This window comes from Microcaecilia unicolor, chromosome 1 (genome assembly GCF_901765095.1).
Source record: "Microcaecilia unicolor chromosome 1, aMicUni1.1, whole genome shotgun sequence".
NCBI classification, from domain to species: domain Eukaryota; kingdom Metazoa; phylum Chordata; class Amphibia; order Gymnophiona; family Siphonopidae; genus Microcaecilia; species Microcaecilia unicolor.
The window spans coordinates 651325019-651376660 of NC_044031.1; the positions used below are offsets into that span (position 1 = coordinate 651325019).

A 51642-nucleotide genomic window follows, 5' to 3' on the forward strand; every position below is an offset into this window, starting at 1 on the left:
AGGGGGTTGGAGGGAAGGGAGTGAGTTACTGGACTTGCGAAGGGGGGGGGTTGGAGGGAAACTACAGAGGTGCTGGATATGCAAAGGGGGTTGGAGGGAAGGGGGAGAGATGTTGGATATGCAGGGCAAGGCTGGAGGAAAGGGATAAAGATGTGGACCTGCAAGGGGAACTGGAGGGAAGGGAGAGAGATGCTGGATATGCAGGGGGTTGGAGGGAAGGTGCTGGATATGTAAGAGTTTTGAAGGGGAGAGGTGATGGACATGTGGGGGGAGGGGACTGGAGGAAAGGGAGAGAGGTGCTAGATAGGCAGGGGATAGCTGAAGGGAAGGGAGAGAGATGTGAACCTGCAAGGAGGGCTAGAGCAAAGGGATAGAGGTGCTTGACCTATGGGAGTGGGAGGGGTTAGAGGGAAGGGAGACAGATGCTGGACAAGGGGATAAAGAAAGAGGGGGGTCAAATGCTGAACCCACAATGGGAGAAGGAGCCAGATGCATAAAGGGAAGTGAAGAGAGAGGAAGAGAAGCTGGTTGGGGTGGGGTCAGAGAGGAAAGGGACACATTGGTGAGGAGGGAGAAAGGGGACATAGGGAGGTGTGCAAATACAGAAGGGAGATGATGGGCATTAGGTGGGAGCATGGGGACAGGGACACAAATGTGAGATGCTGTAGGGGGATGGCATAGAGGGGTAATACCTGACATGGGGTGGGGGGAGGGGAATATGGAATAGAGATACAGTGGTGGACACTAGAGAAGGGGTATATAGACACAGAAGGGAGAGACCAGACAAAGGGGAGAATAGGAACACAGAAGGGAGATGCTGGGCATGGGATGCATAGGTGTACAGAGGAATGATGATAGATGCGGGGATATGAAAGGGGAGATAATACTGGAGAAGAAAATATAGAGAAATAGATGGGAGATGGATGAAGGACATGGAGAAAGAAGAAATGTCACATAGACAGGAGACCCTGGCGAGTAAGTTAAGAGAAGACAGAGGGAAGCAGAAACCAGAGACCGGGACCAATATGATTTGAAAAATAAAATGACCAGACAACAAAAAGATACAAAACAATTATTTTATTTTCTGTGTTGTGAATATAATATGTCAGATTTGGAATGTACATCTCGCCAGACCTGGTGTTAAACATGTCTGGGTCCAGGGCAGAAATCTAGGAGAGGACCCCAAAGTCCATTACCAGGCTACACCTTCTTCAGCTTCAAGCACGCTTTGGGCTCTGTGGCCAGGGAACCAAGCAGGGGTGTAGCCAGACCTCATGGTGGGCGGGCGCCAGAGCCTGAGGTGGAGGGGTACAGTTTGGTCTGCTGCCCTGCTGCTTCCCACTCACTGCCACAGCAAATACCTTGGCTGGCGGGGGTCCCCAATCCCTGCCAACTGAAGAATTGTCTAGCATCAGTCCCCTGCGCCACTGCGTTGCCTGCGCGGCTCTGTCTTCCCCTCATGTCGTGCATGCTCTGTTTAGTGAAATTGAGCATGCTCAGTTTCACTAACAGGAGCGTTCCAGACATGAGGGGAAGACAGAGCAGGGCAGGCAACTTGGCAGTGCCGGAGACCAGCACTGGACAATGCTTCAGCTGCCGAAGGTTGGGGACCCCCGCCAGCAAAACCAGGGGCACACAGGAAATTTGAGGGGGCCCAGGGCCGTGCCAACACGGTAAGTGGGGTAAGCATGGCAGGGGGGCGCCAATCCTTTGGGGGGGCGCCGCCGCACCATGCTTACCTCGCCCTCCTGCTCCCATTGACCAACTGCCCGCCTTCTTCTCTCCCGCAGCAAGATCCCTTTCCTTTTTTCTCCTTTTAATTTTACCTCTGTCTGGCAGCTCAGCGTCAGTGAAGGAGGCGGCGCTCCCGACGTGTCTAGCCTTCCCCTTCGCTCATGTTCCGCCTTCTTCTGACGTCATTTCCTTGACGTCAGAAGAAGGCGGAACATGAGCGAAGGGGAAGGCTAGACACGTCGGGAGCACCGCCTCCTTCACTGACGCTGTGCCTACGCTGCCGGACGGAGGTAAATTTAAAAGAAAAAAAAAATGAAAGAGATGTTGGAAGGGGGGGAGAAGAGGGCGGGCAGTTGGGACATGGGAGCGGGAGGGCAGGGGAGAGAGGAGCATGCGAGGACAGGGTTCATGGAAGGGAGAGGGGAATTGCTGGATAGGGTCAGGGATGAATAGAGGGGGCAAGGGACAGATGGGCATGGATGGATGGGAGGGTAGGGCTTGGGGAGAGAGGGGAATTGCTGGATAGGGATGAATGGAGGGGGCAGGGGACAGATGGGCATGGATTGATTGGATATGGATTGCAGGGCAGGGCTCAGGGAGAGAGGGGAATTGCTGGATAGGGATGAATGGAGGGGGCAGGGGACAGATGGGCATGGATGGATATGGATTGCAGGGCAGGGCTCAGGGAGAGAGGAGAAATTGCTGGACATAAAGGGGAGGGAAGAGAGATGAAGGAGATGAAATGAGGGGAAAGGAAGAGAGGAGAAAAACTGCACATGGATGAAGAAAATAGGCAGAAGCTGAGGACCAGAAATGAAGAGGAAAGGAAAGAAATAAATGGAAAGGAAGCCCTGAAAATGGAGTTAAGAGGACAGATAGCAGCAGAATCAGATACTGGGCCAGCATGATCAGAAAAAGAAAGTCACCAGACAACAAAGGTAGAAAAAAATCATTTTATTTTCATTTTAGTGTTTGGAATATGTCCACTTTGAGAATTTACATCTGCTATCTTATTTTGCAATGTATAGCAATTTGTTTCTAAGAATATTGCTGACAATTCCTATCAGTGTGGCAAGTGGTGAGCGATCATTTTCACCGGGGGAGGGGCGCCAACTGATAGTCTGCAGGGGGCGCCAGAGACCCTAGGCACGGCCCTGCCATGGCTGCACACAGCTACGCCACTAGAACCAAGCATAATTGCCCTAGTTGCGCCCCCCCTAACACCACCCTAGACATGTGCCATTTTTATATTTTACACAGGAGTAAATGCCTTTCTTTCTTGTTTCTCTGGTGTTATACTACATGCAAGGTCTGGTTTCTTGGGGTTTCTGTATTTGGCATTTGTGATCTGTGTGTGTGACTGAGATATTTTGTTACCATGAAGTTTCTATGTAGCATTCTGTAGTAATTGGTATGATAGGGCCCCACTATAATATTTAAGGCACTGCCTTTTCATATGTAGGATCCTTGTTTTGGAAGTTAGTGCTGGCATGGTAGATTTGCTCTAGGTTCTGAGTGACTTTTTGTTTTATAGATTTTTAGAAATTATTTTATAATATGTCTGTTATTGAGAGTTTACACTAGACACCAAAATTTCTTTGTATGGTGAGTTTTATGGGGAAATATTTATTAGGATCCATTTACCACCTTTTTGAAGGATTTCACTCAAGGTGTTGTACAGCAAGAATAAGTCAAACATAAGCAATAGACAATTACAGCAGTAAAAATATTCAAACAGCAATAGAAAGTATGGAATAGTATGCTATTACAATGTCAACACGATACGCAATAAAACATTATAATAGATAGCATAGGGTGTAAGCAAAGATGAAACATACAGGCAGTGCGTTTTTTCTACTGAAAAAGGTGCCAGTACTCAAATGCCAGGGCCACCCTTTGGGGTGGGGTGATCACTGAGGGGACCCACCCTATAATAGCCAGACCCTCTGCAACCAGTCACAGAATCTATGACAAGGCTGAATTGGTGTGTAGAGCTTGAACTCTTTCATTAAAACTTGGGGTCCATGGGTCAATTATAGCAGACAATGGAAAAGGTGCCAATACTCAGTACCCCCAAGTACCCCCACAAAAAAAGCCCTGCATACAGGTAACCACCAGGCATAAACTAGAGTTAGCAAATATGGATACTTGTTATAAGGTATCAGCTTGATCTCACCTCAAAATCAAGGAGATGGATTTCTAACACATTATTAATTTTTTAGGAGGATTCTCAGAGTATTAACTTACCAGAATGAGACACAGTAAATAAAATTTACAATCTCTACGGGTAGTTGATCATCTCAATCACTGAATCTCTCCATGTTTTTTTATTATAAATGCTAGATTTGGTTTGTTTTTTTTAAAAATTTAGAAAAATCTAGCATTTATAATAAAAAACCACGGAGAGATTCAGTGATTGAGATGCTCAACCACCCGTAGAGATTGTAAATTTTATTTACTGTGTCTCGTTCTGGGTGAGTTAATACTCTGAGAATCCTCCTAAAAAATTAATAATGTGTTAGAAATCCATCTCCTTGATTTTGAGGTGAGATCAAGCTGATATCTTATAACAAGTATCCATATTTGCTAACTCTAGTTTATGCCTGGTGGTTATATATAGTCATTTTTTGTATAACTTGGTCTGCATACAGGTAAGACAGAGTAACAGCATTAATTTAACAAAGTTGCACATAGGTCTGAAAGGTGCTTGAATATTATCTTAGCTAGGGTAGGAGTGGATAAACATTTGGAATGTGCAGCAGGTATGGCTAGTAATATCCTTGCTCTTCTCTGTATCCATTGTTGGTGGAGGGCCAGGAGGTTCTCTGGATGCAGAATGTGTTTGGCTTCAATACCGTAAGTGTGTTGGAGGACCATGGCTTAATGGGGCTGAAGAGTGCAGTCTCTTGTACTTCTTTATCTCTCAATTGGCCTGCATCCACTGAAGCCTCCACTGCTACCCTCATTGAAGTTATTGAGAGTGAGGTAGGGACAGAGATGGGTGCATCAGGTTGCTGTTTTTTCTCTTTCAAAAAGTTGGCAACTCTAATGCCCACCCATCCAATCTGTTGCCCTCCCCAAAATTGCCTTTTGGCTACGCCACTGGTGAACGGAATCTGAATGTTAGAAATACAGCATTTACAACTGCTTCAAAATGCTGCAGTTAAGCTCCTCTTTAGTGCAAAAAAGTGGGATCATTTAACAACTCCCAATTCAATATATGGCACATCAGATATATGCAGCTAGGCGTATTTTTTAAGATGTGTCTAAATTCAAATGCGGTGTATAGAATATGCATAAGTTGGGTGGACACGTGTAGGTTTAAGCATGGCCATTTAGGGCAGTGAAAAGCTGGTGTAATTGCGTGCACCTAAATCTACACACAATGGCCCAAATTCTATAACTGGTTAAAGGATAGAAAACAGTGAGTAGGGTTAAATGGTCAGTATTCTCAATGGAGAAGGGTAGATAGTGGGGTTCCCCAGGGGTCTGTGCTGGGACCACTGCTTTTTAATATATTTATAAATGATCTAGAGATGGGAGTAACTAGTGAGGTAGTTAAATTTGCTGACAACACAAAGTTATACAAAGTTGTTAAATCGCGAGAGGATTGTGAAAAATTACAAGAGGACCTTACGAGACTGGGAGATGGGAATCTAAATGGCAGATGACGTTTAATATGAGCAAGTGCAAAATGATGCATGTGAGAAAGAGGAACCCGAATTATAGCTACGTAATGCAAGGTTCCATGTTAGGAGTCACCAACCAAGAATGGAATCTAGGCGTTGTCGTCGATAATACGTTGAAACCCTGTGCTTAGTGTGCTGCTGCGACTAAGAAAGCAAATAGAATGTTAGGTATTATTAGGAAAGGAATGAAAAACAAAAGTGAGGACATTATAATGCTTTTGTATCACTCCATGGTATGACCGCACCTTGAATATTGTGTTCAATTCTGATCACCGCATCTCAAAAAAGATATACTGGAATTAGAAAAGGTAAAGAGAAGGGTGACGAAAATGATAAAGGGGATGGGACGACTTACCCATGAGGAAAGGCTGATGTGGCTAGGGCTCTTCAGCTTGGAGAAAAGACGGCTGAGGGGAGATATGAGGTCTATAAAATAATGAGTGAAGTGGAATGGGTAGACATGAATCGTTTGTTTACTCTTTCCAAAAATACTAGGACTAGGTGGCATGCGATGAAGCTACAAAGTAGTAAATTTAAAACGAATCGGAGAAAATGTTTCTTCACTCAGTCTGTAATTGAACTCTGGAATTCATTGCCAGAGAATTCTGGTAAAGGTGGTTAGCTTACGGAGTTTAAGAAATGTCTGGCCAGCTTCCTAAAGGAAAAGTCCATAAACCATTATTAAATTGACTTGGGAAAATCCCCTGCTTATTTCTGGGATAAGCAGTATAAAATGTGTTGAACTTTTTCCGGATCTTACCAGGTATTTGTGACCTGGATTGGCTACTATTGGAAATAGGATGCTGGGCTTGATGGACCTTTGGTCTGTCCCAGTGTGGCAATACTTATGTACTTATATGTACTTATGTAGATATGATTGAGAGGCCTGACACGGTCACATTCCTCCCATCACCGTGGCCCCTTTTTGGCTGCGCACATAGGAATTTACATTCGCTGCTTTATAGAATACGCTTAGAAAGAAGCACACATAAATTTCAATTATGTTCAATTAATGTTTATAAGTGGTTGTTAAAGTGGCTCTTTAAGCAATTTACTAGCATGTTCAGGGGCGTAGGCAGACCTGCCATTTTGAGTGGGCCCAAAGTTAACCTGGGTGGGCCCCTCCCACCCTCACCCCTGTACATACATACAATATAGTGTTTTTTTAATGACCCAACATCTGCCCGTTTCTCTCTTAACCCCCTCCCCTGGTCCTACCTCAGAGCTGTTGCCTGTCACAAATCCTGTAGGTAACCTGTGCTGGCCCTGCAGGCTTCTCTCTATTACATTCCCGCCAAAGAAACAAGAAGTGACATCACTGAGGGCAGGACATGTTAGAGAGTATCCTGCAGGGTCGGCATAGGATGCCTATAGGAATTATTATTATTATTATTATTAATTACATTTGTACCCCGCGCTTTCCCACACTGCCGCTGGCAGTAGCTCTGAGGTAGACTGGGAGGGGGGATTCCACAGAGAGACGGGCAGATGCCAGGCTACAAGTGCAGAAGAGGGAGAGAGAGTAGTGAGGCACCGCCACTTAAGAGTTTTGGGGGCCCACCCTTAGCTATGCCACTGGCATATATAAATTAGCCACACGCACAAATTTATGCACACTATTAGGCACACCATATATAGAATACGAGGGATTACACATAGGATAATTTACAAGTTATTAACCCTAGTGCATAAGATTGCTAACTCTGAATCACAATTTCTTTCTCATATATTGATAACCCACTTCTCCTTTAAATCATTACTGTCCACTAACCAGAATCAATTAGTAATCCCTCCTTTTGATTTTTTTTTTCTGGACATTTTCTGTAATTACGTTTTTAGTGTGGTGGACCCTTCCCTTTGGAGTGTCACTGCCTTTTCATTTAAGATTAGAAAAATCCTTCTAATCATTTAAAAAGGTCTAAAATCCTTTTTGTTCATGGATGCCTTTGAAGAACGATGGCACTTCTCAAGCTTCAAAATGAGTACGGTGGGTGACTCAACGCTGAGCAAGGCAAAAAAAACAGGAATATAACCCTTGTGGAATCAGCAAACAACACCAAGAGCAGCAAATGTGATGCAAGGGAGGAGGGACAACCAAGGAGTAAAAGTTTCAGTGATACCCAAGGGTCATCAGATTCTTCAATAGGGACTAAAGTAAGCACACAATTGAAAGCAATCTCCTGCAGATGCAATGATGACGTTGGAGGCTAGAGCAGCCTACCTGCTTCCCCATTTCTCAGACAGCACGTACAGGGCAACAGCGGCAGCAGGGGGAGGGGGGACCGAGAGGAAATGCTTGGCACCCCCAGTCCACCCTTGCCCCCCCCCCCCCCCCAATCAACCTGTGGCTATGCCTCTGATGCTAATATCTAGATTTTTTTTAATACTGATGAATTCCCCTTGTAAAATAGGAAATACATGTCAGTATTTTCAGCCCACCCACATCACTCTCTCTCCATGTCCTAACCACACTCGCTTGCTGCCAAAACATGGTATGGAATGGATCACTAGTGTACACACATTTAAAAGCCACTATTTACGCATGGAGATATTCTAAAATGTAAGCCTATGGCTATAAGGAGTGGAAGATTGTATAAAATCCCACTTACAAGGGTTTATATAACTTTTCTCAGATATATAAGAATTTGCAAAGCGTTTTTTTAAAACACAGATATGATTATTTTCAATTACAAAGTCAAAAATAAATTTTGGCCATAAATTTTTCTATATCTTGAATTTGGATGACTCGCCCTTTGTGTTCAGCCTCCAGAGTCTGAGTAGGAGGCATTTTCCTGCTTAATTGCTGTTGGCTACAGAAAGAATCAGCTGTTGTCCTTTGGAGCAGTTCACCAAAAGCATCTTGCCACAAAATATACCCTACACGTATCTCTGGTAAACATCCTGAAAATCAGATCTGAATGTATGCATCTTCAGGGCTGAAGTTGGCCATCCCTACCCTAGACCCAGGTCTGCATAAATATTAGAGTAAGCACATGAATAAGGAGTCACACTAGTCAAAAAAAAATAAAAAGAATCAGAGGAGAGATAAGACAAGAAGGTGATAAACATTAGAGGGGAAGAGCAGAAAATGAAAAAAAAAAAAGAATTTAGGTTAGAAACCAAGGCATGACTTTTTTCCACTGCAGTGAAAGATTTCTATTAAAACTGAACAGCACAATACAAATTGATACTCGGGTCAAGAAAGAGACTTACTTTCTCTGGAGCTGTCACTGACTGTTGTTCCTCATTGGGTTATCCCTCCACAGTCCCTGGCAGTTCTTGTCTCCTGCTCTCTCTCCAAGAGATGCGACAGAGATACTGTGAGAACATCTCTGCATAAATGAGAATTATCTCTTCATTGTCACATGCTTTCTAATGATAACATATCCATCAGTGCCAGATACTAACTGTCCTTCTATTACACCCTCTCTATCTGCCCGATCAAACTTTCTTAATAACAACATCTAGATAACAAACATGATCTGCTGATATGCCATTATCTCACCCTAACTGGCTGCTTCTGCACACAGCTTTTAACTTCATGCTAACAATGGAAACAAAGAATATGATAGGAGATGAGGGTCAGAAGTCCCATCTACTGTTCAGGTTTCCATCTGGTATGGTACCATAGATTTAAGGTGATTACGACTACCCTCAACTTCTTTACACTTTGGGCTCCTCTATGTTTTCCTCAGACTTTCTGTAATTCTTCTCCATCACCTCCAGGGGCAGTAAGACACTAAATGACCTTTCAATGCAAATGACAGGAAGAACATTCTGGGCGCCTATTCAAGAAAAAATGGTGCCAGACAAGGTTCAATGGTAGGTCTATTCTGAGCAATAATCCAATACAATTTGAACATGAGCTTTTGGAGGGATGTGTAAAGTCCTTTATACAGGGCAGGAGTCAGGTTCTTCTTCTCTTGAGGGGGTTCAGCAAAGAGGCTTTTCCCCACTTAGATGGGGTCCATCTGAAAAGGATGTAGAGGAGCAATGGGTGATGAACCCCATCCAGTGGTCCACCAGAGCCTTAATTCCCTACCCAAGGAACTGAAGGAGAAGGAGGGAGAAAAAAGTCAGCACAGAGCGTGCCAGTCTGCTAATCAGCTGTCCCCTGGATCATAAGGACCAATGATAAAGGTTTCCCACCTTCAATGAACTGTTCAGAGAGCAGACAAAGTGCTCTAATGAAGAAACTCAAAATATATTGCTTGCCACCCCTTTGCAACCCCAAACTCAGGGCTTTTTTTTTTATTTTTGCCAGTTCTTGCCTGGTTTTGCCTCTACTACATGCAAATCTCTCTCATAAATATTCATTGTGGATATCCCAAAACCCTGACTGACTGGGATGCCTCCAGAATCAGGTTTGAGAACCACTGCCTTACTCTGTATTAGATGAGGGTATTTCCATGTTCTCATGTGTGACCAAGGTGAAAGATTCAGCTAGTGTGTAGTTCTTGGGATCTCTAGCGGTTGGATTTGTTGATTTGATTTGTTGTGTTCCCCCAATATGAGGTGCAATATTTGCATTGCTGTGCAGATGGTATGGTGCGATATTTGCAGTGCTGCATTTTCACAGAGAGGGTTGATGCATTTTGAATCGTGGAAGTTAATGCTATTTTAGTTTGGTTTTAACTATATAGATTTCAAGTGTCTTTTTTGTAGGGTTTTGTGTTACTTCACAAAATGTGTCAAGTGGAAGTTAAATGTGTTCTCAAAATGATGATACAGTTTTAATATTTATATATTTTTGTATGCTGAATTATGAAGGTAAATGTCCTAGCGCCATTGACCTACAGATATATATTTTAAGTGCTGGTATAACAACACAGGATGTCTGACTGAAAAGTAACAGCAAGTGAAACCATTAGCGTGGGGGTAGGGTCATAGGAGCCAACTTTTCAAAATTATTGGGGGTGCTAAGCCCAATGAAAATAACCCCTCCTTGGACACATAAGGAATTTTCTCAATATTGGGGGTGCTCAAGCACCCACAGCACCCACAGAGTCGGCTCCAATGGGTAGGGTGGTAGGATATTGTGACCATAACAGACATTGACAGTGAAATGAACCTCCTGATGAGGCAGGAACTAAAGAGATTTGTATCAAGTGTAGGAAAGCAGAGAGGGAAATCAAAAAATGATAGATCTATACCTCAAACCATTGCAAATTCAGTGGGGAATTGGATGAGAATGCTGAAGAACTGTGGATAGAAAGACTTCACGTTCCTGCAACTGTACTGGCTTCCTTTATTCTACCAGCCCTGGTTTAAAATATTGGTCCTTCCTCTGCAAACAGGTTGCCCCCTTTACCTTTCCTCACACCCCTGCCTGCTCTGTCCGCTCCCTTGACACTCATCACTTAGTTCTTCCATCTCCTAAGCAAGCGTACTAGGAATCCACTAGATTCTCTGCATTTTTCTTTCAGGCACCCAACCTTTGGAATAGCCTTCCTCCTTAAATAAGATCTGATCTTTCCCTGTCCAGGTTTGAGTGACTACTAAAATGTCATTTTTCAAACTTGCATTTAATCTGCCAATGGATTGATTGCCACTGAACTCTATGAACTGTGCAGAACTACAGGTAGCACTTTGACTCCCTTTCTGGATTTTATAGTTTTTATCTATAGTATTTAATTTTCTTGTTATGACTGACTGACTGAGCTCTTTCCTTTCTGTCTTTTACATTGATTTTACATAAGAACATAACATCCTATATAATAAAACGCACCTCCAACATTCTGAAGCTGACTGCATGGCTGAGGCATTCCTGCTCTCTGTATCCATCTCCTGAATTGACATCACTTACTTCCAGGTTCGTCACAAGCAGAAGTGACCAACCACACGAGGTTTCTCGGCTTCAGAATGTTGGAGGTGCATTCTATTAAATAGGATTGGTCAGTTCCTTGAAGCACAGCCAGAGCTTAGCGTCCTGCACAGTAACGCTCAGACACCAGAGAGAGAGAGGGGGGGGCCTGACACCAGAGAAGGGGGGGGTATCTCTGTCACACACACTCTCTCTCACACATTCTCTCTAAAGGTGGCCATGGATGGGGCAAGACGTAGGGGCTCAGGAAGTTTATTCCAGGCATAGGGTGCAGCGAGACAGTCAATGTCTTTCTCTCACACACTGTCTCTCACACACTCTATGTCTCACACTGTATCACATTCACTATGTGTCACACAGTCACTCACACACTCTCTTGGTCTCATACACTCAGTCTCACAGAGACTCTGTCTCACACACACTCTCTCTCTCGCACACACTGTATCTGTGTGAAACACACTCTCTCTCTCACACTGTGTCTCACATACGCACTTGCACACACTCATTCTCACACACACACTCTCTCTCTCACAGACACACTCGCACCCAGACTCACTCTCTCTCTCTCACACACACACACACTCGCACATTCACTCTCTCACACACAGTCACTCTCACATACACTCTCTCAAACATACACACTCCGAGGAAAACCTTGCTAGCGCCATTTCATTTGTGTCAGAAATGGGCCTTTTTTTACTAGTAAGAACATAAGAGTAGCTATACTGGTCAGACCAATGGTCCATCTAGCCCAATATCCTGTTTTCCAAACAGTGGCCAAGCCAGGTCACAAGTACCTGGCAGAAACCCAAATCATGGCAACACTCCATACTACAAATCCCAGGACAAGCAATTGCTTCCCATGTCTGTTTCAATAGCAGACTATGGACTTTTCCTCCAGGAATTTGTTCAAACCTTTTTTAAACCCAGATACTGCTAACCGTTGTTACCACCTCCTCCAGCAAAGAGTTCCAGAGCTTACATTCAGCCACGGCTAGAATCTCTATGAACTGATATATTCAACCTGGTGTTCTCTGAAGAACCGGACCATTGGGCGGTGGTCTAGAACCCCAGTTTTTTCAGATGGGTCTTCAGCTATATTGATAGTCCGCTGGCTACTGTCCTGATTGAGTTCGGTTCACAAGTCCACTCCTGGTTCCAATTTCAGCAGCTCCAGTTCCCAGTACAACTTCAGTTTTAAGCCTAGCTTCAGCCTGTAATTCATCCCTTGTTTTCAGTCCTGGTGTCAGTTCCAGTATCAAGGAATTGTGAAGTCCTGTACCATGCCTGAAGAACCAGACCATTGGGATGTGGTCTAGGACCCCTTTTTGAGTCCAATTGGGCCTACAGTTACAGGAACAGCCCATGGAAGTTTGCTGCCTACTGTTTTGATTCATTCCAGTCTATCAGCTCCTGTTCTGGTTGGAGCTTAGCACCAATTTCCAGATTAAGCTTCAGTTTTTATCCTAGCTTTAGCCTCCAGCACAGCTCATGCTTTCAGTCCTAGTTCCAGTGCAGTTGTTTTTCCTCCAGCTTCAATCTTGCCTTCACACTCCAGTCCTGCAGTGAGTGCTCCAGTCCTTGGTTTTACCACCATAGTTACCTATGGAAGCCCAGATCTCCTGTGGTGACCACAGGAGCTTGGAGGGGGAGATACTGTCACGATTGTGGCCATGCTCTGGCATCCAGACTCATCTTTTTCCAGTGATCTGGCTCTGTGACTTCTCTGGACTACCTTGTTCCTGCATTGATGCATCTGCTGCCTAGTGTGCCTGCAATCCAAGCCTTGCTTTGGTGTGCTTGCAATCCAAACCTCACTCTAATGTGCCAGCAATTCAAGCCTCATTCCAAGTTGTGACATCATCAACAAGTCCTTTATTAAGCACCTGGGAACACTCATGTTTTGCCTTTGCAAGAGGTCTCTTAATTTGCCTCTGTGTTACCTGTTTAGATCATATCCATGCTTGGCTTTGTTCCTGAGAGTCTTGCTCCTGAAGGTCTGTTCTGTGTTTCTCTGAGTCTTGTGTTTCAATGCTTTCCTTTGTTTTTCTGAGTTTACTTTTGAACCTTGTTCCTGAAAGCCTGGCTGTAGAGCCACACCCTGCCCTTGGTGTCTGTATCTGTTTGACTCAACCCTTGGCTCATGCTTTTAGTCTAGCCTGCTTCTGCCTCTTGCAATAGTTAAGCTCTGTGTTTAAGCTACTCTCTGTGTTTAGCTAAGCTCTGTTCCTGTTTTCAGTATTCCCTGTTCTGTTTCCTGTGTGTGTGGTTCTTGTCTGTTTATTCTGAGAGTCTGTAGAAGCCAGCATCATCCCTGATTATTTCACTGCTATGCAGTTCTCAGTCTGCCTGACTTTCCCTTTCTAGCTGTGGGTGCTGGTAAGCACATTGCTTCTTTGTTTGTTTGTCTTCCCTTAGTCTGCTTAATCCTTTGCCTACTATGTTTGCTTTCTGGCTCTTGAGCTATGCTTCTGCGAAGTTCTGTTCCTGTTGTGTGTTTGAGCCAGGTTCTGCCCCTGCTCTGTGTTTGACCTAGTTCTGTTCCTGTTCCATGTTAAACCAAGTCCCTTTCAGAATCCTGTTTCAGTCAAGCCAAGTCTGTTCCAGAATCCTGTTCCAGCCAAGCCAAGTCTGTTCCAGAATCCTATTGCAGTCAAGCAGAGCCAAGCCCATTCCAGAATCCTGTTCCAGTCAAGCCAAGCCCGTTTCAAAATCCTGTTTAAGCCAAGCCCATTCCAGAATCACATTCCAGCCAAGCCAGGCCTGTTACAGAATCCTGTTTCAGACAAGCCAAGCCAAGCCCATTCCAGAATCCTGTTCCAGTCAAGCCAAGCCAAGCCCGTTCCAGAATCCTGTTGCAGCCAAGCCAAGCCCATTCCAGAATCCTGTTCCAGCCAAGCCAAGCCCGTTCCAGAATCCTGTTGCAGTCAAGCTAAGCCAAGCCCATTCCAGAATCCTGTTGCAGTCAAGCAAACCAAGCCCGTTCCAGAATCCTGTTGCAGTCAAGCCAAGCCAAGCCCGTTCCAGAATCCTGTTCCAGTCAAGCCAAGCCAAGCCCGTTCCAGAATCCTGTTCCAGCCAAGCCAAGCCCGTTCCAGAATTCTGTTGCAGTCAAGCTAAGCCAAGCCCATTCCAGAATCCTGTTGCAGTCAAGCAAACCAAGCCCGTTCCAGAATCCTGTTGCAGTCAAGCCAAGCCAAGCCCATTCCAGAATCCTGTTCCAGTCAAGCCAAGCCAAGCCCGTTCCAGAATTTTGTTCCAGTCAAGCAAGCCAAGCCCATTCTAGAATTGTTGCAGCCAAACCAAGCCCATTCCAGAATCCTGTTGCAGTCAAGCCAAGCCCGTTCCAGAATCCCTTTCCAGCCAAGCCAAGCCCGTTCCAGAATCCTGTTCCAGTCAAGCCAAGCTAAGCCCATTCCAGAATCCTGTTGCAGTCAAGCCAAGCCTGTTCTAGAATCCTGTTCCAGTCAAGCCAAGCCAAGCTCATTCCAGAATCCTGTTGCAGTCAAGCCAAGTCCGTTCTAGAATCCTGTTCCAGTCAAGCCAAGCCAAGCCCGTTCCAGAAACCTGAATCCTGTTTGAGAATCCTGAATCCTATTCCAGCCAAGCCTGTTTGAGAATAGTCTGGAGTCCTTTTATTCTGTTTCATGCTCTGTTGACTGGGTAGTATGGTGTGTTTGATTTCTTGGGTTTTAGGTTCCCTAGATTGGTTAGTGGCACTGCTTCTCGGGTGATTGTCTCTCTACTCCAGAGAACTCCACTGATTTCCTTTCCCATTGGGGTATCTCTTAACATTAGGGTGGGTCCAGTAGAAAACCAAACAATCTGGGCACTGCTTTGCTGCATACCAGTGCTCTGAACTGGTCTGGTATGGATGTGAAGGAAGGAGAAAATGTCTTACTTGATTGTTTTCTTTCCTTTAGTCCTACCAGACCAGTCCAGAATTCCATTCTGAGTCTGCTTTCCATCTCTGGCCGTCTTCAAATCTAAGCTAAAAGCCCACCTTTTTGATGCTGCTTTTAACTCCTAACTCTTGTTCACTTGTTCATAACCCTTATTTTATCATCCTCACTTTAATATTCCCTTATCTCTTGTTTGTCCTGTTTGTCTGTCCTAATTAGATTGTAAGCTCTGTCGAGCAGGGACCCTCTCTTCATGTTCAAGTGTACAGCACTGCGTACGTCTAGTAGCGCTATAGAAATGATAAGTAGTAGTAGTAGAATCCTGAATCCTGTTTGAGGTTCCTGAATCCTGTCCCAGCCAAGCCTGTTTGAGAATCCTGAATCCTGTTCCTGCCTTGTTTATTGTCTTGATTCTGTTATTCTTGTTGCCTAGCTCTTACCCTGTCTTGCTTGTCTAGTTGTGCTTTGTCTTGTCTCTTTCAGTCTAGTCCTGGCTGGATCCAGTCCTTGTCTTGCCCTTTTCAGGATCCAGTTTTAATGTTTTTGTCTTGCATTTCTGGGTCCCACTCCCAGTTTTAATCCAGTTCCGAGTCTTGCCTTGTCCTGTCTGGGTTCCAGTTCTGGCCCCTTTGGCTTCTTTTCCTTGCCTCGTCTGGAACCGGTCCTTGTTTTGTCCATTGTGTTTAGTTACCTCTGTCCTGCCTTGTTGAGTGTGTACCGCCAAGGACACTAAGGTCCTCCCAAGGACTTTCACTAACTACACCCTCTCCAAAAGACATTACACGGTGTGATACTTGCAAGCGAGCCTTCTCCAGAGTAGCCCCCACAATCTGGAATGTATTGCCTGAAAGGCTCCGCTTAACACAAGACTACCTCTACTTAAGGAAGCAGGTGAAAGCTTGGCTCTTCAACCAAGCCTTTAATGGAAGAAGTAACTAACTTGTTAGTCTCACTCACACACACAAGGATTGACTCAGGCTGCACATACTGCAGCGGGACATGTTTATCCACTCCTACCCTAGCTGAGATGATATTTAATCATCTCTCTGGCCTCATGTGCAACTTTCTTCAAATCAGTCACCTTACTTTCTAATTCTTCCTACTTTCTTACTCATCTATATGTTACAACTTTGCCTTACCCTTCACTACCAATTATAATGTTGTAGTACATATTGTGTTGTCGTTGCAAGTAGTATACCATGCCATGCTTTATATTGTTACGTGAATATTTTTAGTGCTGTAATTGCCTCCTGCTCATGTTTGATCTATTCTTACTGTTCACCATCTTGAGTGAATTCCTTCAAAAAGGCGGTAAATAAATCCTAATAAATAAATAAATAGTTCATCTTAGCCCAGTCTGTTCTGATTCCTGCCTGTGCCAGCCCAAATGATTTGTCTGTCAAAGCTCCGGCTTTGGTCCAAGGGCTCACCATTCCTGACAGTTGTGACATCCTTATGTACACTCTTACAGAACAGCACCGAGTCACATTGCTGCCACATATGTGTGTGCGTGTGCACTCACCAGTAAAGTGTCAGAATTCTGTACATTCACGCATATGAGTCAGTGGCATAGCTAGGTGGGGTGCCAGGGGAGCGGCCACTCCCCCAAACGGAGTTCTGCCAGCGCTGGCGCCTATTTTTTCTCATCGTGTTTCATTGAAAATGTGCGCTGGCGCCAGCTGGAGTCCGCTCTTGCACCGCTTTCACTCCCCCCGCTCCGTCAACCTGGCTCTGCTTCTGGTACAAGTGACACATTGATGTAGGTCTCCAGTTATAGAATTGCCTTTCTAGTGCTGAAAATCAGTGATAAGCTCCTAAATGTTACCCCTGCCTTAAAACTGCCCCTCTTGCCACCCACGTTTTATGCTCCTAAATTTGGAAGTATAGGACCCAATATTCAGAAAATGCTAAGCTGCTAAATTTATGCTTCTTAATATGTGCCCTATTTTCAGCCAAATTTAGGAGCACAAATTTTCTACTGAAAATTCTTCTTAATTTAGGAGCTTAAAAGTTATGCTCATAAATTTAGCTCAGCCATTTGTTTGCCTACATTTATGAGTCTAATTCATGAGTCTTTTTTCAATCTACACCTCCTCCCTGGGCTCCCTAATCTCCTCTCATGGTTTCCAATATCATCTTTATGCTGATGACACCCAGCTTTATCTCTCCACCAGTGGCGTAGCCAAGGGTGGGCTTGGGTGGGCCTGAGGCCCACCCAGTAGCAGCACACCTATGATGTAGCTGGCAGAGATCCCCAAGCCCCACCAGCCGAAAATTCCCAACAACTGTCTCTCCTGCATACCTTGTAAATACCAGATCTTTGTCTGCAGCAAGCAGCGACTGATACATACTGCTCGCACCAGCCCCAGAGTCTTCCCTCTGATGCATTCCCATCTATGCGGAAACAGGAAGTTGCATCAGAGGGAAAGCTGTGGGGCCAACATGAGCAGTATGTATTAGTTGCTGCTCGCTGCCGGTGAAAATCTGCTATTTAAGTGGGTATGCGAGGGAGGGGGGATGTTTGAGAGACTATATGGCATGCAGGCGAGAAACCAAATCACTTGTGGGACAAGGCGGAGTTCGTCTGCCCACCCATCTTGGGCCCAGGCCCACCCAAAATTGGGTGTCTAGCTACGCCTCTGCTCTCCACACCAGACATCACTGCAGAAACCCAGACCAAAGTATCGGCCTGCTTAACTGACATTGCTGCCTGGATGTCCAACCGCCACTTAAAACTGAACATGGCCAAGACCAAACTTATTGTCTTCCCTCCCAAACCCACTTCTCCTCTCCCTCCACTCTCTATCTCAGTTGACAACACCCTCATCATTCCTGTCTCATCTGCCTGCAACCTCGGAGTCATCTTCGACTCCTCCCTCTCCTTCTCTGCGCATATCCAGCAGATTGCCAAGACCTGTCGCTTCTTTCTCTATAACATTAGCAAAATTCGCCCTTTCCTCGCTGAGCACACCACCCGAACTCTCATCCATTCTCTCATTACCTCTCGCCTTGACTACTGCAACCTACTCCTCACTGGCCTTCCATTTTGCCATCTATCCCCCCTTCAGTCCATTCAGAACTCTGCTGCACGTCTTATCTTCCGCCAGGACCGTTATACTCATATCACCCCTCTCCTCAAGTCACTTCACTGGCTTCCGATCAGGTACCGCATACAGTTCAAGCTTCTCCTATTAACCTACAAATGCACTCGTTCTGCAGCCCCTCCTTACCTCTCTATCCTCATCTCCCCCTACGTTCCTACCCGTAACCTCCGCTCTCAAGACAAATCCCTCCTTTCAGTACCCTTCTCTACCACCGCCAACTCCAGACTCCGCCCTTTCTGCCTCGCCTCACCCCATGCCTGGAATAAACTCCCTGAGCCCATACGTCAGGCCCCCTCCCTGCCCATCTTCAAAGCCCTGCTCAAAGCCCACCTCTTCAATGTCGCCTTCAGCACCTAACCACCATACTCTATTCAGAAATCGAGACTGCCCCCACTTGACACTTCGCATTTTAGATTGTAAGCTCTTTTGAGCAGGGACTGTCCTTTGTTAAACTGTACAGCGCTGCGTAACCCTAGTAGCGCTCTAGAAATGTTAATTAGTAGTAGTAGTAGTAATCTAATGCTGAAAATCAGTGCTAAGCTCCAGCAACATATCCAGGAATTGTTCACAGGGGGTGCATCTCCTGCCCCCCCCCCCCCCCATAATCCACCCTATTACCACTCTATGCTCCTAAATTTAAGAATTTATCCCCGATTCTATAAATGGTGTGGATTTTTCCACATGCAAGATTGCACGCTGTCCTGAGATGAAGTGGCATAACTTAGGGCTCAGGCCCACCCAACAATAGCACACGTTTAGTGGTAGCTGGTGTGGATCCCAAGCTCCACCAGCAGAAGACTTCCCCCTGATGGTAACTCTACTCTCCACACTATCGGCACCTACGCATGCTCAGTTTTCAATGCATGCCTGCTGCAGACTGCCAAGGTGGAAAGAAGCATTTTTCTTCCAGCTGAGATATTCTTTTGGTGGGGTTGGGAGGGTCACTTGGTGCCCACCTACTTCTTGCCTAGGCTAGGGTTACCATATGTCCAGATTTCCCCGGACATGTCCTCTTTTTGAGGACATGTCGGGGGCATCCAGCGTATTTTGCCCACCCGCCTGTTTGTCCAGATTTCTGGACAAACGGGCGGGCAAGCGGCGCCATGGGTCTCCCCTCCCCTCCCCTTACTTACTATCTGCCCTGGTGGTCTAGTGACCTCTTCGGGGCAGGAAAGAACCCCCTCTTTCTTGTCCGGAGCGCTGCCTGTCCTTGCCCTGCATCGTTCTCAGTCTCGGCTCGGGATTCAAAATGACCACCGAGAGTTGAAGCAGCCTCGTGAGACTTGAACTCTGGCCATTTTGAATCCTGAGCCAAGACCAAGAAGGATGCAGGGCAAGGCAGCGCTCCGGGCAGGAAAGAGGGGGCTCTTTCTTGCCCCGAAGAGGTCACTAGACCACCAGGGCAGTAGCTAGTAAGTAAGGAGAGGGGAGGGGAGGGGAGAATATGTGACAAGGGGGAGGGGAGGTGATAGGGGGACAGGAGAGGGGAATATGTGACCCAGGGGGATGGGAATATGTGACAGGGGGCAGGGTGTGGGCAGAGCAGGTTGCGGGGCGAGGATCCGAAAGGGACGTGGTGTGGGCCGGGCAGGGGGGCGTGGTGTGAGTGGAGCAGGGGTGGGGCAGGGGGCGTGACATGTCTTCTTTTTCAGAGGACAAAATATGGTAACCCTAGCCTAGTTCCACTCAAAATCTGTTGTCTGGCTACGCCCCTGCTGAGATGTGCAGGCAACTAAATTGGTTAACGAGCCAATCAGTACCAATAATTGGGTGCAACAATTTGGGTTTGACGTGCACTTTCCTAAGCGCTAAAGATCGGCGTGTAATTTCCAATGTGTATATCTGAAAGGGAGAAGTGATTAGAGGGTACATCCGGGGCGTTCCTAAAAGTTACAGAATACTGCCTCTCCACGCATAAATTCCATGCCAGCATTTTACACCTGGTTTCAGCAGGCATAAACACTTGCGCTTTAAAGGGCTCTTTTACTAAACTGTGGTAAAACGTGGGCTGCTCTACTTTGGATGCATGAAATTGGCGAGTGCTGGACCATTTTTTACCACAGCAGGTAAAAAGGTCTTTTTAAAATGGGGCAGTAAATGGCTGTGCGCTAATATTAAAAGCAGTGCACGGCTATTTACTGCCTGAGCCCTTACTGCCACTTATTTACTTGGTGGTAAGGGGTCACGGGCTACTAGTGTGGTAATCAGGGTGTGGCCACGCTGCCAATTACCGCTGGGAATGCTCCCGTAGTAGAAAATAGAAAATTATTTTCTGCCGTGGGAAACAGTGCACGCCAACTTCAGAATTAACACCGGGCGCCCGCACTACCCCGGTGGCAGGGTCAATTTGGCGCATGCTACCCATGCAGTAGCCCTACTGTGGCTTAGTAAACGGGCCCCAAAGTTTGATTCAAAATTTGGTCCTAAGCGCGATTTTATAAAGGGCGCATGCCTCGAAATGTGGCCAATTTTCTGCAACTCTGGGCCATATGTTTTGGGCCTGCTCTTTGATTAGTACCTTTTGGAAGACAGTGCTGGCAACTACCCATTCCTTTTGGAACTGTACAGTTACTCTCAATTCTTTGGTACTCTTTGGGCAATACATCTATATGGATCTGGTACCAGTGGGTTTTCCCCACTTTCTCCATAAATCTCTAATGTATGGGATTAAAACAATTTTGCAACACTGGTTGGAGCCAGGGGGCCCAACTCTTTAATCTTGGTGCCAGTTGTTGTTGGTGGCCCTAAAGGTGGAGCGACAAGGAGTTTCCAACTTTGACACTGGTCCCGGATGCCACTTTCAAGAGACTTGGGAACCCTTTTGGTCATCATTACCTGCCCGGGCACGTAGTTGCATCCTGATTTTTTAAATGTCCATTCTTAATTGGAGATGTTTGAATAGCCTTCTCTCTAGTGTGTGTAGGTTGGGGTTGGGTTGGATCGTAGGTTCTTTGTTGTAGTGGCGTAGCCAGACCTGAATTTTTGGGTGGGCCCAGAGCTAATATAGGTGAGCACTAGCACTATGTATATAGGTATGAGTAGTGTTTTTTGGGATACTACAAAATAATGGCTTAGAATGCACTTGATGATGGATTTCTCTGCCCAGGAACTTCTCTGCATCAACAAAAACCACATACATACTTAAAAGGAAAAAATATAAATATAGTTACATTATCCCATATCTTAAACTTGACCAGATGTAAGTCTACTATAGTGGCAAAAATCTCAGCATATGTAACAGGATTCTGCAATATAATGACAGCAATGGCACATATCCTTCAAACTTTGCTTTATAGCAAATGTTAAACAGGTAAATACCTTACATTTTTCAAAAATGTTAATCTTTGTCTATTCTTCAGCATGTCAAAAACTGCATTTTTCCCCAGATTTCTCACTGATGAAATAAGAAAAATCCTATTCTCAAAATCAAGATATTTTTTCCACCTACTATGGAATCTGTAATATGCAGAACATAGCTAGAATGTTTCCTCTTACCGCTTTCCATAGGAAAAATGTGTTCAAATTCTGATAGCACCTCAATAATGGCAACACAAAATCCCTTCACCGCCAGGTACTTTGTAAAGTAACACTAAATCCTGCAAAGAAGTTTCTTAGAGCCTATATCGCAAACCTTAACACCAATTCTGGACACGAATACCAATGCAAAACAACAATGCTCATAAAGGGTATTTTTTAATATTAAAGCCAACAAGGTCTCCAGTTAACCTTTTTGCCTTTTGCCATTTTACTGTGCCTAGATGTTTCTCTACCTAACAGTAAGTTCACTAATTGGAGGAGAGTCTTGAATAAGGAGTGAGGGATTTTGCAGTACATTTTAGCCAGACACTACAAATTGATTATGTACCTGTCTCTGGGGTGACCCTCAAACTAAAGAGTTAGCCACTTCACGTTTCCACCACCCCTTTCCTTGAAGAAATATTTTCTGATGTTCATCCTGAGCTTACCCTCTCTGAACCCCATGTGTCTGCCTCTGGTTATGAAGCATTTAAAGCTTCTGAGATACTTAAATGTCTTTGTCCTTGTAATCCCAACCCCTGCCCCTTGGGAGGGGACTACACTTCAGCCTTAGAGAAGTTCTCCTTGCTTGGAAGAAAACTCCTTGGCTATGTTTAACCTTATACCTATGCCCCCTTATCAGACAGGCTGCGAGATATAAGGCTAAACTTTCAAACATTTATTCCCTGGATAAAATAATTTGGATTAAAGAACACAGGAAGAGATACACCATTAGCCAATCATAAATTTATCATATAAGCTTATTTATTACAAATAGGAAAATAGACATCTAATTAATGCTTTGCCAATTATTTATTTATTTATTTATTGAGAACATTTATATCTCACATATTCCCACTAAGGCAGGCTCTATGTGGCTTACAGTGTTTTAATAAAAGAACATCATAACAATTCTAGTACAATACAAAGTATAAGGTACATAAAGGAGGGAAGGAACAACAGGAGAAACAAAAGAGGGATACCAAGAGGATACAATTCATAAGTAATACATATAAATAGTCTTCTTCCTTTCTATTGTTCCTGTGGAGGAATTTACCAGCCTAGAGCAAAATTGCTACGCAGTGCTAGCAAGATTCCTGTTGTTGCAGTGATAAACTATTCCTTTTATACATTATCTAACTACGTGTATGTGACCATCAGGCTCATTTTCAAAAGAGATGGACGTCCAAAAAGTGACATAAATCGGCACTTGGACGTCCATCTCTAAGAGACGTCCAAATCGGTATAATTGAAACCCAATTTTGGACATCCTTATCAGATATCCGTCTCAAGGACGTCCAAATCTCAAGGGGGCGTACCGGAGGCGTGGTCAAGGTGGGACTTGGGCGATCCTAGGACTTGGACGTCTTTCAGCCATAATGGAAAAAAGCAAAGATGTCCAGCACTAAAGCTTTGACGTTTTCACCCAGACCTGTTTTTATTACGAATAAGGCAAACAAAGGTGCCCAAAATGACCAGATGTCCACTGGAGGGAATTGGGGATGACCTCCCTTTACTCCCCCAGTGGTCACTAACCCCCTCCCACCCTCAAAAAACATCATTAAAATATTACTTGCCAGTCTATATGCCAGCCTCAGATGTCATACTCAGGTCTATAACAGCGCATGCAGGTCCCTGGACCAGTTTTAGTGGGTGCAGTGCACTTCAGACAGTTGGACCCAGGCCCATACCCCTCCCCTACCTGTTACATTTATGGAGGAAACAGCAAGCCCTCCAAAACTCACCAGAAACCCTCTGAACCCACATATAGGTGCCCCCTTCACCTGTAAGGGCTATGGTAGTGCTGTACAGTTGGGGGTAGTGGGTTTGGGGGGGTTGGGGAGGTTTGGGAGGCTCAGCACACAAGGTAAGGGAGTTGTGTACCTGGGAGCATTTTATGAAGTCCACTGCAGTGCCCCCTAGGGTGCCCGATTGCTGTCCTGGCATCTCAGGGAGACCTTTGTACTACAAATGCTCACTCCTCCCACGTTCAAATGGCTTGAATTTGGACATTTTTAGACTTGGATGTCTTTCCATTCGAAAATGGCCGAAAATCAAAGACATCCAAATCCAAGGATGTCCATGGTATTTTTGAAGATGGACGTCCATCTTGTTTTGAAAATGATCTTTTCCCCACCTCCAAATTTGGACGTTTTGCAAAGACGTCCCAATTCCAACTTAGACGTTTCATTCAAAAATGCCCCTCCATATCACATAATTCTGTTACTATATCACATGACTTTATGGTATCATGTCCCAGTTAACATAACTTCCACCAACCAGCCTACCAGACTCTTGTTTATAGTTTTCCTCCATTGTCATTGGTTGACTTCACAGCACGATCACTGCATGAACCTTGCTTTTCCACTCACCTACTCCACCTCTGCTTCCACCCCCCCCCCCCTTGCATAAACATGTGTATGTGTCATTTCACATACTCAGTTCATTCCGTTCTAACCACCTAGATTGCTCCATCTCCTTACACACAATACCCTAGAAATTTCTTCAGACCGTCCCTTTATCTTACTTATCTCTCCAGCACATGATTGCCCATGGCTGGCCAGACTGTTGACACTATGGGAACTTTAGCCCATCTATTTTTATTCAGTACTTCAGATCCTTAGACCTGGTCTTGCTGGACCTTGCAGGGCATAAATTACAGTACATTTCTACATCCTATTTCTTCATCTCTTCCCTTCTCTAGGGTAAACAGATTTAGCTCTTTGAATCTCACATCATATGGTTTGTTTTTAACCTCTTCTAGGCTTTCTCTCCATTGTAACCCCCCTCTCCCAGACCTTTTTACACCATCCATAGTGTGAAATGGGAAGGAGCGATCCCCAATTACTGTTGCCTGCTTGTTCTGACTCAATGCCTATGTCATTTTCTGTTTGTTGTGTAACACAGAGGCACTTCATTCTCCAGAAGCTGTGGCTATCAGTCTTTGTTGATTTTTCTCTGCTTTCTCAGATCTGTATTTAATGTGGATACTCTGATGGATGAGCCACTGAGAAAGCTCCGCTCGTACTGGCCTTTTGACAACCATCTAATCTGATGGTGGTGGGAGGCGGGGATAGTGCTGGGCAGACTTATACGGTCTGTGCCAGAGCTGGTGGTGGGAGGCGGGGCTGGTGGTTGGGAGGCGTGGATAGTGCTGGGCAGACTTATAAGGTCTGTGCCAGAGCTGGTGGGTGGGAGGTGGGGCTTGTGGTTGGGAGGCGGGGATAGTGCTGGGCAGACTTGTATGGTCTGTGCCCTGAAAATGACAGTTACAAATCAAGGTAAGATATACACAAAAAGTAGCACATATGAGTTTGTCTTGTTGGGCAGACTGGATGGACAGTGCAGGTCTTTTTCTGCCGTCATCTACTATGTTACTATGTATGATGCAAAATTCAATCAAAAGCAAGATCCTAACAGAACCCCAGAAAGAGAATGGCATGAGTCCTTGTGTAACCTGCTCCTCTCACTTAGCCGGGTTAAGCACTCTGGTCCACGCTGAGAGCTGATCTTGGGGTTCGGGAGACTGGGTGTGACTACTCACTTCAACCCAGAAATCACATGGTAGTCAGGAAATTTAAGAAAATCAACTGAACTTTATTTAACAAATTAGAACCAAGTAACGGTTGGCATGATAGTCCTCAGCATACAGTTTTGATGGCTCTTACAGAGTCATAAGGACAGAAAACGTTTCCTTCTCTGAGTTATGCATATGTGCAATACCCCCTTTAGCCTGACCTGTAGCTAGATGACACCTCACAGTCAACTTCTCCGATGTAACACCATTACCATCGGAGATTCGGATCCAGCATTAACTGTCTAAGCCTTCAGGGATTAACCCTGAAAGAAATTACCAGCTGCGGGCAGACAGCGTCCTACCCTTAAGCCTAGTTTGCAACGAAACTCCCCAATCTCAGCCAGCAAGTCAGCTTCTCTCTTGGCTAAGGAGATTAACAGCAATGACCCTGGTCCCATTCCAATGTCAGGATTGGCTCAGCTGGTACCCCCTCTATCTTTCCACCGGGCCACTTGGTGGGGGGGGGGGGGGGGGGTCTAGAAATTCTCAAACACAGGCTACCAAGGACAAATTCTACACTGTTGTCCTCCCTTATATAATATTTATCAGCTCCATCCCATGGATTCCATGAATCAGGGCTCTTAGATGTGAGATGGACTCTTGACTTTTTCCATGCTGGGCTCCTCCCACCCAGGGCTCCAATATAGCAAGGGGTTACACTTGCAGTATAACACACTTCAAATGCTACCAGCGTACATCACAGGACATCACCCCAGGCTCTCTCCCAGCTTCTAAGTGCATCTGTTGTTTCTCATGGGGCAGGAACAATCCCCAGTTGCTTCTGCCCCAATAAGGAAATAATAGAAAATGGTGATGACCAACTCAGAGCCAACACAATTTTCAAATTCTGCCATATGAGAAAATAGTGTCAGCCTCAGGTCAGCCAGTGCCACTTTTTGTGCCTACCTCTAGGTTCATGTAATTTTGGAGGAGTAGCCTAATGGTTAGTGTAGTGGCCTGAGAACCAAGGGATCCGAGTTCAATTCCCACTGCAGCTTTTTGTGACTCTGGACAAGTCACTTAGGGGTCCTTTTACAAAGGCAGACTGAAAAATGGCCTGCGATAGTGTAGGTGCGGGTTTTGGGCGAGTGCAGAATCATTTTTCAGCGCACCTAGTTTATCTTGTTGGGCAGACTGGATGGACCATACAGGTCTTTATCTGCCGTCATTTACTACGTTATTATCCTGCTTATTTTTGAAAGAGAAGGCCGGCCATCTTCCGACACAAATCGGGAGATGGCCGGCCATCTCTCAAGGCTGGCCAAATCGGAATAATGGAAAGCCGATTTTCGCCGGCCTCAACTGCTTTCTGTCGCAGGGCCGGCCAAAGTTCCCAGGGGCATGTTGGCAGTATAACGAAGGCGGGACGGGGGCTTGGTTACGAGATGGCGGACTTCAGCCGATAATGGAAACAAGAAGGCCGGCCCTGATGAGCATTTGGCCGACTTTACTTGGTCCATTTATTTTTAGGACCAAGTCTCAAAAAGGTGCCCCAACTCACCAGATGACCACTGGAGGGAATCAGGGATCACCTCCCCGTACTCCCCCAGTGGTCACCAACCCCTCCCACCCTAAAAAAAATATTTAAAACATTTTTGCCAGCCTCTATGCCAGCCTTAAATGTCATACCCAGCTCCCTGACAGCAGTATGCAGGTCTATGGAGCAGTTTTAGTGAGTGCAGTGCACTTCAGGCAGGTGGACCCAGGCCCATCCTCCCCCCTACCTGTTACACTTGTGGTGGTAAATGGGAGCCCTCCAATACCCACCCGAAACCCACTGTACCCACATCTAGGTGCCCCCCTTCACCCATAAGGGCTATGGTAGTGGTGTACAGTTGTGGGGAGTGGGTTTTGGGGGGATTTGGGGGGCTCAGCACCCAAGGGAAGGGAACTATGTACCTGGGAGCAATTAATGAAGTCCACTGCAGTGCCCCCTAGGGTGCCCGGTTGGTGTCCTGGCATGTGAGGGGGGCCAGTGCACTATGAATGCAGGCTCCTTCCATAACCAAATGCCTTGGATTTGGCCGGGTTTGAGATGGCCTGCCTCGGTTTCCATTATCGGCGAAAACCAGCCAAATCCAAGGCATTTGGCCGGCCCCAACTGTATTATCAAAATGAAAGATAGACGCCCAACTTTTTTTGATAATACGGTTCGGAACCGCTCTGTACGGTGCCGGCCATATAGATGGCCACCCATATAGAGGGCCGGCGCCGTTCGATTATGCCCCTCCACGTTACCTGTAAAAAAGGCCTCTTTTTTGCCGAAAATGGACATGCGGCAAAATCAAAATTGTCACGTGTCCATTTTGGGTCTGAGACATTACCGCCAGCCATAGACCTAGCGGTAAAGAATTTGGGCGGTAATGACCTACGCACATCAGATGCCACTTGGCACGCATCTGCTACGCACTCCAGAAAATACAGAAAATATTTTCCAGATGCACGTAGTGGACTCATGCCAAAAATTAAATTACTGCAAGAGCCACACGGTAGTCAGGAAGTAAGTCCATTTTTATGTTGGGTGTGCGTAGGCGCCTACGCAGCTTAGTAAAAGGGGCCCTTAACCATCCATTGCCACAGGTACAAAATAACTACCTGTATATAATATGTAAACCACCTCAAGTTATAATTGTAACCACAGAAATGCAGTATATCAAATCACTTCCCCTTAATCTTTGTTCTTATAGGTTAAGGAGGTAATTCCATAAATTGTGTCTCCTTTTGGGCACCCTGATGTTTATGTTATGCTTATTAAAACTTTTCATATACCGCAATTGCCCACGAGAGGATCAAAACAGTTTACTATGTAAAAATAAAATCAACAATTAACAAATAAGACAAGGAATTCCATCATAAAAAATAGGATAGAAAACAGAAAAGATTACTACAAATGAAACAAAAAAGGGGGATTTTCTTTAGTCTCCAGAGTGACAGCTCGCCACCGTTCCAAAGGCAAGTTGGAAAAAGTGAGTTTTTAGCAAAATTTTGAATTTAACAAATGAAATTTCAGAAGGATAGGAGGGGGAAGGTTGTTGCAAAGTTTAGGGTCAAGGAAATAAAAGGTAGAACTCTGGGTAGTTTCATAGTGGGCATTTCTAGGGGAGGGCAGAACTAAGCGATTAGAATCGAGAGAATGAAGAGCACGAGAGGGAGTATAAGGGATCACCAATCCTATAATGGCATCTGGGCACCCGGATTCCATTACATAGACCCGCATCAGCTCGCCAACATGAAGGCGCGCCTGCTTAAACCAGATCAATGGCTAAATGTTCCTGTTAGGGATATGTATCTGTAGCTAGGTGACAATTCTTTAGTTTTAGTTCTCTGTTTGTTAATAAAGTTCTTTCTTGCAGTGATGTCATCCCACAGGGAACACTTTTCTGCTTGCTGGGAGCCAATATAAACACATCTGCAGTGGATTTCTTACAAGGCTGGAGATGTTCGATTTGAGACTGCCCTCACCTGACTACCTGAAGAAAGTTTCTAATTAAAACCCATGGTGTCAGATGTTCTTCACAGCAGGGGAGTTTGATCTCTGTTGAATCTTTACATTTGCTGGAGCCCATGGCGTCGTTCAATGATAATTGACGCTGGGCTCAAAAGATAAGTAACCTTTCATTTACTTGTATGATGCTGGCTTATTGTTATCATATAGTGATATGTTATGTTACGTTATGATATGATATTTGGTGCACATTTGGTTTTGATAGCACATGTTGGCACATTATTGCAGAAAAAGTACCACTGGGAGTGAGTTTCCTGATGAATGAAATGCAATATGTCACCCTTTAGTGGTCATAAAACTTGGCGTTTCTTTCACCGACAGAGTTTGTCCATGAACTGCACTGGCGGTTTTTTTTTACCTACAACTTTTACTGAAAGACTACACTGATAATTGCCACACGAGGGGCAAAATACCCTGATTACCTGGTTTACTCCAACATATTGTGATCAAATCCATAAGAACGCTTTGACCCTTGAGGCAGGCGCTCCTGCGCCGAAACACGGCCTGTGTCGGGTCACTTCTCAATAAAAGAACTGCATTTATCTCCAACCTGAAGGACCAGTGTTGCTTTTTCTTGTTCTCATAAAAATTGGCTACCATGTGGGTGTGTTCAAAAACTAAGGACACATCCTCTTATGTTTCCATTCTTTCTCCTGGTTTTTTGTTTGATAAATGTTATATGAAGCACGCACAACTAGGACTAGGGGGCACGCAATGAAGCTACAGGGTAGTAAATTTAAAACAAGTCGGAGAAAATATTATTTCACTCAACGTGTGGCTGGACTCTGGAATTCGTTGCCAGAGAATGTGGTAAGGGCTGTTAGATTGGCAAGGGTTTAGGGAGGGTTTGGATATCTTTCTAAGGTCTATAAGCCATTATTAAGATGGACTTGGGAAGCTCCACTGCTTGTTTCTGGGATGGGCAGCATGGAATATATTGTGCTGCTTTGGTATCTGGCCAGGTACTTGTGACCTAAATTGGCCACAGTTGGAGACAAGATGCTGAGCTTGATGGCAATGCAAAAAATAAATAAATAAAAAAACAAACAAAACAAAACAATCTCCCCCCCCTCCAAAAAAAAAACCCCCAAACAAAATAACAAGATAGTATTCTATAAGCTATGCATGTCACTGGGAGGCATGTCCATATTTCACCCACATTTGTTTGTTTATTTATTTATTTTATTATTTATTTATTTATTTAGATTTTGCTCACACCATTTTCAGTAGTAGTTCAAGTTGAGTTATATTCAGGTACTCTGGATATTTCTCTGTCCCAGGAGGGCTCACAATCTAAGTTTGTACCTGAGGCAATGGAGGGGCAGTGGGATTTAAACTGGCCACCTCTGGATTGCAAGACCAGTGTTCTAACCACTAGGCCACTCCTCCACTCCACATGTATACCCCCTCACAGTTATGCACTATGCCACATACGCACACCCTTACAAAATAGCACTTAGGCCATGTGCACATGTATATGGTGCTTCTGACTACATTTACACGTGTAAGGTGCACACAAATGTAAGTATGCCTGTGACACCCCGAGTGAGGCTTGGGGTTGTGCCAGAGAAATAATACAACTCAGCAAGCAGGATATAACCAAAACAAATATTTAATTAACTCAGTCCTCAGGCCTATTATGTCACAGGACTGGGAACGTAAAGGGTAATCCTCTGTGGGTCAGTAAGGTGCAGAACAGAGTATGGTTGGCAAGCTGCCATGCCTCAAAACACAACTACTACTACTACTACTACTACTATTTAGCATTTCTATAGCGCTACAAGGCATACGCAGCGCTGCACAAACATAGAAGAAAGACAGTCCCTGCTCAAAGAGCTTACAATCTAATAGACAAAAAATAAATAAAGTAAGCAAATCAAATTAATTAATGTGAACGGGAAGGAAGAGAGGAGGGTAAGTGGAGGCAAGTGGTTACAAGTGGTTACGAGTCAAAAGCAATGTTAAAGAGGTGGGCTTTCAGTCTAGATTTAAAGGTGGCCAAGGATGGGGCAAGACGTAGGGGCTCAGGAAGTTTATTCCAGGCGTAGGGTGCAGCGAGACAGAAGGCGCGAAGTCTGGAGTTGGCAGTAGTGAGAAGGGAACAGATAAGAAGGATTTATCCATGGAGTGGAGTGCACGGGAAGGGGTGTAGGGAAGGACGAGTGTGGAGAGATACTGGGGAGCAGCAGAGTGAATACATTTATAGGTTAGTAGAAGAAGTTTGAACAGGATGCGAAAACGGATAGGGAGCCAGTGAAGGGTCTTGAGGAGAGGGGTAGTATGAGTAAAGCGACCCTGGCGGAAGATGAGACGGGCAGCAGAGTTTTGAACCGACTGGAGAGGGGAGAGGTGACTAAGTGGGAGGCCAGCAAGAAGCAGATTGCAGTAGTCTAAACGAGAGGTGACAAGGGTGTGGATGAGGGTTTTGGTAGAGTGCTCAGAAAGAAAGGGGCGGATTTTACGGATGTTGTAAAGAAAGAAACGACAGGTCTTGGCGGTCTGCTGGATATGAGCAGAGAAGGAGAGAGAAGAGTCAAAGATGACCCCAAGGTTTCGAGCTGAGGAGACAGGGAGAATGAGAGAGCCATCAACAGAAATAGAAAACGGGGGGAGCGGGGAGGTGGGTTTGGGGGGAAAATGAGAAGCTCGGTTTTGGTCATATTTAATTTCAGGTGGCATTGAGACATCCAGGCAGCAATGTCAGACAAGCACGCTGAAACTTTGGTTTGGATGCAAGGTGAGATATCAGGGGTAGAAAGGTAGATTTGGGAGTCATCAGCATAGAGATGGTAGGAAAAGCCATGGGATGAGATTAATGAACCAAGGGAAGAAGTGTAGATAGAAAAGAGGAGGGGACCAAGAACAGAACCCTGAGGTACGCCGACAGGCAGAGGGATAGAGGTAGAAGAGGATCCACCAGAGTGAACACTAAAGGTGCGGAGGGAGAGGTAGGAAGAGAACCAGGAAAGGACAGAGCCCTGGAATCCAAGTGAGGACAGGGTATCGAGAAGTATGCTGTGATCAACAGTGTCAAAAGCAGCGGAAAGATCAAGAAGAATGAGGATGGAATATTGACCTCTGGATTTAGCCAGTAATAGGTCATTGGAGACTTTAGTAAGCGCAGTTTCAGTTGAGTGGAGAGGGCGAAAACCAGATTGTAATGGGTCAAGAATAGCATGTGAGGAGAGAAAATCAAGGCAGCGGCGGTGAACAGCACGCTCAAGTAATTTGGAGAGAAAAGGAAGGAGGGAGATGGGTCGGTAATTAGAGGGACAAGTAGGGTCGAGTGAAGGCTTCTTAAGGAGAGGTGTGACCACAGCATGTTTAAAGGCAGCAGGGACAGTCGCAGTGGAAAGTGAGAGGTTGAGAATGTGACAGATAAAAGGAATAAGAGTAGGAGAGATGGCATTAAGAAGGTGGGTGGGAAGTTCTCTTCCTTCTTCTAAGTCTTTTCTGAGATCCAGGTCTGGTTCCAGACAGAACTCAGAGCAAGGCTTCAAGTCTTAGTCAAACAACAAAAGTGGCTTACCTCAGCCAGGTTACAATCATTGAACAGGAGTTGCAGCTGCATCTGCTGGGGCATCAAGTCTTCCTTCTCTGGGCCTCCTCAACCCTAGTCTGGCCCAGTCTTTTAATTTCCTGGGTTCAGATCTGCCGCTCCGATTTCACTTCCTCCCGGGGCACAAGCCACTTCACCCTCAACCATCGCTGCAGACACCCAATCTACATCCAATCTATTAGTCACATTTCACCCATCTATCCAGTCAGCAATTATTCAACTAATGTAGCTACAGAGAGACCCATTCTTATTGTATTGAACCAGAATCAGTGCAGCACTCTTGGTTTCAACTAGCTACAGTTAGTTCCTTATTTACATATTTGTAATAAACAATTGTAAATTAAGAAGGTATCCTCTTTGGATGTTGAACTAGTACACTTTACTGTTGAGCAGTGCATTCAGATATATGTTATGAGAACAGTACATATAGCCTGAGACAGAGTAGACTCTTTGATAGCTCCTCAGGAATGTGAAGGCTAGATATTTTTTTTTTTTTGTTACATTTGTACCCCGCGCTTTTCCACTCATGGCAGACTCAATGCCCCCCCCCCCCCCCCCCCACACACACACACAATTTTCAGCCAGCGATGGGCAGCGCAGTTAAAACCTGCCACCAGTGCTGAACCCAGATAATTACATAAGTACATAAGTATTGCCATACTGGGACAGACCGAAGGTCCATCAAGCCCAGCACCCAGTTTCCAACTGTGGCCAATCCAGGTCACAAGTACCTGGCAAGATCCTAAAAGAGTACAATACATTTTTTACTACTTACTCTAGAAATAAACAGTGGATTTTTCCAGAATCATAGCCAGGTTGAAGGTGCAGGGGGAGCAGAGTACGGAGTTCCGCCGGCGCCAGCACGTGTATTAAATGCGACAGATTGTGTAAAAAATAGGCGCCAGCACTGGTGGAAGTACGTTTGGGGGAGCAGCCGCTGCCCTGGCGCACCCCCTAGCTATGCCTCTGGATTTTTCCCAAGTCCATTTTAATAATGGTCTATGGCAATGGTTCCCAAACCTGGTCCTGGAGGCACCCTAGCCAGTCAGGTTTTCCGTATAATCACAATCAATGTTCATGACATAGATTTGCATGCAGTAGAGGCAGTGCATGCAAATCTCTCTAATGAATATTCATTGTGAATATACTGAAAACCTGACTGGTTAGGGTGCCTCCAGGCCCAGGTTTGGGAACCACTGGTCTATGGACTCCTCTTTTAGGAAGCCATCCAAACCTTTTTTTAAACCCCGCTAAGCTAACTGCTTTTACTACATTTGCTGGCAACAAATTCCAGAATTTAATTACATGTTGAGTGAAGAAACGTTTTCACCGGTTCATTTTAAATTTACTACTTTGTAGCTTCATCCCTCCTCTCCTTACCTCTCCCAATCTCTTTTCCTTTTGATTATCCTTTCCTTTGTTTGCCTCTACATGTTCAACATTTTTATCCTCAAAACCCCATTCACTGCTTATAATATTCTCCTTCAAGACTTTGTGATTTTAATTATATTTACTATGTAAGCCGCATTGAGCCTGCAATGTGTGGGAAAGCGCGGGGTACAAATGTAATAACTAAATAAATAATAAGTCATAATCACAAAGGTTTATACCACTTTAATGGAAAAAACATTTTAAATGGTTTACATCGTTAACAAAACACAATTTTAAAAGATAACAGAGAATACTAGCCAGTAAGTTTCAATTCCCAACCCTTTCCTTAGTTAACCCTCTAAAAAAACATGAGGATTTAATAACAAGATCTTGACATACTATAAGTAATAAGCAACCAATGAAGTTAATTTATTGATGAGCAGAATAAGGTTGAAAATAGTATTGGATGACATTGGGATACAATTTACAGATTTGATGCCTGGTATCTTCAATTTGCAAAGTTTTTAATTTATTTTCTACAGAATTCCCAGACCATATAGCTTGCATGTTCAATCTGTTGCATAACAGTGGAAGTTGAAATATACCGTCAACTTAACTAACTTAATATAGTCACAACAACGTTTAAGATAAAAGTTGGTATCAAAACAGAAAGTGGTATTCATCCTAGAGTACTGATAGAACTGAAAAATGAGCTTGCGGGGCTACTGCTAGTGATATGCAATTTATCCTTAAAATCGAGCGTCGTACCGGAAGATTGGAGTGTGGCCAATGTAACGCCCATTTTTTAAAAAGGTTCCAGGGGAGATCCGGGAAATTATAGACCAGTGAGTGTCATCGGTGCCGGGGAAAATGGTAGAGGCTAAATTATTAAAAACAAAATTACAGAGCACATCCGAGGACATGGATTACTGAGACCGAGTCAGCACGGCTTTTGTGTGGGGAAATCTTGCCTGACCAATTTACTTCAATTCTTTGAAGGAGTAAACAAACATGTGGTCAAAGGGGAGCCGGTTGATATTATGCATCTGGATTTTCAAAAGGCGTTTGACAAAGTACCTCATGAAAGGCTACAGAGGAAATTGGAGGGTCATGGGATAGGAGGAAAAGTCATATTGTGGATTAAAAACTGGTTGAAGGATAGGAAACAGAGAGTGGGCTTAAATGGGCAGTATTCACAATGGAGAAGGGTAGTTAGTGGGGTTCCTCAGGGGTCTGTGCTAGGACCGCTGCTTTTTAATATATTTATAAATGATTTATAGGAGTAACTAGCGAGGTAATTAAATTTGCTGATGACACAAAGTTATTCAAAGTCGTTAACTCGCGACAGGATTGTGAAAAATTACAGAAGGACCTTAGGAGACTGGGAGACTGGGCGGCTAAATGGCAGATGACGTTTAATGTGAGCAAGTGCAAGGTGATGCATGTGGGAAAAAAGAACCCGAATTATAGCTACGTCATGCAAAGTTCCTCATTAGGAGTTACAGACTAAGAAAGGGATCTGAGTGTCGTCGTTGATAATATGCTGAAACCTTCTGCTCAGTGTGCTGCTGCGGCTCGGAAAGCGAATAGAATGTTGGGTATTATTAGGAAAGGTATGGAAAACAGGTGTGAGAATATTATAATGCTGTTATATCGCTCCATGGTGCGACCGCACCTTGAGTATTGTGTTCAATTCTGGTCGCTGCATCTCAAGAAAGATATAGTGGAATTGGAAAAGGTGCAGTGAAGGGCGACTAAAATGATAGCGGGGATGGGACGACTTCCCTATGAAGAAAGACTAAGGAGGCTAGGGCTTTTCAGCTTGGAGAAGAGATGGCTGAGGGGAGACGTGATAGAGGTATATAAAATAATGAGTGGAGTGGAACAGGTGGATGTGAAGCGTCTGTTCACGCTTTCCAAAAATACTAGGACTAGGGGGCATGCGATGAAACTACAGTGTAGTAAATTTAAAACAAATCGGAGAAAAGTTTTCTTCACCCAACGCGTAATTAAACTCTGGAATTCGTTGCCGGAGAACGTGGTGAAGGCGGTTAGCTTGGCAGAGTTTAAAAGGGGGTTAGACGGTTTCCTAAAGGACAAGTCCATAAACCGCTACTAAATGGACTTGGGGAAAATCCACAATTCCGGGAATAACATGTATATAATGTTTGTACATTTGGGAAGCTTGCCAGGTGCCCTTGGCCTGGATTGGCCGCTGTCATGGACAGGATGCTGGGCTCGATGGACCCTTGGTCTTTTCCCAGTGTGGCATTACTTATGTACTTAAGCAAACAGAAACCAAAGCTTCCATGATTCAAAGTTTTGTCACATATCAACGCTGCAGAAAATTGCAAGTTTTTGAAAAACTTTTACATCCAATTTTTAAAATTATGCTCTTATCTGATATAAGCATTGGCCAAAAAAAAAAACAAAACTCCTGCATATGACATCTAAATATGAGTCACAAAATGCTTTATTGTAGACTAGACTCTAGTAATATATGTTAATGAAACTGAAACAGCCACTACAATCAATGAGATCCTTACATTGACAATATTTCAGCCACAGTGGCTAGTTTCAGGGGTTAGAAACTGTAAATTATACAAGTTCAATGGCTGACAAAAAATTGTTTCTGTGTATTACAGTTGCATGTGAACAAGGCTCTGAAAGAAACCACAGCCTCTGAAACCTGACCATGGACCCTTACTGTAATGAGTTAGGGCACAACAATGGGGAAAATCTTCAGTTAGCTGCAAGTGAAGGGTCCTAGAGCTAATTGAGCTGGAAAGCTAAAGGAGCAGGAGGAAACTGCAAAGCTGAAACAACTAAAAAGACAGGCAGGTTGGCAGATTATGCTGAACATCACAAAATCAGCAGTAACACCAACCTGTCTGTAATCAACAATTTCAAGAACATTTCAACAAGACAGAAATTATTGCTACAACAGATTGTCAAAATTTGAATCCGGTTGTTATAAGAAGAAGTGAGCAAAGAAAGTTATTATTATGTTGGAGATTTTCCAGTATCAGTAGAACTTCAGAATACATTCAGCTTCTTTCCTTTCTAACATCAAGATTCTGTTTCATCCTTGAAGACCCTTTGTAGGATTTCTTTAAAGAACCCCACAGTCCTTGGCCTTCTGTGATTCCCAAGATAGAAATAAACAAAGGGGTTGATTGAACTGCTGATTGTAGACAGCAGAATGCAGCAGCTGACAAAGATTTCACTGAATGAGCACTCATAATAATTCTGTATGAACAGGATGACCCTGAAAGGTGTGGAACAGATAAGGAACAAAGCGACTGTAACCACAATGAGAATGTAGAGCTTTGGTGGCTGGCGTTTCAGTGAGCTTCTCTGGATTTTGATTAAAAGAGTCAGGCTGAATGTGACCATGATGGGTGTGAAGACCATGAAGGTTAAGAGGAATGTGAAGATGGAAACAGCATGGCAATCGCTGGAATGTATTTTTAGATATTTGTGCAAATATGACTTATCTATGCAGATGAAATATTCTGTCCCAGCCAGAAGGAAGGCAAGACCCCACAGGACAGCACACAAGACATTGGACAGATGTTTTGGGCGCTGGTAACGGTACCAGATCGGGTAAAGTACAGAGAGAGACCTCTCAGCACTTATGGCTGTCAGGAAGTATTGGCTGGTGTTGTACCCAAAAAGATACAGGAAGAGACTCACTAGGAAAGCATGTTTAGAAGCCTTGGAAGAGAAAACTAGCCTTTTCAAATAATAAAGAGTCAATATCACAGAAAGGCTGAGGAGGAAGAGGAAGTCAGCCATGGCCAAGTTCAGGATGTAGACTGTAAATTTGTTCCTCTTAATCTTGAAACCAAGGACCCAGAGGACGATTCCATTCCCAATCAAGCCAAACAAGATGATAACTGGAATAACAACACAGTCTAAAAAGAACTCCCAGGAGAGAAAATCATCTGTTAAATAACTGCTTTCTGTTGTCCTGTTCCATAATTCTACTATTTTTGTAATTCCACTGGGCTTTGCTGTCCAGTCCTCTGGTTTGTTTAGAGGTGGCTCCCATACCCAGTTCAATATATTATTAAAACTCATTTTTTCCTGTAAAGAAAAAGTGGGCTCCACCATCTCTGCCTCTGGCTCCATCATCAGTAGTGGATCTGCAGTGCTCAACCCAGTCATCATAGGAACTCAGGGCTGTGAGAAAGGATCTCGGTTCCTGCTGAGAGGGAAGAAATTGCTAAGCATAAGAATCATTGGTAGAGACCGTAGAGGAATGATGTAGCATAAGAGTAGAATGAGAGTGAAGGACAATCGTATGTATTTTATCTTTATAGAATAATGCACAGAGCATAATGAGTATTTTTTCATGTGATGGTAATTCTTAAAAGTTGCAGTTTCCCGTGGGTGTCTCCACTGGGAAAAAAAACTGAGTCATGTTGAGCTGTTCAACATTTACCCTGGTAATTATTTTATTTTAATGTATAATTTCTTATATATCGTCTGCAAGTCTGAAACTGTCGAAGAGGTGTACAGGAGGTATTTTTATGTCCTTGGAGGGTTCACAATCCAAGGGGCCCTTTTATAAAGCTGTGGTAAGCAATAACGTGTGCTTACTGTGGCAAAAAATGGACACATGGTGACATCCTGCAGTAATTTCGGGATGTGTGCATGCTACCCATGTGCTAGAAAAAACATTTTTTTTCCAGTGGGGGCGTATCTGGAGCAGAGAGTGGGCGTGTTCTGCACTAATTGGTTAGCGCAGCTACATTTCAGCGCACTAACCAATCAATGCATGAGACCTTATTACCTACCAAATGGATGGCGGTAAGGGCTCAAATGCTAATCTGTTTTAGTGGCCACGTGCTAATGGCAAAATTAATGTACAGCCATTAATACAAAAAAATAGAAAATTTCTTCATTTTACCCAGTGGTAAAAGTGGCCTTAGCACACTGGAAAGACCCATGTAAGGGTGCACTAAAGCCACTTTTTACCAAGCCTTTAATACATAGGGTGCATAAGTATATAAGTATTGCCATACTGGGACAGACCAAAAGTCCATCAAGCCCAGCATCCTGTTTCCAACAGTGGCCAAACCAGGTCACAAATTCCTGGCAAGATCCCCAAAAAGTACAAAACATTTTATGCTGCTTATCCCAGAAATAAAGAGTGGATTTTCCTCAAGTCCATTTTAATAATGGTCTATAGACTTTTCCTTTAGGAGGCTGGCCAAACCTTTTTAAAACCCTGCTAAGCTAATCGCCTGTACCACATTCTCTGGCAACTAATTCCAGAGTTTAATTACACATTGAGTGAAGAAAGCTTTTCTTCGATTTGTTTTAAATTTACTACTTTGTAGCTTCATCACATGCTCCATAGTCCTAGTATTGTTGGGAAGCTTAAACAGATGCTTTCCGTCTACCCATTCCACTCCACTTATTATTTTATAACATACTGAAGAATTCTATCCTGCACAGCTCTTGTACCAGTGTCACTGGTAAAGTTCAGTATCACTACCTCCATCTTCTGGTAGGGAAGGGACCCAACCTGCTGGTCTGGACTAGTCTAGCAGAACTCAAGGAAATGAAATTAACGTATAATTAAATTTCACTTTACAGTGCAGATCTGCCCAGCTGTGTACTTATCTTTCGTTTCTAAACTGTTTCTGTGGCCAAGTAAAACCGATGTTTCCCATTTCACTTGGCCCAGAGTGCTTGCTGTAATAATTGTACAGCAATATTAAGCACATCCGTTAACAGCCAAAACCGCAAGCAAATTAATGAGTGTAGTATTAATTGACTATGTACAATAGTGGAAAAGATGTGTGCAGGCTAATTTATCCCATGTGCCTTGAGAAAATTCCCTGGAACAGAGAGTCCTGCAAATTTTTAAAATGTTGATTGCACAGTAGTCTCTGACTATATACGTACCTATTACGCACCTGGACTACCTTGCTACACCCACTGTAACTTAGACCAGTTCCTTATACCTTGATTAACTGTACAAAGAACTTGCCTTAAGTTTAGCCACACATTTATTTATTCCAACTGACTCTGTCCCATGCATCTTGTCCCCATCTATATATGCGTAAATTGACTTGTACTTTAGATTCCTGGAGGAAGGATAGTGCAGAAGAAGATAAGTAAGAGATGACACCGATGAATTTCTAGGAGGTAAATCTATCAGATCACACATGTAAACTGGAGCTTCACAGTAAATGATCTTATGTGTTAAGGCGCAAATTTTGAATTCAATATATATGGTATATTGTGTGATTTATTTAGTGTTTTCTTCTTAGAAGCTAATGAAATGTATTTAAAACTCTGTAAGAGCACTCCTTTAAACCCCAATCTAAATGTTCCCAAGCACAAAGCAAAATAATGTTTGCTTACCAGAGAAATGTCCTCTTCTCTCAGAACTTCTTTAAGTAAAGGTGGTATATCAAGCTCTGGAATAAACATAAACAGTATGAAAAATAGAACAATGCTACTGGTTGGAAAATGATACACAGAACTAAGGACCACTGAAAAGAATAAGGGGTCCTTTTACCAAACAGCTGTAAAAGTGGCACGGTGGCATCGATACACGGGATTGCCGCGCACCGAGGCCACCTTTTACCACTCTGGTAAAAGTTAATTTTCTTTAAAAGGACCAGTAAATGGCCATGCGCTAATGAAACACATTGGCACATGGCCATTTACTGGGGGAGCCCTTGCCGCTTCCTAATTAGGAGGCGGTAAGGGCTTTGGCGCTAATCCAGTGGTAACTGGGCAACATGCTGCGCTGCTAGGTTACTGCTGAGCACGCCCCCACTGCTAAAAAAAATTTAAAAAATTTCCTAGCACCGGAAGCTAGAACTACTGCTGAGCAAGCCCAAGCAGTAGGGACAATTTCCCTCATGCAAACCCGGGGGTAGCCGTACTGCTGGGTAGTAAAAGGGCCCCTTAATAACAAGATAAAATCTCTGGGAAAGGGTACATTGCAGAGGAAAATGTTTATATCGAAAGATACAATAACGTGGTACATCTCAACCATTGGAAACTTTGTAAACATTACAACAGCACTAGACACCAGGAACCCTAGAACACGAGCCAGAAAGGTATCATGGGAAATTGAGGATCATGTCAAGGGAATGGGGAGTAGAATATGATGATGGGAAGGGGAATCATGAAATGGGGATCATGTCAAATGAGTTTGAGGGAGCTTGACCTTTACACCTGCCTCTTAAAGCAGGAAATGACATTAATTGGAATTACCATTTATATTAAGACTAAACTCAACCAGGATAAAATGGTACTTTTAGTATCATTAGACTTATCTGCTGCATTTGATTTAGTAGACCATTCATTTCTTCTGCAAAGGTTAGAGAAAATAGGAATTAGGGACAGAGCTCTGAACTGGTTTGCTTCATATCAGAACAGACTTGCACTATGCTCTGGAACAATCAACATTGTACACCGCACTCTATTACCTGTGGCATTCCACAGGGATTTCAATTATCTCCAATCCTATTCAATATCTTTGTAGCCCCATTATTGGAGCTAATCAAGTCAATTAAACTTACAGTAAAAACTTATGCAGGCAATATACAGTTCTTGACAGTTGTTGATCTGCTAAATGGTGGCAACATCGGGAACCGTAATTCTACATTAAACCTCATAACAGATTGGCTCTTCAAACACAAATTAAAACTTAACCCAGACAAAAACTGAAGGAATACTATTTTCATTGGAAGGCAGGCTGAAAAGTGACCTTCCATCTTGCATTGAAAGTATTTGGGATCTTTGTAGATTCTGAATTATCCTTTAAAACTCATGTCTCATTCTTGTCAAATTAGTGTTGTTTTTTTTAACTAAAGACCGTACTCAATGGCACCATAACTTTCACAGAAATCACTTAGAGTATTTCTCTTGTCATTAGTCACTTAGACTATTGTAATTCACTAGTTAGCAGCAGAACGTAGCTACAGGTGGGCCCAGGTCTACCCAGAAGCACAGCCATGTAAGATTCACCATCCCTCCAGCCTCCCTCCTGCAGTTCCAGCACCTCCGTGTCTTCCTCACCCTCTCACCCCCCCCCCCCCCACTCCAGCGCTTGCACTTTGCTGTCGGCACTATCTGGCAGCAACTCCACACAGATATGGTGTCCTCCTCCAGGACCTTCCCTCTGCTGCGCTGATGCAACTTCCTGCTTATATAAAGTGGGATGCGGCAGAGGGAAGGCCCCGGAGTAGGACGCCACATCTGTGAGTTGCTGCCCGGCAGGGCCAATAGCATTAAATGCTGCAGCGGGGATGGGGGAGGGTAAGGACAACAGTGGGGTGCTGGCCCTGCAATGGGAGGGGGCTGGAGGGAAGGGAGAGGTACTGGACTTGCTGGGAGGGAGTAAGGAAGATGCAGAGGTGCTGGACTTGCAGGGGGGTAAGGAAGGCATGAAGATGCTGGACGTGGGGGGGGTAAGGAAGATGTGGAGGTGCTGGACTTGCAGGGGGGTAAGGAAGACATGGAGGTGCTGGCCTCAGGAGGGGAGGGGGCTGAAGGGAAGGGAGAGGAGCTGGACTTGTGAAGGGGAAGTTGGAGGGAAAGTAGAGAGGTGCTGGATATGCAGAGGGGGTTGGAGGGAAGGGGGAGAGGTGCTGGATATGCAGGGGAGGGCTGGAGGAAAGGGATAGAGATGTGGACCTGCAAGGGGAACTGGAGGGAAGGGAGAGAGATGCTGGATATGCAAGGGTGTTGCAGGGAAGAAGATAGGTGCTGGATATATAATGGGGTTGAAGGGGAGAGGTGCTGGATATGCAGGGGGGGACTGGAGGAAAGGGAGAGAGGTGCTGGATAGGCAGGGGATGGCTGAAGGGAAGGGAGAGAGATGTGGACCTGGAAGGAGGGCTGGAGTGAAGGGAGAGAGGGCCTGGACCTATGGGAGTGGGAGGGGTTAGAGGGAAGGAAGAGAGATGCTAGACAAGGTGATAAAGGAAGAGGGGGTCAAATATGGAAGAAAAAGCCAGATGCATAAAGAGAAGGGAAGAGGGAGGAAGAGAAGCTGGTTGGATGTGTCATCCTCAGGATTTCTAGGTGTCAATAACAGGCTCCTGTTTAGATAACGTGCTCTACGGTATGCAATTTTCAAAATCTGACGAGGATATCCTCTACTTAAAAGGTCCTGAAACAATAATTTGGAATGGAATTTGAAATCATGAAGATTGCTGAAAATTCTACGAAAACAAAATTGTGAAAAAGGCAAATTATTGGCTTGTGTTATGAGGTATACGCACGGTGGGAATGCGGTGGCTGACATCCTACACAAACATTGGAACATTTTGAGAACACATACAGCATTTGCTAACCAACAACGTTTTCTAGATTCAAAAACATTATAGAAAATCTCAGTCCGGCGCTATTGCCTTCACCCGTTGAGCGGCAGATTGTTCAGTCTGGTGTGGGTCACTTCAGGTGTGGACACTGCAAAACGTGTTCCATTACCAAAGTGGGGAACAGTTTTATTAACCCACTTTGGTAATGGAACACGTTTCTTTAATGTTTTTGTCTCTAGAAAACGTTGTTGGTTAGCAAACGCTGTATGTGTTCTCAAAATGTTCCACAGTATGGATGATACTATGTCTGTGTTCATTCATGCGGATGATCATAGGACCTACTATTCTAAAAAATGAACTGACTGCAAATCAGCTTTTGTGGTATACATTCTACAGTGCCGCCCTTGTCATAAATTGTACATGGGTAAGACCAGCAGAAATTTAAACATCCGCATGAATGAACACAGACGTGGAGGGGCATAATCGAACGCAAACACCTATCTCCATGGGCATTTATCTCGAGAATGGGTCCATGAAGGGGTGGGCCGAACCGTATTTTCGAAAAAATGGACGTTTTTGAGCTGGGCGTTTGTTTTTTTTAGCGATAATGGAAACTAAAAATGCCCAGCTCAAAAACGTTCTAATCCGAGCCATTTGGTCGTGGGAGGGGCCACGATTCTTAGTACACTGGCCCCCCTGATATGCCAGGACACCAACTGGGCACCCTAGGTCAGTGCGGTGGACTTCAGAAAAAGCTCCCACATGCATAGCTCCTTTACCACGGGTGCTGAGCTCCCAACCCCCCTCCCCCAAAACCCACTACCCACAAATGTACAACACTACCATAGCTCTTAGGGGTGAAGGGGGCACCTACATGTGGGTACAGTGGGTTTTGGAGGCCTCCCATTTACCAGCACAAGTGTTACAGGTAGGGGGGGATGGGCCTGGGTCCACCTGGCTGAAGTGCACTGCGGTACCCACTAAAAGTGCTCCAGGGACCTGCATACACGCAGGCCTCTAGGACTTGTTGCTGCTGTATAACATTGGCACACCAGTTGACACCTGAAGACTAATCTCTCTGAAAACGTCCTTTATTGGAATAACTGCGTTTACTCACAGTTAACTGCAGAGGTTGTGCCCCACTGGCAACGAGTCTCCCTGGTACTGAGATTAGCAGTAGGTCAGAGCTGGCAGAATGCTGTACAATGCCCTCTTTCAGCCACATTCAAGGTAAGAACTAAGTTCTCTAACGTGGCTAACACAGGAAAGGGAACTAAAACCGGCTTACAAAAATGGCCACTACCGCATGGACTACGACAGGAAACACAACAGGGCACACTCTGACCCAGTAGGCAGGGGGAAAAGCACCATGGGAGAAGAGCCTACCAACTACCAACATCATGAGACTGTAACACAAGCTAATGAAATCAAGGAGCCCAATACCCTACACCCACCACAATGCAATGCTGATGTGACCCTGTACTGCACCCGAGAGCCACATCTGACCCAGGGAAAGGCTGTGAGAGGATCGAACACATTCTGCTGTCATGGAGGTGGGTACGGCATTTGAGGCTGGCATACAGGCTGGAAAAAAAGTTTTTAAAGTGGGGTTTTTTTTGGTGGGAGGGGGTTAGTGACCACTGGGGGAGTCCGGGGAGGTCATCCCCGATTCCCTCCAGTGGTCATCTGGGCAGTTGGGGCACTTTTTTGGGACTTGTTCGTGCAAAAAAAGGGTCCAAAAAAAGTGACCCAAAATCGCGGTCAAAACACCTTTTTTTTCGATTATCAGCTACAGACGCCCATCTCTCCTCAGCTGATAACCACGCCCCAGTCCCGCCTCCACCACACCTCCGACACACCCCATCAACTTTATTCGTTTCCGCGACGGAGTGCAGTTGGAAACGCCCAAAATCGGCTTTCAATTATACCGATTTGGGCGCCTTTGCGAGAAAAACGCCCATCTCCCGATTTGGGTCGAAATATAGACGTTTTTCTTTTTCGATTATAAGCTGGATAGTATCATCCATCAACGGGTGGGTGCTCTGTTGACAGAGCACAGTCTTGATCAACACCATTCCTTTGAAGATTATACACTGTGGGTGATCGATTGTGTGTCTGCCCAAAGACGCGGGGGTGACTTAGGCAGAAGTCTGTTACAACTTGAACAACGATGGATACATCGCTTACAATCAGTGGAAGCACTGGGCCTTAATGTAAGGGTCCAGTGGTCATCTTTTTTCTAACATTTAAAGGTGGAGTTGCTGATTCATGCTTTGACATCCGTCATCATCTTTTTGTTTTAATTTGTTCATTTGTTTTTTTTTACTCTTGTACATTTTGAGTCTGGTCTATTGCATGCAGTTTATCACCATGATTTTTGTGTGGGTGTGTGCATGCGTCGGCGTCTCTTTAAAAGCAGCCACCATATTGAATGTTTCAGAGGCCACGATACACAGCCGCAGAAATTGAGCTACGTGTGATTTTGCTCCCTGTTTTTATGTGTAGTGTTTGATTGGGAGGACTACTTTTCATGTTGTTTTGTGATTTGCAGCAGCATTTGAGAAGCAAGGCAGCATTGAGTCCCCTGAGGAAGCCATTTGGTGAAATGGGTCCCAGTAGGGACATTTCGCAACTGCCGCACACTGCTGCCCATAAGTTTTTCCTTCTATGAACATTTTTTTCACATTTTGTACGGTGATAATCGTTTTTTGCACAAATAAAAACTGAATTGTTGGGGGGGAGGGGGTTATGACCCGTGATCGAAGCCAGCACTGTGATGGTATCGCTGTACCATATGGTATGACAGCGTAATGAGAGGTACAGGCATCTGAGGTCTTTTCCCCCAATGTTTTACACAACCAACATATTGACATTGATAGCTATAGTAAACACCTTTTCCCCACTTGTTTTTTGGATTGTTTTATTTGTTTTCCAGTGAGTTTCCAGTGTTTTTTGTTACTTTAATGACAAAGTCACAAATAAATTTTGACCATAAATTTTTCTACATCTTGAATTTGGATGACTCGCCCTTTGTGTTCAGCCCCACAGTCTGAGTAGGAGGCATTTTCCTGCTTAATTGCTGTTGGCTACAGAAAGAATCAGCTGTTGTCCTTTGGAGCAGTTCACCAAAAGCATCTTGCCACAAAATATACCCTATACGTATCTCTGGTAAACATCCTGAAAATCAGATCTGAATGTATGCATCTTCAGGGCTGAAGTTGGCCATCCCTAGCATAAATATTAGAGTAAGCACATGAATAAGAAGTCACACTAGTAAAAAAAAAAAAAAGAATCAGAGGAGAGACAAGAGAGTGATAAACATTAGAGGGGAAGAGCAGAAAATGAAAAAAATAATTTAGGTTAGAAACCAAGATATGACTTTTTTCACTGCAGTGAAAGATTTCTATTAAAACAGAACAGCACAATACAAATTGATACTCGGGTCAGCTAAGAGACTCACTTTCTCTGGAGCTGTCACTGACTGTTCTTCCCCACTGGGTTATCCCTCCACAGTCCCTGGCAGTTCTTGTCTCCTGCTCTCTCTCCAAGAGATGTGACAGAGATGCTGTGAGAACATCTCTGCATAAATAAGAATGATCTCTTCATTGTCACATGCTCTCTAATGATAACATATCCATCAATGCCAGATACTAACTGACCCTCTATTTATTACACCCTCTCTATCTGCCCGATTAAACTTTCTTAATATCAGAGAACATCTAGATAACAAACATGATCAACTGACCTGCCATTATCTCACCCTAACACGCTGCTTCTGCTCTGCACATAGCCTTTAACCTCATGCTAACAACGGAAACAAAGAATATGATAGGAGATGAGGGTCAGAAGTCATATCTATTGTTCAGCTTTCCATCTGGTATGGTACCATAGACGTAAGGTGATTTATGACTACCCTCAACTTCTTTACACTTACTGCTCTTCTGTGTTTTTCCCAGAATTTCTGTAATTCCTCTCCATCACCTCCAGGGGCAGTAAGACACCAAATGACCTTTTCTATGCAAATAGCAGGAAGAATATTCTGGGCGCCTATGCCAGAAAAAAAATGGTGCCAGACAAGGTTCAATGGTAGGAGGTCTATTCTGAGCAATAACCCAATGAAATTTGAAAATGAGTTTTTGGAGGGAAGTGTAAAGCCCTTTGTATAGGGCAGGAGTCAGGTTCTTCTTCTCCTGAGGGGGTTCAGCAAAGAGGCTTTTCCTCACTTAGATGGAGTCCATCTGAAAAGGATGTAGAGGAGCAGTGGGTGGTGAACCCCATCCAGTGGTCCACCAGAGCCTTAATTCCCTACCCAAGGAACTGAAGGAGAAGGAAGGAGAAAAAAGTCAGCACAGAGCGTGCCAGTCTGCTAATCAGCTGTCCCCTGGATCATAAGGAGCAGTGATCAAGGTTTCCCACCTTCAATGAACTGTTCAGAGAGGAGACAAAGTGCTCTAAAGGGGAAACTCAAAATATATTGCTTGCCACCCCTTTGCAACCCCAAACTCAGAGCTTTTTTTTTTATTTTTGCCGGTTCTTGCCTGGTTTTGCCTCCACTGCTACTACTACTATTAAACATTTCTATAGCGCTACTAGACTTACGCAGCGCTGTACAAATCAACATGAAAAGACAGTCCCTGCTCAACAGAGCTTACAATCTAAATTGGACAGATGAACAGACAGCTGGGGGTGGGGAAATTGCAGTGGTAGGGGTGATAAGTGAGGGTGTTGAGTAAGAGAGTCATGGTTAGGAGTCGAAAGCAGTAGCAAAGAGGTGGGCTTTAAGCCTAGACTTGAAGACAGCCAAAGACTGAGCCTGATGTACTGGCTCAGGGAGTCTATTCCAGGCATAGGGAGCAGCGAGATAGAAGGAACGGAGCCGGGAGTTAGCAGTGGGGGAGAAGGGGGACGACAGGAGACATTTACCCAGCGAACGGAGTTCACGGAGAGGAGTGTAGGGAGAGATGAGAGCGGAAAGGTACTGTGGAGCTGCGGAATGGATGCACTTGTAGGTCAAAAGGAGAAGTTTGAACCGTATGCGGAAGCGGATAGGGAGCCACTGCATGCAAATCTCTCTCAAAAATATGCATTGTGGATATCCCAAAAACCTGACTGACTGGGGTGCCTCCAGAATCAGGTTTGAGAACCACTGCCTTACTCTGTATTAGATGAGGGTATTTCCACGTTCTCATGTGTGACCGAGGTGAAGATTCAGCTAGTGAGTAGTTCTTGGGATCTCTAGCGGTTGGATTTGTTGATTTGATTTGTTGTGTTCCCCCAATATGAAGTGCAATATTTGCATTGCTGTGCAGTTGGTATGGTGCAATATTTGCAGTGCTGCGTTTTCACAGAGATGGTTGATGCATTTTGAATCGTGGAAGTTAATGCTATTTTGGTTTGATGTTAATTAAATAGGTTTCAAGTGTCTTTTTTGCTGGGTTTTGTGTTACTTCACAAAATATTTCAAGTGGAAGTTGAATGTGTTCCCAAAATTATGATATTTATATATTTATATATTTTTGTATGTTGAATTATGAAGGTAACTGTCCTAGCTCCATTGTTGGAGAATGTGGAGTGTGTTACAGAACTGGGAATGATGAGTTTATATTAAAATTCATTTTCATCCTCTATAGTCTCCAGCCTTCACTTCCGTATGGAAGAATTAATTGAATGGTATTGTAAGCCCCGCCCCCTCTTAGGCAGTTTGGATCTTATCAAGTGAATCAGAGTACCCTGTGTCAGTAGTGGTGCCAGTGACTCTGAATCATCTGGGGGAGTAGGGCGGGGGATACAAAAAAAAACTAATCTCCTGACTCACCTTAAGAGGATGAGAAAGGAAATTGACACAATTCTTTTCCCAATTTGACTCAGTACTTTAAATCTTTAAAGAATCAAACCTTTAACTTTGCATGTTCATACTGTTTGTTTTTATGTTTATATTTCTGAATCAAAGTAAGTATTTAGCTATATTGTGTTTGAAATAATTTTTCTTCCCTTAACAAATCTGGCTTAACATGTAACTTGGCATTTAACATTAGTCTGCTCTGTATTTCAACAGGTCAATTATACTCTTCAGACAGAAAACCCAAACATCAGATAAGTATTTCCCCCTTTTGAAACACATTCAACCCTTTTCGTTTATTTCCCTTTTTTCTCAGAGCCTATCAAGAATTTGATTCTCTGTGTACTCTTCTCTTACAGTTCCCCGTCACTCCTGGAAGAGAACAATCTTCATCTCAGGAAAGTATTTTATTAACTTTCTTTTTTTTCCTCGCACACAGTTTTCCTGCAAAATTGGCACTTAGCTGTAATTGCTCAGTCTGTAGCCAATTGGAGCAAATTCTTTCTTGCGTGGGGGCCCTTGAAGAAGTCTTGGGTGTGGAGTACTTCGCTGAGTTCTTCTCCCTAAACCTCACTTGCAAAAGAAATAATCAGGGAAGCAAAACCCTAAAATAAGTTCTCCAAGGACAAGCAGGCTGCTTGTTCTCACTGATGGGTGACATCCACGGCAGCCCCTCCAATCGGAATCTTCACTAGCAAAGGCCTTTGCTAGCCCTCGCGCGCCGATGCGTACCGCGCATGCGTGGCCTCTTCCCGCCCGAACCGGCTCGTGTTCGTCAGTCTTCTTTTGTCCGCGCTCGGGACGGTCGTGTTTTACTGCCGTTTCGTGCCCCTCAAGTTGACCTCGCGTGTCTTCGCGATTTTCGCTAAAAAAAAAAAAAAGAGACCGATCGGTCTTTACCATTTTCCCATGTTTCCAGCTTTTTTCCCCGCGTAAGTTTCCTTACGCTTTCGGGACCGGCCTATCTGGCCTCGATTCGGGTTTTTCTCCCTTCTTTTTGGTGCCCTTCATCATCATCGCGAATTTTGATTTCACCGGCGTGATTTTTCCGCCCATGTCATCGAAGTCTTCCAGCAGCTTCAAGAAGTGCACCCAGTGCGCCCGGGTACTCTCGCTCACTGATAGGCACGCTTCGTGTCTTCAGTGTCTGGGGGCTGGGCACCGCCCGCAGGCCTGCAGTCTTTGTGCTCTTTTAAAAAAGAGGACTCAGGTAGCGAGATTGGCCCAGTGGAACGCGTTGTTCTCGGGTGCTTCGATGACAACAGCACGGGCATCGAGTGCATCGACGTCGACAGCATCGAAGTCTTCGACCTCGGCATCGGCATCGACTGCATCGAGGCCTCTACCTCCGGCATCGTCGGTACCGAGGTATCGAAAGGCTGCGTCGGCGTCGGTGGTACCGGAACCCCCGCTGTTGCTGATGTCATCGGACGGTGGTGCTTCGTCTGGAGTGCAGGTGAGGGCTGTCCATTCCCCTGCTGGTGGCGGTGAGCCTTCGGGTGGGTCTCCCCCTGCCCTGAGGGCTCCTGCGGTACAGCCCCCCGAGATCGACCTTCTTCGGCCTCGGCCCCGAGGAAGCGACGGTTGGATTCTACGTCCTCCTCGTCGGTACCGGGAATCTCCGGTGACATGCTTCGCTTGAAGAAGTCAAAGAAGCATCGTCACCAGTCTCCTTCCCGTCTCGGTACCGAGAGCTCTGGGTCGCCGAGGCAGTCGGCACCCAGTAGGCATCGGCACCGGGAGGACCGCTCACCCTCTGTTCAGGAGGTGTCGATGCGCTCCCCCTTGGACAGCCCGGAACCGCCTCCACGCCCGCAACAGACTCTGACCTCGACGCCTGCATCGGCTTCACAGTCTTTCTCCACAGCCGCTCTGCACGAGAGTCTCCGGGCCGTTCTTCCAGAGATTCTGGGAGGGCTGTTGCGCCCTTCCCCTCCGGTACCGGGGGTGCTTGCGCCACCGGTACCATCGAGTGAGGCGCCGGCTGGCCCCTTGCCCGAGGTGAGGTCTCCGGTACTGGTACCGCTTGCGGTATCGGCTGCAGCCGCCTCCCAGGCAGACTCCCCGACGACGTCGGCGGAGGGAGCTTCGCCGATGCGGGCAAGGGAGTCCACCTCTCGACGCTCCTACTGTGGCCGTGTTTCCACGGAGTTGAGTCGGGCACGGCTTCAGACGCAGGTTCGTGAACTTGTGTCTGATATTGATGGTGAGGCTTCGTGGGAGGAGGAGGAGGACATCAGATATTTCTCTGACGAGGAGTCTGATGGCCTTCCTTCTGACCCCACTCCCTCCCCTGAAAGGCAGCTTTCTCCTCCCGAGAGTCTGTCTTTCGCGGCCTTTGTCCGGGAGATGTCTACGGCCATCCCCTTCCCGGTGGTTGTGGAGGATGAGCCCAGGGCTGAAATGTTTGAGCTCTTGGACTATCCTTCTCCACCTAAGGAAGCATCCACAGTACCCATGCATCATGTCCTAAAAAAGACATTGCTGGCAAACTGGACCAAGCCACTAACTAATCCCCACATTCCCAAGAAGATCGAATCCCAGTATCGGATCCATGGGGACCCAGAGCTGATGCACACTCAGTTGCCTCACGACTCTGGTATGGTGGATCTGGCCCTAAAGAAGGCTAAGAGTTCTAGAGAACATGCTTTGGCGCCCCCGGGCAAAGACTCCAGAACTTTAGACTCCTTTGGGAGGAAGGCCTATCATTCCTCTATGCTCGT

The 51642-nt window shown here is 44.9% G+C and overlaps 1 protein-coding gene across 1 annotated transcript; it reads right to left on the reverse strand.

The window, feature by feature from the left end:
* Positions 1-36684: 36684 nt before the first annotated feature.
* Positions 36685-37951, reverse strand: LOC115461475 (proto-oncogene Mas-like). The gene has a single exon (XM_030191302.1). The coding sequence runs from the start codon at positions 37949-37951 to the stop codon at positions 36851-36853; it is 1101 nt and encodes a 366-aa protein (XP_030047162.1). The 3' UTR covers positions 36685-36850.
* Positions 37952-51642: the final 13691 nt, after the last annotated feature.

What these genes read in the sequence shown, in the direction of transcription:
- LOC115461475 (XM_030191302.1), bottom strand. Translation starts at nt 37,951, where the DNA reads ATGACTGGGTTGAGCACTGCAGATCCACTACTGATGATGGAGCCAGAG.